The sequence below is a fragment of the Sylvia atricapilla genome, chromosome Z, assembly GCF_009819655.1.
Source record: "Sylvia atricapilla isolate bSylAtr1 chromosome Z, bSylAtr1.pri, whole genome shotgun sequence".
Taxonomy (NCBI): domain Eukaryota; kingdom Metazoa; phylum Chordata; class Aves; order Passeriformes; family Sylviidae; genus Sylvia; species Sylvia atricapilla.
The window spans coordinates 30,218,561-30,290,649 of NC_089174.1; the positions used below are offsets into that span (position 1 = coordinate 30,218,561).

Sequence of the window (72,089 nt, forward strand, 5' to 3'; positions counted from 1 at the left end):
TCTTTCTTTGTTAGCACAGGAGAACAATCATTCTAACACTTTGCAAATGTAAAACTTTGCCTCTTTTTAACAAACATATGCAAACTGAATACTCGCATTTGCCAATTACTTTGGCTGAAATTAACTTAATTAAGGACTGCTTATCTACTGGAAAGATATTAGTCCAGGAACAGAAAGTATTTACTTTTTTATATGCTTGTCTAAAGAAAGAAGAAATACAGATGGTTGATCAACATTCTCAGCCAGAAACCTGAAAAAAAGCTCTTTTCAGTGATACTCAAGTGCAGATATTTTTGCCAGTACTACTGTATAGGGGCATAAAGTAAAACATTTCTACATAACTAAATAGTCTGAAACTACATATATTGCATTAGGTATGTGTATGGGTAAGAGTGCACATGTGTATATAAATATACACTTGTGTGTGTATTTTAGACAACTCACATAATACATTCTTTTCAGTCTCAGGCAGGTCACAAACACCTTTGAGCAGTAAAAGCACTAGATCATAGGACCATAGAAAAATTAAGGATGGAAAAATCCTTTGAGATCATTAAGCTCAAATGGCAATCCAGCAATACAACCATGTTCACCATTAAACCATGTCCTCAAGTGCCATATCCAGTTTTTTTAACACTTACAGAGATAGTGACTCTACCATGCTTTACAACCCTTTCTGTGAAAAAGAATATCCAAAAATTTAATCTAAACCTTCTCTGGTACAACATGACGCCATTTCCTCTCATCCTGCCACTTGTTACTCAGGAGAAAAACCCGACATCTGTCTCATTATGATGTCCTTTGTAGATCTCTTACTTCTACATGGTAGTTATAGATCTCTTACAGAATGGAATTCTCACCAAACAACTATAATGCTTTTAAATGATGGATACATTTGAATAAAACAATACCTAAATCCTGTAAGTGTGCAAAATATTGGATTTTGAAATTTCCTGAGTATTTGAAATCTCTATCAAACTCAAATGGGGCACTAAAGCATTAGTGCATTTTCATTTGGTATCACTTGTTTCTTCAAGCTGCTATGGGTTTGCTTTGGTATAAACCAAAGTTTAAAAATGACAAAAGATGGACTTGAAAGAGATGATTGATGCTATCACCATGGTCTAATGACTTCAAAATAAGCAAGAAGGAAGCAGCTTTTGTCCTTCTGAATTAAAAAGAGGTGCTAGGAGAGAGAAAGGAGCAAGTTAGGAAGCAACAGGTGGGACTAAGTACATGTAGACAGTTACCTGTCAAAATTTTGTCTTATTCTCTCAATTCCCATGCAGATCCTTAGAAAGTATTGTTGTTGGTGTATTGATATAAGAGACCAAAGAGACCTTACTTAGGCCTTTCTGGCATATGTCCCAGGTACTCTACAGTAACACCTTTTCCATACAGTAGCCATATTTTAAATTATCATAAAAAACACACAGATTTTTAATTAACTCTCTGGGGGTATAGCACGTGTGGCACAATAAAAATTAAATTATTAAAATAATGCAAACACTGCCTAGGTTGGAGGAAGATTTGCTCTTGGTAAAAGCCTGACCTTTGACATACTGTGCTTCAAGCAAAGGTAACAGCAGTTAAAATGTAGCAGCACTTTAAGGGAGAAGACAAGAGTGAAAAATGCTGGAGGAATGTAGAGGTAATTTTTAACCAATTCTAGTCAGGAGCAGATTCAGTGCATCATCTTCCCCTGCTCACTGGAGAGCCAATGCCTTTTTTTTCTTTTTTTCTGTAGGTCAAGACAATCTATATGCAACTCATTTACTTTTTGCAGGTTTACAAAAAGGTGTGACTTATTTCTGAGTTCTGTTAAATCCTACCTGTCATTCTCCTCTGTCATTTTGTATGTTCTCAAAATTTTTACAGTGGAGAAACTTGCCAGAATTTCAAGATTCTGGGTCATCTAAAGACGAAAAACTGTTGAAAACTGACAACAAAACTTGATATATTTTTGGTGGCCTTTTGATTTCCTCCTCAGTAATCAAATGTTGATAGCAAATCAGAAAAATACTTTAAAAACTTGTGTTAATAAAAGGAGTGTTATAGGCTGCACTGAAGAGTGAAAGGAGAATTAATAAATTGAGTTTTTAAAAGAATAGTTGAAAATAAATATTAAGAACAAATAAGAATGGGAGGGGGAAGCAGATATCCATAGATGGAACACATGAAGAGAGAGAGAATTGAGAGAAAATGAAAAAAAAAAAAACCAAAAAACCAAAAACCCAAAAAAAACCCCAAAAAACCAACAAAATCCAAAACAGATATGAGTACTAGAAAGCTGTATTTTGGCTTTTACATTTCTAAACTGCAGTCTGATGAAAGACAAAATGCAACAAAGCCATATTGCATTAATTCTAAATATCTTCAGAATAAGAGTCACAATTCTCTACCAAATCAATTCATCCATTCACATTAAGAAACAGATGCTACTTTTTCATTGTGTTTATATTTAAGTTCAACATTATTAAAAACATTTGATTTTGATTGTCTTGCGTATTTAAAAAAATTTTCCTTGGGAAAGATTCTCATGGCAGGTGTCCACTCTCCAAGTCACTTCAATATTTATTTTAATATTAATTGGGTTGACATTTATGTCAATTTTACAAGCTAAGTGCAACAGTAAATTTGCCTTGCATTTAAGGTAAATACCGATGGAAACTGGTAAATGAGTGACCAGAAACTGTCATAAGTACATAAGTACTGTTGGCTCTATTTGCTTTTTTGGTCAAGAAACATAAGCAATATATAGCCAGATATACTGTTAGGCTAGTCAGATCCACCAGAGCTGAATTTGGAGTGCTGTGCTCATGAGATGAGCCACAGTCTACAGACCTTTTAACATCTGTCAGAAATTTTTGATAATGAGGCATTGCATAATCCATAAGGCAGACTAAAAATTGTTAAATGCATAATTTTCTACACATTGCTTGCTAGACTTTGATTGAGACTATTTGAAATATCTATGATCATTTGCTTTTCATCTCATGTGCCTGGTGTAATTGCTTTTAAATTCTGCACATAATGTTTCTATGTGATAAATTTAAGTAATGTATTTTTTGTTTTGTTCTATCTTAAGTGAGACTGATTTTGGCTAAAACTCGGTGGAGTTTACAAGAAGAGCAGAGCTTAAAGCACAGATTTCTGATTTGCATTCACATACTAGTAAGCTGGAAACATGACAAAATTGTGTTCTTCTAATTTTTGAGAAAGACAGAGGTTTCCACTGTAGAGAAATGCATTTTAAGTGATCTGCTCTTATGGTTATTTATTATGTATCTGATTGAAGAGTAAGATAAATAATTTCACAAGGTGCAATGTTCAGGAATATTACTTATTTAAAAATAATTAAAACATATGGAAAATAATATAGTTGTATATCAAAAGCAGATGTGGAAAGCTCTAAAAACCTGTATCGCTGGTGTCTCATTTCATCCTAGAAGAGATGTATGTAGGTAGGAACACTTTGTGTATTTGAAAATATCAATAGCAAACTGCAACATTAGGACACTAAGATAACATAGCTTTCAACAGCATTAAAACCAAGTTCAAAACAGAATTCTCCATCAAACACAACAAGATACATTTCCTGCACATGATGATTTGCTAATGCAAATCTTCTTACAAAGCTTTGGGCTTGTCAATTCACATTTAGACCATAATCTCAAAACTTAATTATTTTATAAAAACTTGTGTAAAATTCAACAGAAACACCTTTGATACATGTTTAAATAATATTGTTGAATAAGGCATTTACTCTTACCTTGTTTTGTAGCAAAGCAAAAACAGGTGTATGTAAAATTCTGCACCCTTTTTTTCATAGTGTGTCACCAAATGATGGACTGAACCTTCTTCCTTTTTAAAACAAACAAAAATGTGAATCACACTTACAGGAAAAGTTACCTGTTGGATGCCATGCATAGGATGTCATTGTGACCTTTTGGGTTTTTTACAAAAAAGCTCCAGGAACTGAAGTGTCTAATATGAATGACAGCCAAATGTAAAAACAATAAGTATTTATTTCAAGATAAATGAATACTTTGATTCTCCAAGATGCATTTGCAATCCTGCAGAGCATGATCCCTAAACATTTAGTTCAGGTTGAGACATTCAATAATCCTAAAAATCATGCTACTTTTTAAAAATCAATTTTTTAAACAAGAGCTTGAGGTGAAAGCACCACAATCATTACTTCTTTTGCATATCTGTTTCTTTACAAAAAACTTAACATTAAAATAGGACTCTCTATACTAAAGCAGAGACTCATCTAGCAAAGTAGCCTCTTTACAACAGCTCTTGACAAGACATTACAAGAATATATTTTAAAAAATAAACATACATCAAAACTTGATAGACTACTTCCTCTTCTTCAAGTGAGTTGCAGCTCTGTGTCACCACTGATATGCTTCTTTTTACCAGCTTCTATTAAAGAATCTGTTGCTTTGTAACAACAAAGTATCTGATGTAAATTCCTAACATCCATGATGTCTTCTGACAAGGACCTCTCTAGCAACCACACCAGGCATATGACTTACAAGACGCATATCTTGTAACAAGAAATAATTCTTTCAAAAGTTCCACTTATCTCATATGATGCCCCATAGTTCTTACATCGAAAGAAAGTTACTCCTTATTCATCTTTTCCATGACACTCCATCAAGTTATTTCATGCTCATCTCTTTTGAGATAATAATAAATGTATTAACAGAACATATTTCTTTCTCCCTTTCATGGAAACTGCTTTGTATTTCAGCATCTTTATTTTCCTTTTCCCAATTTTGCTGCCCATTTATTTAAAGACAGAAAGAGAATAGCAGTATTCTCCAGAATAAAAAAAAAAGTCTTCTTTTCATTGAAGGGAAGCTTTCTTTTCATTGTATTTTCTCCCTAAATTATACCTAAAATATTTATGCTTGCTGGTCACGATTGAATATTGAATAGATGTTTCCTCAGTAGTTCTGAACAGTATTTCTGTTCAGTATTTCAGAAATACTGTTCAGAAATACTGTTCAGTATTTCTGAACAGTAACTATTTAGAGCCTGTAATTGTTTACATAAACTTTCCTTTGGATTTCTCAAAAGCCTATAAGTACCATATGCTATCACAACCACATCAGCAAGCTTTTAAGCAGGAGCTGCATTTCAGATTGTTCATGTTCTGTTCTGAACAGCAAGTTCCTGTTCTGTGTCAATTGCAAAATAGGAGCCACCCAAAAATGATAACCTTTGCCATAAACTAACCTTTGAAAAAAATAGGCCATCAGTTCCCTGTTGTCTCATCAAATACTGTCACTTGATTTTAGGTAAGCAATGAGGGAGAAAAGACAGGAAAAAATACCCAACAAAGTATATAACATGCTGAAGGCAAGAAAACCTTCTCAGTGCAAGCTTGCTATTCTTTGTACACATAAGGCTACTCAGTCAGGGAAGTTCTTTTCTGCTGACCCTTTAATTTTCCTTCAAGTTCTCTTGCTACCAATCTTATCTTTCTCTCTTGCTTTTTGGTTCCACTCCCCTAGCCTATTTCCTATGTTTTTTGCGCTAGTAGCATATTTACTAAGCCAGGCAGATGTACGTGTTGGACAGACACCAACATGCAAAATTCCATGGAGCATACTGCATGGAAAAGAGAGCACAGGAAGAAAGAAAGAAAAATACTACAGATAGAAACATACATCACAAACTCAGACAGGAAAGGTAACTTAGACAATGATTTCTCAGCTGAAATTTCAAGCTGAGCACAGTGAAGGTATAATACGTGTCCAAGCAATTTTCTCCATTCTGAATTAGACAGAGCACAGACTTAATAGAGATTAAAAACTTAACTGAAGTCAATTCCTGGGAAAAAAACAATTCCAGAGTTGTTGGAGAGTGCCTACAAGACAAAAATCAGAACAAAGCCTCTAGAGACTCAGAGGTAATGACTGCACAGAAAAGGTCTTGTTGGCCTTATGTACAATAGAGGCTATCTAAAAGACCAATTTGGACAACATTTTCCATAAAGCCTGGTGTTTCCCTCCATATATTTACACGTTTTACAAGCATAAGGAATCACCAATGGTGCTGAGCTATACATGATTAGACCTTTTCATGGGTTCAGACTACAATTCATGTGAGGCCAAAACAATGCAGCATCTTTCATCAGCCACTGCTGCAGTGGTGAGATCCACACAGGCTTTGGACTAAGCATCCACCTGTATGTGGGCCAGGTTCATACTGGACAGACTGGTCAGAAAAAAAAAACTGTATGAGACTGGTAAAATTTGTGTCCTCTCCTTGAAGCACTCAGCAACTGGACATAAACCCTTAGACATTTATATTCTGGCTAACCAAAAAGACAAAGAGCAGGATGCCATCATTCCCAAACCTATGGATGCCTTAAGTCAAATGTCTTGCTATGCAGAAAGGACTATTATATGGTTATAGATTGTTATTTTACTTCATTTTTCTGTAATTAACACTTTTTACTGTTTTAAATCAAACACCCTTCAGGAGAGAAAAATCAAATCATATATGTAAATTATAGCATTGGGGAAGAGTGAGGATCCCTGAGAGAAACAGACCTGCAGAGGAAAGGCCAGGACCTGCTCCAGGTGCTGGAGCAGAGATTCCTCTGCAGCCTCTGGTAAGGCAGCTGTGCCTCTGCAGCCCTTGGATATCCACAGGAGAGCAGAGATCCACCTGTAGCTTATGAAGGAGCCCCAGCCTGGAGCAGGGGGATGCCTGAAGGATGCTGTGATACCATGGGAAGCCTATGCTGGAACAGGTTTCTGTCAGTCAAAAAGGGGAGTGATAGAGTGGCTGGGTGGACACCTGACATCCAGCCAAGGTCAACCCACCAGAATTAGATATCAACTTAGTCTTTGTGGTGTGTCATTTTAACAGAAAGGCTTTAAAAGAGGTTTCTGCCAGTTTCTTTTGCTTTTTTTGGTAACAGTTTGCTTGTGGTCAGCTTCATAAATCTTTCACGTGAAACCAGGGAAAGAAGACACTTTTTTAGAATCAGAGAAAGGTGACAATAAGCAATCAATTGTATGAAAGCCAGAGTGTACAGAAATCACATTAATTTTTAAAACTTACCCCCAGTGCAAAATATTGACTTCATGTACAGATAATGAATTAAAATCAGAACAAATGGACACAAATATCTTTGCATGCTGTTATTTAAATATTCTTCTCAGAATATTTTTGCATTTGAAGCAGTACTACCTGATCCATCTATCTTGTGTAGCAAATACTCAGGAATATGTTGCTATATATATATTTAAAGAATTATTCAGTAGTAATTACTCTATTTTTTTTTTTAAATGCATAGCTTTATTTGGTCTTCACAGTTTAAATTTTGGTTTACTATTCATCTCTCAAATCTGCCCCCCCCCAAAGGAATCCTATTTCATCTAATGTATTTAAATTTCTAAATTTCTTGCAAGATACTATACAAATATATTCAAACAATCTTAATATCTGCCTTGGAATGCCTGTAGCTCTACAATTAAGTTTTAAAAATACACATATCAACTTAGTATCAGAGGTTGCTGACTGGTATAACGAATGACATGAGATGTGAATGGCTCCTGTATGTCTCATGGGTGCTAGTCCTGAAACAGAGTAACCATATTTTAAAGGGAAATATTAATAAACACATTATTACTAACTGGAAAAATAAAATGTTAGTGTCACTGCTAACTTCTCACCACGATTGGTTAATGTCATATTCCCTTTCAAACCTGGAGCGGAACACATACTTACTTGCTAACTAGAATTGGTTGACAGTGGAATGGAATTTTTTTCCTCCCTTTAAAGGAATTTAATTTTTATCTTGGTGTCCATGCTGTCATTTTCACTAGCCATATTTTCAAATGTTCCCTCAATAAGGAAGGCAGGCAGCTACAAACTTTATCTTTCTTTTTTTGTGAATAAAATGCTGACTTTTTCATGTGTAGTTGACAACACCAAACCCAGGAGGCTTGGTCCTCTTCATGGACTAGTTTGAGCTAGAACTCAAGTTAGAGAAGTATTTAAGATATGAGTAGAACCATCTGGTGAATGCAGCTTTCATGGCTACAGAATAAGATAGCACTGAAAAAGACGATTCCTAGACTTTCCACAGGAACTGGAAGAAACAATACCGAGCACAAAGTTCTCTGTGTCTTAAGGCTCTTTTGAACATTTAGATAACACTAGCAATGAAAAAGCTGCATCTTACTATTGACTGGGTAAATCTAAAGCAGCAGACTGCTACATTTGATGTCTGGCTGACACAAACATATTTAATCTTCCGTTAATCTCCTCTGAAATACAAATAGGTTAAACTCAAGAGAAATTGTGGATAGAGGCCAAAGGTGTGGTCTTCCATGTTACATACACCAAGGTACCCACTTGGTTACAACCTCAGGCACCTGTCCCTGACAGCCTCAAGACCCAGCTTGCAGAGTCTCAAATTGTTACTGCAAAGAGCAGCACTATAAATCAATGTGGAGGCTCAAGCTTATTTGGTGTTGTCAGCTCTCATGACTCTTTCATTAGCTTGAAATTTAATATTATCTGCCTTACAGTCTCTATACCCTCTTACTCTTTTTAGAATGCTATGGTTACATCAGAATCTAAGCATTCTTTTAAAAATTAAGTACTTTAGCTTCTGCTTTGAAGCTGGAGTTTGGAAATATAACTTCTGTGTCCATTGACAGTTCAAAACACAGGAGGTAAATGAAAAGGACCCAGGGGTGTATTAGTTTGTGTTGTTGGAGAGGGATAAACTTTTGTGGTCCAACATATGTTTTCAATATATTGTAATGATACATTAAAGTTTACTGGCCCTTCCTTGTTGAAAAGGTTCATAAACATCCTCTGTAAAACAGATCTTGTACAAAACTTTATAGAATGCATTCTATTTACAGCTAAATCTAAAATCCAGCTCTGTGGGCTTCTTTTTAAAGTTTATCTGATTGATAATGATCTAGGTTACAATGCAGTAGGGTCTTCCTATGACTCTGCCAATATTGTCTTAAAAACAGTACAGTCATTAAATACTACTTAAAGGATAGCAGAGACTCAACACAGGATACAGACCCTTTTATTGTTTGAGTCAACTTCAACCAGCAGATTAAAAGAATGATGGATTTGTGTTTATAAAGTGAGTTGAAAACAAAGTACAGAGGAATTGCCTGATGCCACTGTGGGGAAGCATACTGAAGACAAGCAATCTTCTCAGTCCAAGTCAATGCAAACCGATGTCTGTTCTGTAACCATTACTGTCTTTTCTAATATTCCCAGCAGAAAAGTCAGGCCCAGGAAGATTAAACACACTTTTTTTGGATCTGTTTATTCTGGTCCTCAAACCATTCACATGACCAGTTTGATAGCACTGATGGACTCTTATGAGCAAGCGTATAAAGTCAGCAACCTCCTCCCAAACACCAAAATCCAATTACATATTTGAAATATATGTGTAAATTTGACTAAAGAGGTTAATATAATTTGCTGGGTTTTGTGTTGGCATCAATTACTACGTTTCCAGAGCACTCAAACCCAGCCTTTCCACTGAACTGCAGACTGCATTAGATTATCTGCTGGTAAAGATTTATTAGGCTAGCATGTTAAAGTAATAATGTCTGGTAATTCAGGTATATGTCAGCAGAGGGCATAAAGAACGTCAGAAAGCATTCAAATGTAAATTAACCTGAAAATACCCAGAAATAATTCATAGTTTTATCAAAGTTTTATTTCACCGTCAGCATTTACTTTTTGTTACTGCTTCAAATTGCTGCTTCTATACATAAGAAAATGAATTATACAAACATTAAGTATAAATGTTGTTAAACAGGTGTAAAGAAATATTCTTTAAATACAAGTCTATGCTTATATTCTTACAGTCCTTACCTTCCCAAAACTTTTGTTATATAAATTTTCACAGGAAAGCACATGGGAAAACAGCAAAACAAAGGCTTTTTTGTGGGCTTACCCTTCTCAAGAAAGCCCAGTACAATTTATTATTGAAGTTTTGAGTGTCAGACTACTTTCAAATGTGTTATGTTAAACACATTTGAAAACCAAGAATCGACATATATAAATAAAGTTACGCCTGAAGAAGTGGGGCTAATTTTAATCATGCAACTGAAAGCATAATTGCAGGTCTAATTCAAAGGATGTGCACAACTCAATTTGCTGACCCTATTTTGAAAAGAAACTTAGGAAAATATAAAAGACTAAACTGAATTCTCAATGCTTTTGTCAAACAGCTGTAGGTCTACTTTGGCTGTAACTGGACTAGAAACTTTTAAAGTCATGGCCACTGCTTTCATTAAGTTGTGCTTCTATTTTTGGAAACCATAATTTTTTTCCCTGTAGGTGGTAAATATAAGACAACAGAATGTAGAAAATTCAAGTGTCATCGGGTTGAATGATTATTTTTATCAATGATTTTGACTGATCTTAACCAGCTATTTCTCGATTTGTTTCTGTGCTGTATTGTAAAACACTTAGGAAGAGCTGAGGTAACTCTGCATCTTGTGATAAGAAGGACACCTCCTTATCCTCCTCACCAAGACCATCAGAAATATAAGCAATAGCTTTGGAGAGAGCTCATCACAAAGCTTTAGACTTTGCATTGGGGTCTAGTCCAGTGCTCTCCAAAGTGTATGTGTGGCATGGAAATGTACAGCCTAAGATGTGTGCCAGACAATCCACTAGAGTGAAAAAATATGGATTCTAGCATTCACAAATAAAACCAAACCATATTAAATTAAATTAAATTTTTAAAAATAGTGTTTGTTTGTTTCATCTTCATCTCACATTTCCTATTTTTTTAAATTCCTACTTTGGTAAGTGTTTTATAATGTACATAATACATTAATAGAATTGTTCTTGTATACAATTTATAAACAAATATATATGCATCTATTATGAGTGCATGCTCAAAAAGGCCTTACTGATAGAGATGCATGATCAAAAACTTTTGAAGGTCACTGGTTTAGCCCTTGAGCAGTAGCAGCATCAGTGAGTAAAAGCAGAGGACATGCTACTGTTAGACATAAATTCTTTTATCACAATAAACTGATTTCCCAAGGACATATGAGAAAATACAGGAATTGGAAAAATAGAAGTAATGTAAGGTGTTCTCCCTCCCCCCTTTCCACTTCCTTTCATTTTTACATTTTCCTTCTTCCTCTCCATTTTTCATTATATCTGGCATTTCTCCATCTACTAATTGTTCCACTCCCATTTGGATTAGTTACATTTTTCTTTCAAAAAATGTTTTATTTTGAAAAGACAAAAGCTTTAAGCTCCTTCTGTATTTTTCTTTTCGTTTTTCCCTTTCCTCATTTTGCCTAGTTCTGTCAAAATCTCTTGCTTCTCCCAGCATCTCTCCTTTTTGTCTCTAGCCACAAACTCCTTTTTTCTGATCTGCAGATCCATCTTTGGGCCTTCACCAGGCCAAACATTTACCTTGACCTTTTTTCTTTTTCCCCAGTGGAATGTCCAATTTTCCACATCCTGCTTTTCCTGTGTTTTCTTTTCCCACAACTAGATGGAAGACAAATACTTAGGAGCAGACACGTGTTTTTGTAGTGTTCTATTTCCTCAGGCCTTCTGGCTACTTGGCTCCCCTTATGAAAGCAAGAATAGCCGAATATTTGCTGCAGGAAGTCCCTTCTCATCTGCACTCCTCTGTGCCACTGAAATGCACAATGCAGCAAGGAGTCCCTGCAGCCTCATACATTTCTGGCTGCAGGTTGGAAGATTTCTGAGATGGGTTTGGGAAGCACTGAGACTAGGACAGGGGCAGCTAGAAAAGAGTGCAAGAAACAACAAAGGGCCTGCAGGAAGAAATGGGTGTGTGGAGCTAGGGAGCAATCTTAACTCAAAGGAAAACCGGCCACATCAGTAGGTGGTAATAGCTGCAATTCCAGTACTGTTGCAGCTGCAAACTACACAATAAGCAATCTGGCAATATGTGACTTAATGATCAAGAGCCTTTGAAGTTTGACATTATTAATTTAGTAGCTTCTTTGCTGCTGCACTTTTCAAAAAAATATTAACCTAGGTGTTTCAAGACACACAGCAGCAAAAGAAATATCAGTGACAATGAAATGTAATCCAAAAAAAATGTAGATACGTATGACACTTAATGGTTTTTTCCTCTTAGGAATTTACTAGAGTTAAAAGAAAGGATCAGTACAGGAATTATCAAGGTATACATACTTTTTTTTTTTGGCAAAAATATCACATCAAAGTATTATAGTACATGTCAGAAAACACTACTAACAAGTTAAAGAAGACAATTTAAATTAGTTTTCAAAGTATTTGCTGATACCTAGTTTCACTGCTTTAACTATGCTTAAAAAAAATCTAAGTGCTTTGGAGACATGGTTTCTTCTAATAACATGTTTTTTAAAATATTCTATCACAGAAACAGTATCGGCACCTACATCCCATAAATACCATGTTCTATCCTACATAAATGGTGTCAAAAGCCAATAAAAGTATCTATAGAAATACTGCTCCATAAAATACAGCAATGGCTAGATTAGATATTTATACACAGTATTTTTCTATAGATAATACATATTGTGTCTCTTTTTATCAGGTTATTTGAAAGCATGAGCACATATTTTCAGTAATGTAGTTTCTCAGTGCATCCTGAAACATGAGAAAGTGTGCACTACTTCTCATACAAGACATATCATGGGAAAACTAAATGACTAAGCAGAGGGAACACTTCCTCTATCAAAAAAAAAAAAAAAAAAAAAAAAAAAAAAAAAAAAAAAAAAAAAAAAATTGAAATCTACTTAGAGAACAGTTAGGCAAGACGACAGAACATTTCACCAAATCCTGCAAACACAAAATGGAGAACATTCATTTAGGAGTGAAAATTTAAGGAGATGGAGCTAAAAACAGAGAAAAGAAAGTGCTATTAGAGTGATGAAATTGTTGGATTTGTGGCCATAGAAGAACAGTACCAAGAAGTTGCAAAAGGCAATAAACACAATCATACACTACAGATTTTAAAGGGCATAGGTTTGAACGTAGTCTTTAGTATTTCTAGCTCTCTAATTTAGGATGTTAGTGGAACATAAGAATATATAACAACAAAGAGTTATCCAGTCCTAAAGCTCTTTCTAAATCACTCCTCTGACTAACCATGTTATGACAGAGCACCAGGCCAGATGGATAGCTTACTTGACATACTACAGTACTGCAATGACCTGTAAGGCCACCACAGAAAAGATAGTGCTCTTGTGGAGAGTCTACAACCTCTGAAACACTTTCAAAGCTTGTTGTCTTCCCCTGGGAAGATTTCCTAAGAGATTTCCCCATGGTTATGGCAAGCAGAAAACTGCACAATCCCATGAGCCTTTGGTCCTATGGTAATACCTTGTTCCTGATTGGTTGTTAGCCTAGTTCCTGGTTTTTACCCTCCCTGATTGGTGCATTTTGGATCCCTTCCCTGATAGGTTGTTTCCTCAATCCCTTCCCTCACTGGCCCAAGTTGCTAACCCCACCTCCTCAAGCCTCTATAAAACTCAGCTACCTTGAGAGCTCAGGGTCTTTTAATCGCCGGTTCCTGGGAGATTGGAGAAGACCAGAGACCAGAAGACGGAATCCTGTTCCTTCATTTCTGCGTTGCCTGAGGAAGCCCATCCACTCAGCTGCTTTAGCAACTGTCACAACTGGGGGAAATCACCAGGGAGTGTCTGTGCTCCGGACACAGAGAGTGTCTTTCTCCAGGAAGATCCCAGCATCCTGAAGAGCAGTGGTCTGCAACACAGCACTTTTTAAGAGCATTTACTACAAGAAAAGCATTATCTATAGTTATTAGTTGCATTAGTTGCTAATTTGTTCGCATGTTCTAAGCCATGTGAAAATGTGATAAAATTAACTATGTGGAAACAGGTCATCTCCGTTTTTCCTATAAGCTCAATGCAGTGGATCAGCTCCCACCACCATAACCAAATTGGTTCTTTAATTAGACTTTTGAAACAAGAAAAAACTCCTATGAACCACAAAAGGGAAGCACAGAAAAGCACTGCAGCCAGCGAATAATTTACTAATAAAAAGAATCCAATTTTTGGCCATCATAAATGATCACATAATTGACTACAATGAAACCATAGAATTATTCAATAAGTATGTCTATCAGAGTCACAAAACGTGGAAATGTGTATATTTCAAAGCATTAATTCTTAAATAAACACACCTTAGTTATTCCTCGTTACTTTTAAAATGCAATTGTTTACTCAAATCATACAGTAGTAATGAATACAGTCAGAACAAGCGATAAAATAAATAAAAGGGGAAAAACCTACCATTAAACACACACATTCTTATGTCCACGTCTTCACGTCACAGAGACAACTTGACTCAGAACAGCTGTTGAACACTGACAAAGCAATAATTAGAAATGAGTAATAATGCTTTGTTCACACATGAATGCTATTGTTTATATATGAGTGTTTTTTTTAAATAGCTACACCTCATAGAATTCATCAAATTGTTAAAGCTGGAAAAGACCTTCAACAAGTCCAATTACTAACATAGCACTGGTAGGTCTCCCACTAACCCATGTCTCCAAGAGCTGTGTCTACTTGTCTTTTACATACCTCCCAGGAGGGTGACTCAACCACTTCCTTGAGAAGCCTCCTCCAATTTGATAGCCTCTTAGGTGACAATATTTTTGCTAATATCCAATCCACACCCATCCTGGTGCAACGTGAGGCCATTTTCTCTTTTTCTGTCACTTGTTACTTGGAAGGAGATACTGAACTAAGTAAAAAAAAAAACAGCTGGATGCAAACTTCTGTGGAAAGCAAGCCCTAAATGTCACAGTACAGACACATATGGGAAAACACAATGTGAGCTTGTAATGCATGAATAATGCCTTGCATAAAATCCATTTCCTTACATCAGAAAGTGAAAATATGGTAGGGCAATAACACATTGTACCAGCAGTCTGAAATGACCATGCAATATATTTAATGTTTACCTCGCCTGCATCTTCCTGGAGCTGCCTCCAGGACTGCATATTCAGATTTGCCAGTCCTTGTGGTTTAATCATGCCTTGTGATATTGTATGTCTCTGAAGAGCTCTAGTTACTGACAAGTGAACATCACTTTTCCTTGAAACTAAACCCTCAAGATTTTGTGGCTACAGAGAAAAACATAAAATACAGCCTACATATCATCCTAACTTCTAGATAACTCAAATTGTCATTGGTAGCCCGAAATGTTGCTGTATTCCATATCTATTTGTGGCCAAAATCGTTCCTGTCTCTTTCTGACCCTACAGCAGGGAAGGTGGGGCGGGGGGTGCTACCGGGCCCTTTTAAAGTCGGCTCTCACAAGCAGCTCATTCCCTCTTGCCACGTCGGTTTTGGCTCGCTGACTTCCTGGTCTTCGCTCAGGCAGAGCCGTTTCCTTTTGGGATTCTTGTTCGACTTTTTTCTCTTGTCTTGGAGAGTCAGCAGCTGACAGTTTTGAGCTGCCATTGAGGCGAATTCCAAACGTGCCGCCTGTACTGCCGCACCGAGCAGGGCGGCACCGCTCCAGCAAGCTGGTCCAGACGCATCGGTCCCCGCTCCAGGAGAGAAGACTACGGAGTCACCCCAGCCCAGACACCTTGCCTTTACTGCTCCTGCCAAAAGAAAGCGGGAGTCGTTCTGCAAGTTTCTAGCCAGTGATCTGCAGAACACGAGCCGGAGCTCCAGGTGGAGATAAGCAGAGCACAGGAGGGATGGTGGGGGAAGACTCGCACCGCCTTTTCCTTTTCCTTTTCCGATGCGAACCACGCATCGGCTGTGGAGCGTCATCCTAGGGGATATCCCCGGCATTTCGGGTCTCTCTGTTCTGTGGAGTCTGGGAGGTTTAGCTGTTTTGTACCTGGTGGATATTTGCTGTTACTTCTATACTGTTGCTGTCCCCGTTGTCAGGAAACTTACCTTTCCACTTATATCTACTTGTATTCTTCACTTACTGGTGGAAACAGATTGGTTGAACTTATAAAGGGAGGCAGCTCAGACTCCAGAGTGTTCTCCTTCAAGTTGTCTTAAACCAAGATAAAAATCCTTTTTGTTTAGGAATCCTAAGTAACATAATGGTAAAAGTAAAATAATAATCCTAAATACATAAAAGGGTATCACCTGCTATGATGAGCAAACTGAGACAGTCCTGGGCTCTACAAATACAGCAGAAGAGGAATTCATACATTTTTTCAAGTCTGCATTTTTTGTCTACCCTCCTGTTCTGGCTCTAAGCATGTGGTTTTTGTTTCACCACTTTGGTGGCCACAAAATCTCTGACAGAAGAAAATTTTTATTAAATCTTGTTGCTAACTTTAAATTGTATTACAGCGGAATTTAAATTATATTACAAATGGAATTCTAATAATAAGCCATGCACTACTTGCCTTTCTCTGTGCTGCACACTATGATACACTTGACCAAATATAAAATAGAGAAGTAAACTATATATTTAACTAGTATCATTTTGAGATGCAATGCCTCATCAGCACTTAGATTTTACCGCCCAAATCTTTTGGGAATATGGTTCTAATCAATTAAAGCAAATCTAAATCAATTGCAATCAATGTAACAAAACAGCACCATCCTTGGAAACTGCTTTAGACCAGAGACTAGATAGTTCTGTTTCTGTTTCGAAGAGTGTGCACCAAATGGACCTAGCAAACTTATTTTATGAAATATTTGGGGATAAATCAGAATGCATCCTGTGTGTCTCCAAATCAATAATGCTCTCACAAAGCTGCTGCAGATTTTTATCCAAAACACCCTTTGTTCTACTTAGAATTACTTACATTGACTTATATAAATATACAACATTTACATTTAAAGCATATTTAGACTATATGACCTTTAAAAGGAGATGACTTAGCCAACTAAGCACCTTTGCAATATTTCAGGTGTTGGAGAAAGAGATGCAGTGCCAATATGTGCCTTTGAGCTACTAGATTAATTATTGATCAAATTACTTGAAATGCTGTTCTGGCTTAAGACTTATTTGGATCTTTGGCATAGTTCAGTTTTAGACTTCTAGTCAATCCACCATTTACCTGACTCCAGAAGAAAACTTCTGGCAAAAACTTTTGTGGCTTTGGAAATTAAAAATATCTCAGTATAATAGCCTGATTATATTCACATTACATTCACCCAAAGCTCTAGGAGACAAGGCACAGTTACTTACTTGAGGCACACACAGCTTCTAGCCTAATATGAAGGCATATTGACTGTCTCATCAGTGTCTCTCTTATGTCTTCTCTGCAGTGTTCATTGAAGGTTAGAAAGCTATTTGCACTCTTTAAGCAAAAAAATCTGAAAATTAAGCATTAAAATTACAACCATTTGTATGGTTTACCAACCATACTCCTTTACTAACCACAACACCTTCTAAGCAATAAGACCATTTCAAGGTTTTCTCATTGTTTTGAAAGACATTATTAGACAACACACCTTACTAATGCCCCTGGGAAAAAATTAATGCTGAGATAATTTCTAATGGTTGGCCCTTCCTTACTGGAAGAGTAATCTGTTTTTAAGACCATTTCTTTTATATTGTCCTCTATCTTTTCCTTGCTGTTTTTTACCAGAAATTTGCTAGGATTTTATTTCCTTGCACAGAAAGAAGACACCTTAACTGAGAAATAAAAAACAAATGAAAAAAAAATAAGAAGAGACAATGTAGAAATTATTATCATAATCCAATAGAATTTATTAGAGAATCATTATTTCTTTTAATGGCTATTAACAATTAATAATCTCACAACTCAAATTGGTTATGAAGTTCCATATGTCAAGAGTTCTAAAGCAGTGTCATGCTAACATTTCAATCTGCTAGTACTCAGGCTGACAATGAGAGTTATCTGAACTGGTTAAGTGATGACAAGCAAGCCTGCCACACAGTTACTAGCTCATTACAAACTTCCCCACAAAAAAAAAAAAAAAAATCTGCTTTACAAACATTAATCAGGTGAAGTAGAACCAACTTTATTATCCAATTTTATTGAAACAACCCAAAACAACCATATCTCACAACTTAACAGTAACTGTGAATGGAACATTTCCATCTTTGACAATGTTTAAGGTATCTTTCAAGCACTTCTCTTTTCAGGATAGCATGCTTATACTTTGCTTCTAGCTTTTCATTCTTCCTTTGTAGTACACAGTAGCAATCTGTGATCTTTGATGACACTATCTGTGGTATAAAATTTGGCATTAGTTTGATTCAGCAGCAGTGCATCAGTGATGGTATCAGGACTAAGAGCAACACAGCTCTTTTGTTGCTTGCTGTTGCTTTAAAATAAAGCATCAAAAGAGAACACCAATTGAAGATAATTCTTTTAAATAAACAGTCTCCACTTCTGAGCTGCTGTACACAGAAAGACAGAGACTGAAAGGAACACTTTGAGATCATCTACTTGTGTGCTCAGAGCAGGGTCAGCTACAGCAGGTTGCCTAAGGCTGCGTTCAGCTGAATTCTGACTTTGTGTAAAGATGAGAACTCCACAGTCAGCCCCAGTGTTCGATCAGCCTCACAAAAAAAAGAGTTGCTTTCTAATTTCAGATTACACTTTCTGGCTTTTAGTGTGTTATCACAGACTCTTGCCTCTCAGAGGGCAGTACAGGGGAATGTCCTGCTCTCTCCACTCCCCTGCTCAGATATTCACACACAACAGTAGTTAATATTCTGCCAAACCTTTTCTTCCCCAGGATGAATAGCTCCAGCTCTCTCAGCATCTCTTCCTGTGCTGGATGCACCAGTCTTTCAGTCATAGCTGTGGCCCTGCACTGGACTTCCTCATGCAAAAGTCCAGAGCTAGACCCAGCATTTCACACACATTTACACTCACAGTGCAGAGAAGAGGGATAGGATCACTTCCCATGACTTGCTGACAAATCTCTGCCTATGGGGCCTGGAACATTCTTGCTCACCTTTGGTCTAAGGGTGCATTGCTGGCTCATGTGCAGCCTGTCCCAGCAGGGTCCCCAACTCCTTTTCTGCAAAGTTTTCAGCCAATCAGCCCCCTGCTTACACACTATTTTCCTTATTTCTGACTTTAAGATATTAAAAGTGCAGTGAGAAAAATTAGTATCTGTAAGACCTAGAATATTCCAAATGAGTGGTACCTTGTTGTGCAACGTCACCCAGAGCCCAAAAATAAACATGCAATATTTTTCCCTTATAAAAAAGCCTTGAAAAGGAAAGTAAGTTTAATCAATAAGAGTAGCTAACTGAACATACATTAGAATTCTTTGCTGCCAGAAGTGGGAAGAAAAGAGAGGTGAGTTTTATGGAGCTGTGAATGTAAAAGCAAAACATGTCCCAAACAGACTCCACCTTTAGAAGGTAATCACATATTTTACATATATCAAGTTGTTATGAAAGCTGATTTGCCAAGGTTTCTAAAACTGAAAAAGACAGTTTACTGTCAAATATGTCTCTTAAAGAAAAAAAAAAAAACAAACGCAAACAGGAATGACACCAGGAGGCTTACAAACCCCTCTTTTCTTTTTCCCTAAAACACAGGCATTGTCTTTTCAATGAATGCTGAAACAACTTTATTTATTAGAAGACAATTGCATCTGTAACATGAAACAACTGCCCATTGTCAATTTCACCAAAACGACGCTATAAGGATAAGACAATCAGGATGTCAAATGTTTTTTTTGTTGTAGCAACAGCTCAGAGTTGCTTTCTGTCACTAACAAGTTTGCTGCCATAATACAATCTGCACTACAGGCTACGCTATGCCTAAAACCTATTTCAATTCCTTCATATATCCAAATCATCTGAAAAAATACAGGTATAAAATATAAATCAGCACCAACTAGCAATAATTACCTATGAGCAAATGGTGCAAAAGAGACCAGAATCTCTACTCACCAGTGCAATCCAGCACAGCTGCACATACTGAAGACAAAACACTTAGATCTTTTGTTCTGCTTCAACAAAACACAAACAAAGGCAACAAAACAAAAAGCTGTGACACCTTTTCTGCATTTTTCAATCACAGGGTGCCATAATATCCCCTAGCACAATCAGATAGTTCTTGTGATGACAGTTGATTGTTTGCCTGCAATGGGCAGGCAACCAAACTACAGCCAATATACATCACTTTAACACCGCACTTCTATACTGTTTATTTGTTAAATTCCTGAAGGTGAATCTCAAAGCAAGCTTCTTTGATCAGAAAGAAAGCGTTTAAACATTTAATGGTAATGATTTCCATCGGAGATAGTGGCTAAAGGGTAGCAAGAAAAGGAAACCAAACTATGTATTAAATATGATGTAATAAAACTGAGTTGCACACCTATATCCAGAAGTCTTGAACTAGGATGAAAATTTTTAAGTCTAATGTTGTTGTTCCTGAATATACTCTGAACTGATCAAAAAAATCAAACAGGAATCTAGTTGCTTGAGAACAAATTTCTTTCTACTCAATTAACTCACCAAAGTGCACAAGACAAGAATTCCTTTCAATTTCAAATAAGGAAATAAGAAAAAAATTAATTACAAAAAAAAGTTTACATGCATCTTTGAAGTGGAGAGCCTGTGTGCTGAACTGGCAAACTGTAGTAAGGTGAGGTACGGGGGTGGGAGGTGATAAAAAAAGTACCTGCTGGTAAAGAATTGTGCTGGCAATTCAGAGCAAAGTGTTATTGCTTTAGATGTCAGATTTTCTGGAATAAATGGAGAGTTGCTACGTATTTTGATATGGCAAGCAACCACTGCTATTTCTTTGAATAAAAAGAAAAAGGAAGAACTGCAAGTTTGTAGAATATTGTTTACTATTAATCAACATATCTTAACCAGTTTTCATAATACTCAAAGCTACATTTAAGTATACAACTGTCTCAATCACAAAAAACAAGCAGAACAATTAAACTACCTAAGGCTTTAAAAGCACAGTGTGTATTGTTGGAATATTATTTCGTTTACAATTAGGCTACATATAATTAAGTTTATTTTTCATAGTTTTATTCATACAAAATGCATTCAAGGGAAAGGCAACTTAAGTTTATTTCATGATGAGTTAATAGAAAAATGTCAATATTCTCCTCCTGCCACTCCTCCCACTCCATCCAGGCCTGATTAGTAAAATTTCCAAACAATACTCAAAAGTCAATAAGCTTTTACACTAAACATCCAAAATTAAGCCTGACCAGTTAACTGCTAAGTTGCAAATTCTTCATAACTATTTTGGATAAATTTCAAGGTTCTTCTTAATGACACATTGTGGCTCTAGGAAATCAATGTTTAAAACACGGCTCAAGAAGTCCTCTAGGTTTTAAAAGTCTTACTGATTTCCAGGAGGTATTTTGTGGCCTCAGTAGCAACCACGTGAAGGATACTTGCATTACAACAATGATAACTTATGGCATTATTTTGGCAAGATTAAGACTCCTGAGAACATGAGTGGGTATATTTTATTATCCTGAAAGCTAAGGGACAACACGAGTACAAAATAACTAAAGGAAAATCAAGCACAAAAGAAATGAAACATATTGGAAAAGATATCTATTTCGCCTGCCTCTCCCTATAATAGGGTATGAGTCATTTCCAGTGACTGTTTATTCTTATTACATACTTTAGTATTTGCTCAAATTTCATGGCTATCACATTTTTACAGAACAACTGCTTAAAAGTCTGTGTTTAATTACACCTGTTCAACAGAGTAAGTCACAGTACAATTTGAGATGTTTAAAAAATATTTATAAACTTGTTTTTGATATGCTAAAGCACTTGGCAACTTTTACAGCGTTTGGTTTTATATAATTAGATTTTCTTACAGTACTCCTTGTGATGTTTTTTCTAACATCTAAGAAGAAAAAGCCTCACACAAAGAAATATGAACTGTCAAGTTTGACTGCATGATCATGTAATTCCAGTTTATAATGCTGGCATTAAAACCTTCATTAATTATGTTGACAAATCATTACCTGTACATTTAATGAAGGCAACCAAGATGATTTGAAAACACAACATTCAGGTTTTAAGTTACATGTATATCAAGGCGTGCAGTTTTGCAGTGAAATGAAGAAAAACACGTAAATACACAATGAAGGTTACAAGTTCAACAGTTCCTGTGACACAAACTGTTTTAATCTTTCAAGGTACTGTCCATAGAGTTCCACATCATTATGGCCCGCTCCTTCTACCCACAGTGGTTCTACAGGTCTCTGGCAACGCTCAAATAATGCCAGGCCATGTGAAAAGTCAATTACTTCATCTTCAGTTCCATGGATTATTAAGACAGGAGATGTTATTTTAGAAATTTTGTCAATGCTGTAAGAAAAAGATTATATCTATGAAAACAATGGCATAGTTATGAAATACATGACAAGAACCTTCTACAGTTAAGATCTACATAGTTTTTGGGCCTTACCGAAACATATTGCAAATTACTTTGTTTATAGTTAATCAGACTAACAATTCACTGGATGGAACTACTTGTTAGAACTAGGGATTTACCTGTTGTTTATAGGAAAATTAATTACTTCTTTACAGATACCCACTAAAATGATTAGAGACACGAAGTGCCTAGAAAGCTTACAAAGTTCTGTAAGCTTCTTCAGATCAAACGTTCCTCTTTGATGTTATGCGCTAATTTTTCTCCAAGTGTTTTATTAAACCTTTGAAAAAAGTTTCAGAGAATTTGCAGACTACCTGTTTCTCTAGTTGAAAACTTCTGTAATACAGAAAATAAATGCTAAAAAAAAAAAAAAATATTCCTACAACTTACTTTGGGAATGCATCAAAGCAGTACGTCTTCTTCGTATCAGGAAAAGCTACTCGCATGCCTGAGGTCAGTGGAGAATGAAGAATTACAGCAGCACTTTCATACCTAGCAGCAAGATCCACAGATGGTACTGTTCCTATACTCTGGCCATATATAATCACATTTTCAGGGCGAATTCCATATCTAGAAAAATTAGAAATGTTTTAAAGGTGGCATCTAAAGTGAAAAAGACAAAACTTACAGAGCAAGGCAAAAAAAAAGCATTTCTGAAGATCAACATTTTCAGAACAGTATCAGCTATGAAACAGGAGCTGGTAGAAGAACAGGCAAGTCTATTCTATGACATTCCTGACTACAACACACAATTTTATTTACTCTCTATCTGCAATTTTTATTTCCTTATGCCTGAATAATATTGAAGTAATGATTTAACTTTTTAAACATGGATTTGTGATTGCAGTGTGGCTTGCACACTAGTTAGAAGTCTTTACTATTATCTCCAGTGGACCTACAACAGAAAACTGATTAGAGCTTTAACAGGTCTCTGGTTATCATCACATGAAGCATAAACAAGCCTGCAAAAATTTAGTCAGCTTTACTCTCCTGATACCTGATAAAACCTGCAAGCTGGTAACATTGTTTATAAATTTAGTGAGACTTAAAGCATGCCCATACTGACAGCGATCAGCATAGTAATATTGAACATTCCATGTAATAGACAAAAAGCTTGTTTTTATCAACCTAATCCACAAACGATATAGCCCAAGAGGAAATACAGAATTGAAGTCAAAGCCTCTCTCCTAGTAAGATGCAACTAACAGGGGCAAAAAAAAGAAACATCTAGTTAACACTTACACAAGTTTAATATGTTTTTTGGCATCACTGTGAATACAAAAAGTAATTGCTACCCAAGTTACACGGGGAAAGCCTCTAAAGGGAACAGTAATGCGGCCAAGAACAGTGCCTGCAACAGAAGTGAGCCACTGATCCATTGCCCTGCACTAATCAGGTACTCTTGGCACGGGTCAGACTGCAACAGTGTATCTAAACTTGGGAAAGGAAGTACCTTGAAGAGGAAGGGATACTACATTGCATTATACCAAACTCCATATACAAAAAAGCCCCAAAACAAACAACAATCAACCCCTCCAAAACACACCAAACAAACCAACTCCCCCTATCACCTTCAAAAAAACCCCAAAGCCCCAATACTAAACCAAAAAACCCAAATCCAAATCATTGCTCTTACGCATTATCAAAAACTTGTTCAACTTTTTAAGACCAGCCTAGCCTAATATCACTGTGGAACAGCATGAAGTAAGTTTGATGTTTGCCACTTTAATTCTAAAAGGAATGAAAGTCAAGTGTAGGAAAGTGCACCTGTTACCTTGCCTACAATAAGGCATGCATAATTTCTGTTAACACTATATAACAACACCCATACCCACAAAGAAGTTATCAAATCAGTATATTTTGCATACCTCCAGTAAAGTCAGGGGCGAAAAAGTAACAAAAGAAATTCTCCAATATCTTATAAACATGGATCAATAATTGTATAGGTAACCAAACACTAAAATCAGTACAATCTAAGAGACTGAAAAATCAGAAACATCAGGAAAAGATGTGTTTCATGTGTACCAAGATATTGAAGTTACCAACCGAAAAAACAGCTCTCCCCAAATCCACAACTAGTTCTTAATAAGCTAGAAAAATGTTCTCTAAGTTGGATCAGTATATAATAAACAGTTATTAAAAACATACGTATCTAGGAAGATTTCAAGATTGTATTACTTACATGTTACGTATCAGTAGCAGAACTCATTAGGCATGCCAATAACTTGCTAAATTTGGTTTTAAACCCACTGCTCACATCTAACATTGTCTATTTAATATTCACCTCTTTATTTAAATTTGGTTCTGATAGAGTGAAATGTAAAAGCCTTTTAAGTATTAACACAGAGGCAGACTCTGCTTGACACAGGAATCTTGCTGCATCATTACTACTTAGCTGCTATTAGTGCTTCCTAGAAAGAGTTTCTTGTCATAATCAGATTATCAAATTAAGACTTCTAAAATGCCAAGTCTTCATCTTCAGGGTGGAACTTCCAGCAGGCCCTTCACCCTATGACAGTTAATTTGTCACTCATGACAAATAAGCAATTTCAAGCATTAACAAAACTTTCTGAAAACTCCAACACACATAAATACAATAAATTAAAGCTTTGAAACAAAAAAGCAAATCTAAGGTCTTCACTATTTCTGCATCTCTTCTGAAACATCTGAGAACATCTTAGCACCTATCCTTTTACAATTCATCTCCCAGTTCACATTACATTTGTCCGTTGAAAGTACAGTATGGCCTTCCCTCCTTCCCACATAATCTGAACAAAAAAATAATTGCATTAATATCTGACACAATGCATCACTAGTATGGTATGCAGTTCGCACAGCACATTTTGATAAAACCGTTTTCAAATAATGAACCTTGCCAATTTCTATACTTGTGTTTCCTTGGATGTTGGGTTTTACAAGATACAGGCCATTATACAGCAATTTAAAGCACAACTGTTCTGGCTTAGGGGTCACCCTAGGACAACAACTTAAAAAGTATATTTTGGAACATATATTCTCCTCTTTCTCATTATTCTTTCCTTTATTTTTTTAATCAAATTCCTTCAGCCTGAAGATAGATAAATGATGGCTACAAAAAAAATAAGCCAAGAGAAGCATTTACAATATCTGGATTAAAGTAATTCTTGTTCCACCACAGTCGAATAGATTGCCTCACAGTACCCACCAGAAACTACATGCTTTGCAATCTGTAAACTAAAATAAAGATGTCAATAACCAGAAGCGGTGGTAGACTTTCTGAATATTCTGGCTTGAAGAGGATGAAAATTTAAATAATCAACCCCTGCCTCACAAACAAGAAACTCCAAGCAGCTTGGAAAACAGAGATTACATCCGCTCATTCCAGTCTTTCCTTTTGTCTTGAAAAGGTTTAGTGGGCTGACCCTGGCTGGGTGCCAGGCACCCACCAAAGCAGCTCTCTCACTCCCCTCTGCAGGTGAACAGAAGAGAGGAAATTTAATGAAGGGCCCATGGGCAGAGATAAGGACTGGGAAAGATCCCTCATCAAGTACCATCATGGGCAAAACCAGCTTGAAGTAGAGATACTGAGTTTATTATTAGCAAAATCAGAGCAGGATAATGAGAAGCAAAACAGACCTCAAAAACACCTTCCCCCCACACCCTCCCCTTCCCAGCTCTACAGGCCATGCAGCAGTGCAGGAGACAGGGAAAGGGGAATATGGTCAGTTCATCATATGTTGTTTCTCTTGCTGCTCAGGGCAAGGAATCCTTCCCCTGCTCACCATGGCATCCCTCTCACAGGAGACAGTTCTCCGTCAGCTTCTCAGATGTGAGTCCCCCTCAAACTGCTGCAGCATGGGTCACTCTTCCATGGGGTGCAGTCCTTCAAGGACAGGCTGCTCCAGGGTGGGCTCCTCTCCTCAGGTCTCACATGGGGTCACAGTCTCCCTTCAGGCATCCCCTGCTTTGGTGTGAGGCTCCTCCCTGGGATGTGGGCGGATCTTTACATCCCTGCGGACATCCATGGCTCCCAGGGCACAGCAGCTTCACCATGGTCTGCACTACAGGCAGCAGGGGAATCTCAGCCCCAACACCTGGAGCACCTACTGCCTCCTTCCCCACTGATCCTGGCGTCTGGAGGGCTGTTCGCATGACATGTTCTCACTTCACTCTTTTCTGGCTGAAATTACAATAGGCAATGATTTTTTCCCCATTCTTCATCTTAAATATGTTATCCCAGAGGCACTACCATAATTTCTAATGGGCCCAGCCTTGGCCAGCAGCACATCCATCTTTGGACCTAACAGGTATTGGCTCTGCCAGACATGGAGGACGCCTCTGGCAGCTTCTCACAGAAGGCACCCCTGTGGCCCCCTACTACGAAAGCACAGCCATGCAAGCCCAATACAACAGGCTTCTCAAACGTTTGAAAAAAAAAGAAAGCCAACTGTCCCACAGCTGCTATCTCTCAAAAGTATTACTTTACAATCTAAAACAGAAAAATTCTTGAAAAGGTAACTAGTTTTAAGTTCCCTACTCATAAAATTTGTTTACTTCTTTTAATAGACTCACAGCCTGTTAAACTCCAAGAAGTTTTGTGTCAAATTATCAGATGACTACATACCTAGTCTCCCAAAGGAGAAATGTCAGCTCAAAAGAAAAAGTTATATTGCTGCAGTAATATTGTTCTCTTAATCAGTGCCATATAAGTACAGACCATTTTGAGGAAGGGGAACATAGCATTTACAGAGCCATATTTCAAGTAGTTCCTCTGGTTACAAGAGGTCAAAGACACGCTGTAAAGACTGTTGCTATCTTTGAAAGCTCATTATGTTGATAATAGGACTGTTGTCCACCCAAGTAATCCTAGATAACTTGTGTCATCATAAACAGACCTTCAGTTTGTGGGGGAAGATAATGGAGGGTGGTTTTGGGTTTGGCAATTTTTTTAAGCCATAATCACTAAAAAGGACCTTGGAAAGTAGCTATGCACAGATGTACCTTCTCAGAAAAGGCACTGTTCCTCATGGACAAGTTATTCTGGGCAGAATCTGGTACAAAACTTGACAGATATTTTCTGCAGTTTAAAGGCTGACTGCAACATCTTTCTCTTTCCCAGAGCAACTGAGATTCCAATTCCTTTCAACACCCAATTCATCCTTTATGTTCACTTAAAGGTTACCTGCCTGGAAAGCAGGTGGAATCTAAAGAGCATTTTTGACACAGAACCCGTGTTCACTTAAGCCTCCTGACATCTTCACAGTGTCCGAGTGCTCACAAATTTCTGCCTCACCACCATGCTAAAGGCATAGGTTAATGTCACTACAAAGCTAAACTATTGGCAAACAGAAAAGAACCACTTCCTTATTTTCAGCTTCAGCAATGTGTTCCCCTTCATTAGGTTTCAATATTTAATGAAAGGAACTAAACAGATCTTGTCTGGGAGTAGTGCAGCAACTGCTTTTGTGCTGCTTTGTGCTGCCTGTGTTCAGGGAAAGGCAGGAAACAGTACGCCACTGATGGCCTGAGGAAGGAGCAAGCCAGTAAGTTCTTGTAATGGTCCCAACTGTTCCACAGCCTGGAACCGAGGCCCAAGATAACACTAATGAAGCCAGTATCCTTTTCTGTGGCCCTATGTATATTGACCAGATATACATGGTCTCCAGTAAAAGATGCAACCCTAAACACTTCTGGCCTGATCTTTTCAGCTTCTGGTAGGAAAAGAACTGCTAAACAGAAATTAAGTATTCTTTTTTTTCCCCTTTGTGATGAGCTTCATGTGATCTAACAGAAACTCTTTCACTATTTCCTTGATATTTCTGTCTTTGTAACAAGACCTTTTCTACACTTTGCGAAACACTTATCTTACTGGTAATCCACCTTTGCCCTTCCACTCTTTTTTTCTCTTCATGGAATCATAGAATAGTTTAGCTTGGAATGTGATATAGTCTAGGCTCCTGCCATAGGAGAGTAATATTTCACTGAATCAAGTTGCTCGAACTGCTGTCCGGCCTTTCCCCAAACATTTTAATTGGATGTACATCACTTACACTGGATATTGACCTGATTTTATACTTTCACTGGATATGTATCATATTACCATGATATGCAAAAAGCACACTACAAAATGTTATGTCTGGCTGTGACAAGGTAGGTAGAGGTCTTTTTGTTTCTTTGGGTTTTCTTCCTTTGCTTTTGGTTTTTAATAAAAATATCTGTCATTTTGATCCAGATATACATAAAGGAGACAAAATAATTTATGTTTACTTCTGAACTAGTGCTCTTAGTCTAGAAGACTCAATCACTTTACAATAATGAAATAAAGTATTGATAAAATCAAGCTTAGAAGGGTAACTTTTCCATAGTACCTCTTTAGACTTACACTAGACAATTTATAGAACCTACAGTTTGTGATGCTATTCCAACATGCACATTTAGAAAACCAACACAGCACTTGGGGCACACAGAACAAGCAGGAACATCCTGAGGGAATTTTCAACTCACATTCAGAATCCTTTGTCATCATGGACATAACACATGAAATTACAGCTGCAAGTTGCAGAACATGAAGGGCACAAACATTATCCACACCTGTAACTATCAACATTCCAATGCATGAATAAAATTCAGGAGCATACAGCTCTTCCTCAACTGATGTCTGCATTCCCCTTCTTGTGCATACACTATTTTCCATTGGGAGAAGAAAAAAGGAACTATGTTTTATGAGAGGCACTGTCCACATTGTAATCAACTCCACCTTTTCTACCTCTCTCATGACAGTCTGGCCCTTTCTAAACTTTAAAATGCTACCAACACTCTTGTTCTATTGTCAAGATTTCTCCTCTACAATAATTGAGTTACTTTTCCCTATCAATTTAAATAAAACCTCAATTCCTCTCCAAATGTTCAAAGTTATGGTACCTCAACTTCTAGCTGAGCCCCCTGCCCCCCTTCTGCATGAAAAAAAGTAATTTGTGAATAGTTAAATAAACACTTTTGGCCAACATCTGAAGAGATTCAGTACTATTCCTATACCTGACTGTTCAATTTATGGACATTCTGTCGTCTTTGACACATCATCTGATGATGATATTTACCCTTCAATTTTTCAATTATTATGCAGTCCATGATAAGCAACAATGAAAGGGCTGTTTGGCTTTCTACAGGTAAATCTGGTCATGAGGCAGTCCTGGCACATTTTCAGAGGTTTCTGCAGGAGTGCCACTTGCCCTGCATTTGCCTGGGACTGATTAAACCTTTTCCACCCTTGCTAGAGTGTCATCAAAGGCCTTCAGAGACCAGGACAGCAGAAGATAGGCGTATCCCAAAATGACTCCTACTATTTCAACACTTGGTAGCTATGACAGCTGGAAAAAGAATGCCCTCACTTGCAGCTTTTATATAGTTCCATAGTAATATTCATGTTGCACATGAATATGCAACAATGTACAACTTATCCAAATCTGATGAAGGCAGTTAAGTCACATCACCTTCTTTCATGGCTGTCATCAACATAGGTAGCTACTGCTTCCTAATAACATACTCAAGGTAAAGAACAGGGACACAACTCAGCATCTACATCTCCTGTTTACTTGTTTTGATAGGCTGCCAAACTAGTTTTTTGTATACATTCAAGAGAATATTAATATTCAAAGCAAAATCTCATCATCACACTCACTACGAGTTCCAGACTGTGTCACCCCAGGTGTCCAGTCCACACTGGACAGCTGTGCTAATTTACAGGTGAGTACGAGAATTGTCTTTCCAAGATGCAAAACTTAAGATGCTAGCAAGTCTTTACCACAAGTGGTTTTGCTGACTGTAGAATTAAGCCCAAATCAGAATTTCAATTACCCCAGAAACACCTTTTAGTGCTGGGTTCTATGATTCCATTTTTCAGAACAGGGAAAGCAGGGAGCTATGGGTAACTGTGGTGAATCTCCAAAGGTAAGTTCTTCATTCTTTTCTTCTTCCCATCACAAACTGCGAGGCACAGTTTAAAATCCTAGGGTCCCTTTCTTATCTCATCTCATGAACAAGAATTTCCAAAGGGTTAAAGCTATAAACTATATTTATAGCTACATATTTACCCTGCAAACAATCTGTCAAATTAATTTGTTTTTGCAGAATTAGTAATAAATGTCAAAGATGGTGCCAGTGTGAAATTGACAGAATGGGCTATGCTATGAAAGTGAATCCAGGCTACAGCAAATGCTCAAAGGCTCCATTCTGGTCTAGATATTCTTTGAGTATTTTAACGCAGCTGAGCACTGTCTCAGGGGTCAAAAGAATACCACAGCTGGATAACCAAATTGTGAGCCTGTTTATCCAAAGTCATGTGCTGAACTTCCCCCTGATACATCCAGCATTCAGCCACAAGGAGGAGACCAGGTCATCCAACTGGAAAGCTGTTCTAAGTACTACAGGTGTAACCAGCAACACCAACCTCTTTTTCAGCAGTAGACAAAATTCAGTCCACATACGTGAAATTCACAAGTTGGCCAGACCAATGCAAATTTTATACACTCTACAGAATTACCTAATTCCTACTGGAGGAAAAATAATAATTAAAAAAGGCAGACAAAAAAGGGACTAAGGTGAGGTCATTCTTAAACATAAGAATCTATCTTATAAGATATATTTAGAGGTCTCCCCAACAATGTCTGCTCATGAAAGAGCACGCTTAGATGGGACATCACAATCACAGAATAGTTTGTGTTGGAAAGAACCTTTAAATATTCTGTAAATCCACCTTCCCTGCCATGGGCAGGGGATACTTTCCACTACACCAATCTGCTGAAAGTTTCATTCAGCCTGGTCTTGAACACTTCCAGGTATAGGAAAATTGCCCACAATTTCTCTGAGCAACCAGTTCTTCTCTTGGGCAGCTTGTTCCAGTGCTTCATCACACTCACAGAAAAGAATTTATTTCTTATATCTAATCTCAATCTACCCTCTTTCAGTTTAAAACCATTAGCCTTGTCCCATCAATTATGAACAATCTTATTTATTTAGAGAAAGTACACTTCATTGCTTAAGAATTGAGGTGAGATTCAAATTGCAATCACATTTCCTTGTAGGTCTTCTATTCAGACATTTGCTATGAGGAAGAAGAGATAATGATTACAAATTTATTTATAAAACAGAGCTTGTAAACTGACATAAAGTACTATGTTTCACCACCTGGTTCTCTTCTGTTTTCTGTTACATTTAAATAATTCTGACTGTCTTCCACACTGTTCACAAACCACATCATGTTTTTTGGTACATGTTACTGGGTATTCCACTGAGTAGCTAATCCACACCACTTACCAGCTACAAAATATAAGCAACAGTGCTTCTGCTGCAGCTCTTGGCACATGAACAGTCATAGCTCAACTTTCCACTGTAATAAAAATAAACACCAAAAGCTAATCTAGCAACCTAGTATGCATGTTTTTGAAAAGATGAAGCTGAAAACCTATCCCTTGTGATTGAATGAGGTTTATGATAATAAGCTTTTCCCCTTTTTAATACATAGATAACATACCCTTCTTTGAAAAGAAGTATCATACTGTTGTTATAATGTGAAAGGAATGCAAGACTAAAGGTGTATTTAAAACACTGAAAAGGGATAATTTTATGAAGTTCTGAACATGTCGTGACAATTACCAGAATCCAGGATTTAAAGTCCACTTGCCCTCACACTAAGTCAAATCCCTGATACTACAATTATTAAACAGGATGCTCAAGTTGCAATGACCAAGCCATAACACACTTCAGGTGTTTGTAACTTTTTGTTGTAAAATACACAGTGTGCTGGGATTTTTGGTGAGTAATTATTCTTATGATTGCATACTATTTTAAAAAATGGTTTTTGTAGTCTGGGTATTTGTAACATGAGAGAAATATCAAGCTAAATGGAAAAATTATGAAGAAAATTGCTCTCAAATTAGAGAAGCTGCACTTATTTGGTGCAGGATTCTCAGTTATATCAGTGAATGCATTCAGAATCTTTCAGTTTGTTATTTTATCTCCCACAAAACCAGAGGCTTAGAACACAAAAACTGCTGAAATAACATCTTTCCACTTGCACTTTTTTCTTGTCCATTTTCATTCTGCTTGAGTTAACACCACTGCTCCACTGCTCCAAATTCCTCTTTTCTTGTTCCCACCATAAGGTATTTACACAGATCTATCACAACTTCTCCCACACATTATATTTTGCAAAGATAGCTTTCTATATAAAGCAAAAAGATGTTTCTCTCTTTGGAAATACTGTAGCTCCTAGTCAGAATTCTGAAACAAAGGTGATCTCAGCACCATACAGAAATAGTTTCATCAAGTTCTCTTGTATCAGCTTTTACTCTGCCCCTCCCTACAAAAAAAGTACGCGATGGAAATTATCTGAAGAAACAACCTGCATTTTCTCACATCCACATCACAACAGGGTGTTAATTACTGGGGTATCAACCATTATGGATTTTTCCCACCTTTTTAATTTTTGCAGCTGAGAAGACTCCAAACTATGACAATAAGGATGATGCTCTAATGGTTCAAGACTAAATCGCAGCTTAATATATTTAATTCCATTTCAATTTTTCCAGCACGTAAGTAAACAAATACTGATCCTGCTTAATACTGACAATGCCCTCAGCTCCAGGCACCACCAGACAGCTTGGATATGAATCCACTAACTCTAAATCACAGCACTGCTGTTTCAACTACTGATGCATGTGAAATAAAACCATTTGACAAGAATGCTGTAAAAGAAAAATGGCAACTAATGTCTTACCTTGTTCTAAGAGCCACCCAAGCAGCATCAATGTCAGCATATAGATTCTTCTCTGTTGGCTTCCCAGAACTTGCACCATATCCAGAATAATCATAGGAGAATATGTTGCAATTAATCCGTGAACCCAGTCCTATATAAAAGCTACTCATTTGACCCAGGTCAACAGCATTTCCATGTGAGAAGAGCAAAGTGTACTTGGCATTAGGCGAGCAACGTACGAACATACAGGCAATCCTGTTGCCTTTACATGTTCTAGTCATGAAGCACTCAATGGCATCTTTTTCTCTGGAAGAATATTGCCAGTCTGCTCGCTCTGAGAGATGTAAAGTCCAGCGACTACCACTCTCATCACACATCAGTGTGTATGTGGGATCAGGAGGTAAGAATGCCAGCTTGGAGGCAATTTTCCCTGGGCATGGTGGACAACAGAACAGGCAACACAGCTCACTAAAGGAAAGATTATTCATCTTCTAGTCTGAAATTGGAAGAAAGACTGTATCAGTTTCCAGGCACAATGTGATATTAAAAAAAACCCAAATTAAAAAAAATGTAAACATAATGCCTCTACAAAATAATGAATAACTTTTGAACATTTAACAAAACAAATACTTAGAGATATAACTTTGATATACTAAGATATATATATATATGCATATTTCCATATAATATCTAATTTGATATTAGTTACTTCACAATGAGTACATTATTAAAGAGGAGTATATAACTTTAAAGCTCTGCTAGACATCAAAAGTAAAACACGTTTACTCAGGGAAAGAGCAAGTATGAATTTTGAAATTTCTTTGGAGGAAATTAAGTGCCTTATCTTAAGACATTAAGAAAAGAATTCTTCCCATTGAAAAATACATATGTGATAATGAACAACTAATATATGTTACAGAGTTGCAGCATGCTAAGGTTATGCAGATTTCTGCAACTAAAAATCACTACAGCATTCCCTAAATACAAATAATGTGTACTGCAGTCATGAGGTATGGACTCCTGCAAGCGCTATCAGAAGTACAAAGAGTGCATGAAGGTCAAAACTTAGAAGACAAAACAAGATGATGCTTCTGGCTTAGCAAACACTGTAGAGCTTTGGTACACAAAAATGTAGCCATAAATTTATCTTTGCACCTCATATCTGCTGATCTAAATGTTTTGAAAACCTTCAAAGAAACTCTTAGCTCTTCAGACATAGGAATTGGGATTGTATAAATAACAAAACTGGGTTGTTTTTTAGTGTTGTTTTTTTTTTTTTTTTGCTTTAAGGAACACATCTCAAACTAATTACTCTATCACAGATATTTCTTAAAGCAACAATCTATAGCACCAATTCAAAGCATTGGTTTTAACAGCGGGGTGGAGGAAAAAAAAAGAGTAAACACACCTGTACCTAAAGCAAGCCAGATAAAGATACAGTTGCCCTTAAAGTAGACATTGTGCACTCCTAATTTAGAACAGTGAGAAGGGACAGGGGAAAACCTTCCTTGCAGAAATACTTTTTCTCGAAGATAAGAAGAGCAATGAAATTTGACAAACCAGCACACAAAAGATAAGCATTTGCGTTACTTTCCTTGTGTTAAGGCATCTGACATTTCATCTTAACTCAAACAACTTTTTCATACCAAATCTATCTACAAGTCTATATCCTGACAGTTCCCTGTGAACATAAACACTTAGAATTTTGCCTACTGGCTTTGACTCAAGCTGCAAGACAAGCAGATTTCAGTTGTCTACCATGTAACATGCTGTTCCAGAAGTATTTGGGTCATCCAACAATAAAATCTTACTGCTAACTCTGACACCTAACAATATTTAGATACTTCAAATTTTGTCCTTAAATTTGTACAGAAGCATAGTTTTCATGTGTAAATTTCTTTTTAAAAAAGCTTCAAGGACAGTGCTGCAAAAACACTTTAATGGATATTACAGAACAACTGTCCGTATATTTTTGGTTGTGTGAATGGTCTCTTCCTTGCAGTATGAAAACATACTGCAAACAGTGTTACATGGACCCTGCTTTTAGAGCAATGAAAACAGGCACACTGAGACAGTCTGACAAACAGCATGAGCATTCTTGGAACACTACAGAAAAAGAGGGCACAAAAAAGACTGCCACAGCTAACAGTTTTCACCCCAGGTCCCTAATTTTCTTCAAAACAGAGGGAAACCACAGATGTTTAGACATGGGACACCTTAAACACCAGTTTAGAGGATATGGCAGGAAGCCTGATCAGCTCCCATAAGAAGGTAGATAGGCTCTTAAAGAAAATCCTAAATAAAAGACCATATTCCTGCCAGCTAAAGTAACAATAATCTTGTGTATTAGCATAATTAGTCACTCATATTTGGAATAACTCATCCCTGTCAGATGAGATTATGTGAACATTAAGATTCAGTTATACCCAAAAGTCAGGATAAGTGGAAGGAGTCTATGGAGGAAGTCAAAGTATTAGCAAAACGTTGGGATTGCCTTATGCAAAAAAACCCACCACTATTTTAGGGAGGGAGGGGGGTGTGTATTTGTTCCCTTCTTTACTTCTCTTATAGTTATGAGCACCAAAGAAGCAACTTCTTTCACCTCTACTTAATGAGTTCATCTTTACAGTCCAGAGAAGCTCTAGTGATGAATCAACATGCTTTTTTTCAAACCACTTCTATTTCTATAATAAACTATTACATGGATCTGTTCTGAGTGAGTGTTCTCACCTTTACGAAACACTGAAGATGAAGTTAGATATTATTCTTTATTCTAAAGGTGATTATTATTTTTTGTGAAAAAAATGAAAGAATTTGTACCTCCAAAAGTGAGATATAAATAGTTTGTTCTGCACAGGAGCAGCAGATTGCACTCTATACCAGCATACAATGATAGCTACAGAATTTCTTATTTATTCCAAACCCACTTGTCAGAAAGAATTAGAACAGCAGTTTACATTATTTATAAGTATAAACAGCTCAGCAATACTACAAATATGATCTCATGCCAAAAATATTTGCTATTTACCAAAGTAATTTCAGAAGGCTGGAAACTGGCCTGAGGGATTCACACACAGGGCAGCACTGCAGTAAACCACAGTGAATCAGCTGATGTTTTGGTACTGTCCCCCAAGATAGCTTAAATGTGCTAAAAATGGGCTGTCACCAGATATGGCAAATGACACGCTGAAGACCACAGATGAAGTATTATTCTTTCCCTGTGCTATACTAATGCAGGCTTTACATATTGATCTTTTAATCCAATGGAAAATATGCCTACTGAAACAAAACATTCTGATTCCAGAGTTATTCTCCAACTAAATAATGGCTAACATCACCTCTTTTCTTTAAAACAAATACATGCTACTTTCTTCACTCAGAGGACCCAAGAAAAACAGCAGGTCACTAACTGAACCAACTTGACACAAAACACCTACCAAACTTCCAGAGGAGAACAGTTCCAACAAAATGCAAACACTATTTCTATTATACTGGAACTGGTTTGTCATTCACTGTGATTGATTGTATTCACGTGAGAGTGTGAATAAGCTGGATGTGTGCTTTATCTGTATTCTTCATGAAGCTGAGGCAAAAACAACTCTGACCAGATTACTTTAAGCATATGGTTCCACAAGTACAGATGAGTAACTTTAATGGGACTCATTTGACTAAGATGTGTTGTGAATACCTAAGGTATAGTCTAACACCTCCTGAGCACGTATGATGTAAATCTCTGCGCTCATTACAGCATCATCAGATTCTGAGATCAACACATCCCAACAACACAACTATCTCACCTTCTACTTGGCATTTCAGAAGTAATAAAAATGCCAGTACTGTTCTGCAAACAGAGTTCCTACACCTGGTAAAATATACTGACAACACAAGGAATACAATAAAAAATACATATCCCCTTTAAAATTATACTGCATTTTTCATAGTAATTAAGTACAAAGATTCTGTGAAAAAAATGGAAAAAACTCTTCTATTGCAGCAACAGAGGCTAGGAAATAAAACAGACCCAAGTTGTATTACTTGCCCCTTCTGGGATAGCTTTTAAAAGGAAAGCCAGAGCATTTTATCAATTTTATCTCTTTAACTCTCTTATGAATAAAGACCTAACATATAAAATTACAAACATAAATTGCCCATAGGCAGTGATTTCAATTCATTCTGTGGCAATTAGCCTTCTCATAAAGGCTGACAGAATGGGCAAAATGTCTATTTAATCTTAAAGAACACCTCAAGTATTTATCTTGTGATTCCTAGGATAACACAAATGTAGTCTTTTCATGTAAGCAATAATTCCTTCCTCCTATCTCTGTACATAATAACAAGAAAGTGAAACCTATTATTTACATATTTTAATAGTTCACTATGTATTAGTCTCAAAAGCAGCCCAACCCTCGCAAACACTTATCTAGGAATCTTGTATTTACATTAAATAAAAATTATTCTAATTGTTTATTTAACTTAAATTGCCTATTTCATGCAAACTATTCACAAGAACAAAGTCAAACTCATAAATATAGCTGCTGGTTTGAAACTAAGTGTGGTTCAAACCATAACGGGCAAGATATTAAAATTGTTGGGTTTTTTTTTTGTTTGGTTGCTATTTATGTGTATTTTGGTTGTGGGGTTGTTGTTTGGTATTGGGGTGTTTCTTTTCCATCTTTACTGTTTATTATATACTGCTGAAACAAGAAATTCTTAAGTATCTTCCCTCACATTTTCACTGAATGCAATACAATGAAAAACTGAGTTTGAGCCACTACATTTGAGTTCAATCCAGTACCAATATTTACTTCAACACCTGTGTAATACTAAAAATGGAACAGAGGGTTATGGACATCCTTTAACTAGCCCAACAGTTAAAGCAACAAAATGTCCACTGAGAAAGAAATCATTACTGCCTGATTAAGTACCACATAAAAGGATTAAGAGAATATTAAGAAAGAATACACAGTAAGTCCAGAAAACAATACAAAGCAAGTTTATTAAATTACGAAAAAGCTATACTAAGAAATACTGTGATCTTACTATTTAAGGTAGTTTTCAAAGGACAAAGTATACTACAGGAAAACAGAGAAAGCTGACAGAACCAAAACTTTACTTGGGTTAATTTGACTCTAAACAAATAAACACCCCTGCAAGTTTCACAAACTCTAGGTATCTTAATTTACACAAAGAGATATCACTTATTCTCTGCTTGTTACTTTGTACGTATCAAAAACCAACGGCACAGTTGAAAAAAGAAAGGGAACACAGGAAACACTGAAAAATCCAGACATTCATTATCGCCCGAAGAACAAACTAAACCTCTAAAGGTTCCAGATAGACTACTGCGAGATTAAGTCGATTACATAATGCCTTGCATGCTCCGAGCAGACCCCGTCCCCCGGCCCTGCCCTGCTAAAACCACCCGCGGCTGCCCGGCGCTGAAGCCCCGGCGCGTTTCCGCCCCGGGCCGGCCGGCCACCAGCACGGCGCTCCGCCTTAACACCGCTCCGCGTTCAGGTGCTTCGACTCCGATTTCCGCGGCCGCGAACTTTCCTAGTTAACTACTGACCAAATACTTCAAATTTTTATATTAACAATACCTGAGAGCAATGTTGAGGCCAGCGTCACTCCCACCCTCAACAGCAGAAGCTGAAGGGATAAATTCAACCAGGCTGGCGGGAATTAAATTGACTTCTCAGCTGTCCGCATCTGAAAGGGGTTCCGCCAAAGTCCTCAGCAGTGATTCACGGGCACTGTGTGAAGCCGCGAAAAGCCAGATTTTAACAAGCGTGTCACAAGTCGGGACGCCCATTTCCAACAAAGGAATCCGGGCAAGACCACGGAGCCGGAGCACCGGGACAGATCACCCACAGCACCCGGGCACCCTGAGGCAGGCGACACGGCCGCAGAGCCCCGAGCCCAGGACACAGGGCGCGGGCAGGAGGGCGGCCGGGGCCGGCAGCTCCCCGCCCGGCTGGTGCCGGAGAGCGAAGCCGCGCCGCCCGCCGCTCTGAGGAACCGCCGGCGGCGGCCGCGGGCCCTTCCGCTCGCCCCAGGGCCGGCACACGCCTGCGCCAGGCGGCGCGGACGGGCCGCGGCTCTGAGCGGGGGAAGAGCCACGGACGGACCTACGAGGAGGAAACAACTCGCCCACACACCGCGGCAGCGGATCACCCGCACACCGTCCATCTCCGCAACGCCGGGGGAGGACAGCCCCTACCTGCAGCTGGCGCTCCGCTTGGCGGCCCCGCGCTCTCCCGACCGCAGGGTCGGCGGGCTGTGCGGAAGCCCGCTGTGCTGAGTAACGGCGAGGCGAGGGGAGGGGAGGGGAGGGGAGGCGGGGGAGGCGGCGGAGGCTGCCGTCAGCGCCCCGGCCCCGGCCGGAGAACGCGCGGCCCTGGCAGCGCTGAGCCCGCCCCGCGCAGCCTCCAGAGCGGCGCCGGCCTCGCCCCGCCCGCAGACTGCACCGGCGCGGGGGGCGACCGGGGCGGGGCCGCGCGGGCCGCGAAGCCAATGGGAGCGCCGCGGCGGCGGGCCCGCGGAGCCAATGGGAGCGCGGCGAGGGTGGGGCCAGGGGCGGGGTCCGGGGCGGGCGGGCCCGCGGAGCCAATGGGAGCGCGGCGGGGGCGGGGCCCGGGGCGGGTGGCCGCGGAGCGGTTCCGGGGCGGCGGCGGCCGGAATGAGCTCGGAGCGGGGGAACGTGTCGCGGACGCGGCCCCAGCGCCACCAGAACGCGCGCGCCTTCCAGAACGACAAGTACGACACCAGCGCCAGGCTCAAGGTAGGCGGGGGCGGCCCGGGTCAGAAGCCGCCCCTCTGCAGGGGGCGCAGCGCTTAGGGCCGGAGCGGCGGGAGGGGTTTCTTGCCGAAAGCGTGGGCAGGTCCCCTATGAGTCCTGAAGCCGTGCCCTGTCCCTGTGAGGCCCGGTGCCAGGTCCTGAAAGGCTTGGGGATGGCAGAGGAAGTCACGCGGCAGTGGATGCCAGGCGCCGTTTCGGTAGTGGAGATATCTCTGTCCCGGGCCCGCCCGCACCAGGCACAGTCCTGCTGGGAGAGAACCGTAACAAGGCATTTTAGACAGGTGTCACTGTAGGCAAATGTATAGTGAAACTTGAATCATACTTACGACCTAAAAGGACCTAGTTAAACCAAAGAATTATTACGAGGAAGAATGAAAAAAGTGCTTGTGTTTGTGTAGTGTGTGCAGTAATTAAATGCTCCATGGTGCGTTATCCATATGGCTTCTTGAAAGGTGTTTGGTCTTCTCAAAGTTGATGACTATGTCATCGTAACTCAGAAATCTTGTTTTGAGAGCTTAGTTTGAATGACTTTCCCCCATCACACAGAAACACACAGCTTCAATCTGCATACTTTTAAGATAACTTTCATTGTACTTTCTTTTAAAAAAGTACATTGTACGTTTCTTTCTTTTTTTTTTTTTTAAAAAGAGGTATCTTCTGATTAGTTAGATAGAAAGGTATCTTCAGCTAGAGTCTGTCAGCACTTTTGCTGCAAAAGTTATCATCTTCACTCTGTTGTTTCAGAAGACTGTTTTGTCGTTTTTCGTTCTAAGCAGGCAAAGGATCTACAATACTTTCTTGAAATATGCTCTGTGCTTGTAGCTTTGGTTACATAATATACAGAGGGGGCTGAAGAACACCCAGCGTAACACCGCTAAAGTATGATGTTTCAGGCTAAACTGCAGGCTCATCTTGCAGGCTAAACTGAGAAGGTGACTAAGACAAAAGAGATTATGAATAATTTAGGAGAGCTTATTGTCATATCAGTATCCCTTTGACTGAAATCTGCCTGGGTTGTCAAAAAGAGCTGGGAGGAGGGGAACAAAGCAGTAAATTAAAGCCTTGATGCCAAAGATGGAGGTTTTGGTTTTTGTGAGTTTGTTTTGATTGGTTTTTGAGATTTTTTTTAAAAGACTGGTTCTGCAAGTTGAACAGGCTGCTTTCCTGGGATTCTAAGCAGTATTATTTGTTGTGTGAGTCACTACATGACCTCTGATAGGAGAGTATTTTCTGTTTGGGTACAAACATACACACAAAAAAACCCCATAGAGAGCTGCTCTATCAAAAAAGTTTTCAAAGGGGAACTTAATTCTGGTATCAGTTTTGTAACTGAAATAATCTCTTTAATACCCACATGGCTGTTCTTCTGTTTTTCTTCCCTTTGAAAATAATTTATATCTATAGAACTGGCTACACAATATCATGCACTCAAATAAATACATATTTTTTTATGTAGCCAAGATTTGCTGTGAACATCAAGTTGTCTCTTTTTTCTTCCCATTTCAAGCAGAGGATTTCTTTTGTCTCAATGCCTGCTGGTTCATGGAAAGGGCTGAGTGTATGGAAGTACCATCCTGAAGAATATTCTTCCTGTTCTGGGGTTAGATAATGGGATATATAGATTATTTCCCCTTTGGTAAGGGGAAAGGATTAATTACTTTTTGTTAGGGCACACTGTCAAGTACAAATTCAAGTTCTAAGGTATTGCCGTGCTTTAGGAATTGCATTCCCCAGTTTAGTGTTCCAACTGAAACACTCTAAACCGTGCACCACTCACTCACTCACCCCTTCCCTTACCTGTCTCCCTGCATAGCCCTGAGAATTGGAGGCACAAAAGGCAAACATCACAGGTTCAGATAAGTACAATTTACTGGAAACAGCAACTAAAATAAGAAAATAAACAGTAACAGCAATAGTGTAGAAGAGATGATTCACACACAAGTGTTCACTGTGTGGAACCCCTGGCAGTACCAGGCCACAACATGCTCTGTGATCTGGAAGGAATCTTCCCTTCTTGCAGGTCCTGGAAAATGATATGAGGTGGTATAGAATAACCTTAGTATCCTAGCTTAGAAAGAATAACCCTGGCTTGGCTAGAACAGGGCGGAGATATACAGGAGTCATTATGATGATGACTGTGAAATTTTAAGGAAGTTAAGTGGTGGTTAATGTCATATTTTAGATGTGGACTGTACTGAGGGATTGCATCTCTGTCTTTTGTAGTCCTGGATGATCAGATGTGTCATGGATGTTCAATGCATGATGAGAAAAAGGAAGAAATCAGAAATTCTATCGCAGGGACTGATACAGAAGTGCAGCTTACTCCTTTCTACCTCTCATTAACTCAGAAGATCAAAAGAATATTTAAAAATCCTCAAAGAGAGTGGATCTTCTGTAAATCACTGTTAAACATATGGGAAGTTTTGTATTTGGCCTATCTAGTGTTGTACACTGTCCAATGCAATATTATCTTGAAAGGCTGCAAAATGCTTATCAGCTGAAAATTTTAATCCTGCTGCAATTGTGTACTACATTAACAATATTGAATATTTACTACAATAGCTTCAGGTTGTAAAGTGAGTGGAGTTGAGGTAGTTAATTATGGTATTATTGCTATTTCTCTCAGTGAAGCAGTATCTAAGAGGAAACTGATCTAACAGTATTTTGACTTTTCTCTGCTGGCAGTCATTATCCAGTTAGTTTGTGGTTTTCTGAAATGTTTTGTGCTCTTTGTCTGACACTGACTGTATCATCCATTTTCTAAGCTTAAAGGCCAGAGATCTGATTACTTGAGAACCTGCTAGAAGATCCATTTGTCTTTCCTCTAAAGATCAGTCATTACTACAGTATTGCTCTGAGATTGGCTTGTTGAGGTGAAGCATCCTTGCAAGACCTCAGTTCACTCTCTCTCTCCTGTATTTGGGAAACAGCCTACAACAGTGCTGAAAAAGTTTGCATCTTACGATGATGTGAAGAAGGAATAGCCAGGACAGGGTAAGACAGTGTCTTGTTAGCTGTTGAATCTTGGAATTTATGTGTGTTTGCATTACATGGTATATTCCTAAATAGCTCTTTACAGTACCTGAGCTGAGGAATGTACATTATGGTATATGAATATACATTTTATGTAAAGTACATTATTAAGTCATCAAGGAAGCTGCAGTAGTTCTAGAAATGAAAGCAAATATATTTTAATGAAAATATTTAGAATTCCATTGTAGTAAGAGGGTAAACCACAAAGTGATTCATATTTACATTCAAATGACTGATTTGTTTCTCCTTTTTTTCCGTTTCGTTAAGTACATCCAAGATGATAATCCACATTTCCCTAAATTTCAAGGATTATTTCCTCTGAACCTCACCTTTATCACAGTGTTAGTATCAGTTACTTTTTGTGCTGGGTGCATGGATAAATCAGTTGTTTTAGTGGAAACACTGGCTGAGACTATGGGAAAGCACTAGGAAGAGAATAGCTGAATGTAGAGCTTAAATGCTGAGTCAGTAATCGTATTTTGAAGCACAGAAGGGAGATAAAGATAAGCCAGTGGCTGACTGGAAATGTTAGATAACTTTATTGCAGTTCTTTAGATAATGTTCTTGCTGCAACATAGAGTAGCTTGGTAGGCTGAAGTCTATGGCCACTCCTGTTACTCTGGGTTCAGAAGTACATTCCATCTTGGGTTGTAGCCTTTCATGTAGAAAGAATAGGAGCACATATAACATCTGCTCTGGACTCTAACCCAGTTCTAGAGGTGGGGCAAAGAGTGAGAGAAAGAATATGTGGGTAAGTGCAGGAGATGTGTCTGGTTTGTGTGTGTTTATGTGTCTTTGTGTATTTTCCATTCTTTCTGGGAGAGATGGTGAGAGTCCTTCCAGTGCAGTCTTAAATGCTGTATCCGTAGGTTGCTTAAATTTTGAAATATGCTTGATGAGAAAATATCTGTAGAGAAAGGAACTTCAAGTAATGCTGATACAATATGGGAGCAAGTGAAGCTCTGTGAGGAACAATTTCAGCCTCTGTAATGTCTGTTGGAACCCTGAAATCTGGCATTAGTTTTGCATTTGTCATTCTGCACTAACCTACTCTAGCTGCTTTACAGTCATGCACTGGAGGTCCCTTGGAGTTTTGTTTTTCTGAATTCAGTTGTTCAGTAATCCTGCGTTCATCCACGTGCTGCATTCATCCTTGTGCTGCATTTGTCCTTGCTGACTGAAGCAGTGTCACCTGTGTTTCTGATAAGGAAGTTTATGGATGGCGTTAGTATTACACTCATTTACATCAGAATAGACCACTGATATGTGCTCAGCAGCTTTCAGTAGAGGAAATCAAAATACCCGTAGGTTCACACATAATTAGAAGCTTACAAACAGATGGTGAAGCTTCTCTGAAGCCCTGTCATTACATCTTACCTGTGAGTGCTTTAATGCTAGTTTTAGCTAGGGATTATTTTGTGTGCCAAGTTAGTAGGTGTAGGTGCATTCATTTGCTTTAATATATTCTGAACTGCTTTTGGCAGCTTGTTAGGTGATTTAATATTAGGTTACATGAGCAGAGGATGTTGGTTCATTAATGTACAACTGACTGCATATAGTGTGCACAAGGAATATTTTGTGGCCTCATACCTTAAGACTGCTTAGGTTTGTCTGTATTGCATAACTGTAATTTCCCTGGTAATGTATAGACGTACTGTAAGCACTGGATGAGTTGCACTTATCCTTGGAGCAAAGTATGCTAAAGAAAAGAGAGAGCTATTGACTAAAACAAGGAAATGAGCATAAAGAAAACCCCAGAGAAACGTCTGTGACAGAAGCATAATCTAGCATGTTGGAGTAGTTTCCACACCAAGAAATTAATTTCACACTAAGAAATTAATTTCAAGCACTACCTTCTGTTATAAACGGGCCAGGAGACCTGCTCCTTTGAAAAGCCTTTATTAGTCAGCTCTTTCAAGGGGGAACTCGAGGGGTCGCCTGCGCCGCCGCTGCTCCTGTCGCCGCCCTCGCTCCTGTCGCCGCTGAGGATCAGGTGTCAGTCGGACCTTCTGCTCTCGCCGCAGCGGAGTCGGGAGTTCCGGCCTCGCAGGAATCCCCAAGAATTGAACTGGGCTCGTGTGGTCTAGGGGCGTCACTTCTTCCCAGTCTCTTTGTGGTCATGGCGAGGCGGCAGAAGCAGAATTCAGTCCTTAGGTAGCTGAGGGTCTTCTCGGTGTTGTAGTGTCTCCCTTTTATCTGGATTTTGTGCCGGGTTCCGGCTTTTGGGTCCGTTTGCCGGCAACTGCACTTCGGTTTTGGAGCGGTGCACCATGGAAGTCCTTGGATTTTCCTATTAGGCGGGGCCAGCAGTTCGAGGAGCTGGTGGGGAATGGGGACAGCCTAGCCCGACGGAAGGGGAGGGAACCCAGGGTTTTAGAGGGGGTATACAACTTGGAATAAGGTTTTGAGGGTACAAATTTTGGTACAAACAGCATAACTTCTTTAACAGACAGGTTACAACTGGCATAACATTTTAAACAGCATAACTTTCTTAACAAATGACAGACTGTGTCAAAAAAAAGGGAATTTCTTACATTTCATTCATTTCACCTTCTGTTTGTGTATGAGGGCCTGACTACCTACCTAAAGGCTGGGTAGAAAAGTTGGAAAAGACTAATGAAGTTTACAAGCCTTTTTCAGGGCTTTTTGTGGGTTGTTGGGTTTTTTAATACCCTTAAGGTAAAGTAAGATGTTAAATGGGCAAAAGGAAGAAAATGTCAACTTGTGAAAGTTTAAACAATAGACAAAATAAATTAAAAAGGAAATATTAATAGGAACAGTAAGCACCGGAGGGGTTTATTTGATTTTACTGGTGACTTACCCATTCTGATTGGGAACTGAGAAACAAGAAACATTTGTCTTCTGGTTTATTATGAGAACTTTTCACTTTTTTTTTTTTAACAATTCCAAAAATTTGAAAAAATAAACTATTCAAATCTTTCATTAGGAACATCTTTCTTTACTTCTTAAACTCTGTATTGCTTCTAAAAGTGATGTGTTATGGGGTTTTTTGGCCAGAGGAGATGCTGAGTTAAGTGTAAAAAAATCACAGTAAATTAGTAACTTGTTTTAATAATGGTAGCGTTTAAATGTCATGCCTTTCTTTGTTTTGTTTGGAGTTTTTTTGGGTTTGTTTTTTTTTTGTTTGGTTTTTTTTCTGAGCAAAATTTAAAAGACAAACACAAGATAAACTTTCTAATTGCTTTGTTTACATCAACCCATCATTCTCTAGTGACTATTTAAACCAACTGCCTGGTAGAGTTGTAGAGTCTTACTGTCTTTTGTATTCTGATGTGCAGAGTCAATGATTAATTACAATGTCCAATACTTGATTTATCAAAATTGAGTAAAAAATACAGGAAATCGGTGAAGGAAGATGTTGTATGTGTGCCTCTTAGAAGGAGAAATTAGAACTTCAAAACTGTTGTCTTCCATTTGTGACCTTCTGAGCAGATGCAATATGATTTCTTTACAAATAGCTGTGAAAGATTTGTGGTCTTGCCATGTTGAAAAGTCCAGGCAATTTTATGCCTGGATCTTAAGGATGCTTGAACTGATTTTTGATACACATAAATGTGATGATAAAATCATATAATAGTTTGGGTTGAATGTCACGTTAAAGATCATCTAGTTCCAAACCCTGTGTTGTGAGCAGAGACACATTCCTCTAGACCAGGTTGCTCACAGCCCCATCCAGCCTGGCCTTGCACACTGCCAAGGGTGGGGCATCCGTAGCTTTTCTGGGGAACCTGTTCCAGTGCTTCACCACTCTCACAGTGCAGAATTTCTTCCTAAGATCTGATCTAAACCTACAGTCCTTCAGTTTGAAGCCATTCCCCCTTAGCCTGTGACTACATCCTCTTGTAAAAGTCCCTCTCTAGCTCTCTCATAGCCCCCTTCTGGTACTGGGAGGTGCTCTCAATTCTCCCCGGAGCCTTCTCTTCTCCAGCCTGAACAGTCCCAACTCTCAGCCTGCCTCCATAGGAGAGGTGCTCTAGTCCTGTGATCTACTTAATGACCGTCCTTTGGATTTGTTCTGGTAAGTCCATGTCTTGTGTTGGGGGTCCCAGAGCTGAATGTTTATGTGTTGTCTCATAAGAGCAATATGAAGGGGCAGAATCCCCTCCCTTGCCCTGCTGGGCAGATTTATGGGCTGCAAGCACACACTGCCAGTTCATGCTGAGCTTCTCATCTGCCAACACTCACAAAGTCCTTTTCCTCAGAGTACTCTCTGTCCATTCTCCACCCATCTTGTATTTGAACTTGGGATTGCCACAACCCAGGTGCAGGACCTTGCATTTGGCCTTGCTGAACTTCATGTTTACCTCTCAAACCTGTCCAGGTCCCTCTGTACATTATCCTTTCCCTCCAGTGTGTTGATCACATCATACAGTTTGGTGTCATTGGCAAACCTGTTGAGGGTACACTCAATCCCACTGTCGAAATGCCTTTTCCATGTCCTAGGTAACCAGGTCTTCTGTATCCTGTATCCCTTCTGAAACGACCCATATTTTCCCAAGTCTGTCTTTGATTGCTGACATACCTAAAAACCCCTCTTTTCCCTTCCCATCATCCCCTTGATGTCCTTTGCCAGATTTATTTCTGGCTGTACTTTAGCTTTCCTGACCCTCTCCCTGGGTCTTTGGACAATTTCTGTGTATTCCTCCCAGACTACTTTTCCCTGGTTACACCCTCTGTAAGGTACATGTTTAAGTTTCTCCAGGAGCTCCTTGTCCAGTGCTTTTCTTTCTTGATTTCCTCTTTGTAGGGATGCTTTGCACTTGAACCTGAAGTGGACAATTCTTCTATATCATCCAGGCCTCTTGGGCTGCTCTTCCCTCCACAGTTCTATCCCATGGCACTCTACTGGGGAGATCCTTGAAGATGCCAAAGTCTGCTCTCTTGTAGTCCAGGGTGGTGATCTCCTTCCCACACTTCTCACTGCCTCAAGGACCTTAAAATCCACTCCTTCGTGATCACTGCAGCCCAGGCTACCCTTGAGCTTCACATTCACTTCACATCTCACCACCTTGTTGGTGAGAATGAAGTTCAGCACAGCACCTCTCCTTGTTGGCTCCTCTTTCACTTAGGGAAGGCAGTTGTCATCAGTGTATGCTAGGACCCCCCTGGATTGCCTGTGCCCTGCTGTACTGCCCCTTCATCTTTAGCATTTTCTGCTTTTGGGGTGGTCAGTGTTTCAGTTTGACTGGAAAAAGAAAAAGAAGAAAAATGGAATTGCATCACTGTGGGATTGTTGTATTCTAGAGCCAGATGATAAGAGGATTGGGGTGACAAAGAGCTTTATAAATCTCCATGAATAATAACTATGCATATTCGCTTTTTCCATAGCAAATATTTAGCGGCATTTTTAATAGGCTGCCTGTTTGATGAACTTTGGATTTGCTTCAGATGAGAGGTTTCTGGAGTAGTTTCTGTTTTATTCTTCAGGGCGTGCAGTCCTGAGCATAGGCTCTTGCATTCCAGGTGCCTAAGGCTTTGCTGAGCCTGCCCCTGTCTCACTCCCTGGCAGGGCTCCTGACCCCAGCGCCAGGCTGTCAGGGTGTGTTAAGGGAAACAATGTCGTTTTCGTCCAGGAAGCTAACTGCTTCTTTGGAAAGACAACCATCTACCTTCAGCTTATGCTACTGCAGTCTTTTTTCATTCATTGGGTTCCGCCTTAGCAAAACTAAAAATAGGGATACACTTATTGTTACCAGCTACCTTGAAAAACAAATCACAGTGTTTGTATCTTACTCCCCTCTTGCATTACCAATCCATGCAAGTCAGGTGAGTGAGAGAGAGTGCTAGGAAGTTCAGGCTAATTTGCAGGTTGCTGGAAGCTTATGTGGACTATAGTGCATGGAGCTCTGTGCTGGTCAAGTGCTGAAAACAAGGCTTGTCTTTGAACTGCATGCATTTTGAAAGACTGAACACAGGCACTGCTCAAAGCAGCTTGAATTGCATGACATTAAATTCTGAGATATTGAAGTGCCTTTAACACATATCTGCTGGGAGCTTACTGGTGATTTTCTTCTCTCAGAAATTTTGCATTTGTTTGTATTTTTTGGAAAACATTAAGCAATTGTTTGTATTTTTTGGAAAATACGTTTGTAATGCATCAGGACCACCAGGTTTCTGTATTCAATATTCAAGCAGTATGCAAAACCTTGTTTAGTTGGCTTCTTAATATGCCAAGTCAGCATTTGATAATTTAGAAAATAGTTTTATTTTAACTGAAACAGCCAGAAAGTACCACACGTTCAGTTATCCACACCATAGGAAAGCTCATACTGGATGTGCAAGTTTAATAAAAAAAGAGACAATGGAACATAAGTCCCAGAGTACAGGTTGACTTGAGAGTAGCATATCCTCTGCCATATACATTTTTTGGAATAGAATAAGATACTGTATTTTTAAAGCTTGGCTTGTTTTGTTTTTTCTTATGTATTGAAGTAGAGCTTTGTGGAGTAGTAAGAAACTGTCATGGGTCACAAAAACAGGAAATTACTTCAGAAGATGCTGTATTCATAGAACCACTCTTTTTTTTTTTTTTTCCAGTTTGTTTGTAAAAGAATAACATAAATTGTAATTCAGATTAATACAGAATCACACCTTTTAGGTACGCTAGGAAGTAGATGTGGCTTAAACCATTTTATTGATGCAATGTTGACATGGTAGCCATTTTTAAACTATCTTTAAAAATACATTTTGTTATATGCAATTTTTAACGATGAAATTTCTATTTTTAAATTTCTGAATGAAAATGAACACTCATGTGATGAACAACATTACTGCTGACATTCTTAAATAGACAAGAAATAAAATTAGATTGAGCATAGAAGGACATAGCTTGTTATTTAAGGTAAGACTGTGGTTTGATACTGTTTCCCATCTCAGAATAACTTCTCTTGTACAAATACTACTGGCCAGTTGACATTCTGTATTTCTGAGAAAACTAAACACACAAAATGTTGTAGGAGATATTAAGGTAAATTTTTAATTGTCTTGAAAATACACCATGGTTTAAATTGCTGTTTTAAAGATTTTATCCTAAGTGCCGAGAGCAAGTATTTTTCATAAAGAAAGACTAAGATTAGAGAGAGATTGAATAATTTGACTGCAAATCATGTGTGGATTCTACCTTATTGTTATCTAAGGAAAACTCTTGAGGCTATTTAAACTATGTAGTATAGTGAGAGCTTGAGCAATAGTAGGTTAAATGCTAAGTCTTGTAAGTTGTCTTCTTTGGATGAAAACTGTGTATTTCAGGGCTTATTTCTTCTTAAATCCATTTTGTAGAATTTCTAGATATGAAAATAATAAAATACTTACAGCAATCAATTATCAACAATGTAATTACAAAAAGAAGCACAACTTCTAAGAACATTAAAATAATCATCATCATCATAATCTAATCTTTAACCTCAAGGTACTCTTTGCATTGAAGAAAATTTCCAGGCAAATGTATATGAAAGGCTTAATGTTAATAACAAGCAAACACATTTGTAGTACTGTGTCAACCATATGATGGGCAAAAATGCTTTCTAAGTAAGATTTTACTCTTTGCAGCAAGAAGTCGTCAATGTTTTTTTGTTTTGTTTTTTTTTACTTATTCAGAAAATAAATGCTAAGCTTCATGATGGAGTGTGTCAGCATTGCAAAGGTATCTTGGAGTGGCGAGTAAAATTCAGAAAGTACAAACTACTGACAAAACCTAAAAAATGGTGAGTGAATATACTTTTTGTTAATTGTTGATTGTGTAGTTTGTGAGCTTTTGGAAAATATTCTGGCTTTGGAAACTCACAAGAAGAAGCTGCTATTATGCAACATTTTTCAAATGTGGAGTCTGCAATGACAACTATAGGCAATGTTAATTTTCTAATTCATTTGTCTGTTATCTTAAACTTTTGAAAAGAAGACACAGAAGAAAAGCAACTGCTTCCCTCTTAGCTGTTAAAACTGGTTGAACTACGGACCTGTAACTTTCCAAGACCATCAGTGAACAAAAAATTCACCAGACCATCTCCTGAACAAAAAGTCAAACCTGAACCTGTTATAAAACAATTTTATAAGTCTTGTTTCACATCTATAGATGATCTACCCATCTCTCGACTTCTGTACTTTGCTAATGTTTGCAATACACACATTTCATTACCTGTTAGCATGTTTACTCTTTTTCTGTAAGAAGCTATAATCCTAAGTAGTAAATGTTGGCGCTGGTTGCATAGAGTTCTTGTTTTTGTATAACCATATAACAAAGATGATAAATATTTTGACCTATCACAAACATATAAATTATTTTAGTTTTCTAAAGGAGATGCTCTCTGCTTCCTTCTTATTTGCTCAGTTGCAGAGGTCCTTACCTACTGTGGTAGCAGACGCAGCCACTGTTTCAGCAATGAAACACTGGACTCAGAGAAACTACTGGGCTGTGGTGCAGAATACAGCCAGGTTTGTCACAATAGATTGTATTTTGGTATTCGTAATCAGTTTCACCCTTTTGTATAAAAAATAAATTATTAGATTTTTTTTTATTGCTGAATAAAAAAATAAACATTCTGCATTCTGTGCACCACAGATTAAGTTGGGTTTTGTGCTTCTTTTAACTCTTCCTCGAATAACTGTGTACATCCTGGGGTGTTTTTTTGTTTGTTTTGTTTTGTTTTTGTTTTTGTTTTTCCCAAAGGGAAGAAAACAGGCAAAACCCCCATGTAAATCAGGGAAGCATTGGATGTAGAAAAAGTGGCATTGTAGAACAGCAGCTTATAACAGAATATGTGATGTGTTCCCTCATATGTTTGAACAAGGAAGTTGTGCTTCAAGAGTATTGTAGCTTTACAGGTGATGATTTCTGGGCCAGCAGTACAATGGTTGGATGAGTCACTATTCTGGCATGACAAGGTTATGAATATTTTCAACAGATGAAGCTTCAGGGTCAATTTTGTAGATGCATAATAGACGTTACAAAGGTGACAATTAAAAAAAAAAAGAAAACGAAATCTTTAATCTTTATATTGCAAAAGATGTAAATGGAGAACTTCTCTGTACCTCAATTTATTTTTAATATTTTAACATCCTTAAAACTATGAGTGTTGATATAACCACAAGTTTCCCCTACTTTACTTCTATTTTGTGTATTTATTTAGGTATTTTGACTATTTAGTTATTAGAAGTTAAAAACTATCTTTTAAAAAAATACATAAATTTGCCTTGTGTTTTTAGTGCCCCTGTTTGACACGACATTTTGTCTGGGAAGAACTTTTGAGGGTGTGAGAACCAAGAAAATTATTTTCAAGACAGCATTGCATGGGGTATATTGTTCTGGGTTATGTTCTCCAGATATACAAGGCTTTAGAAATGTCACATGAATGTTAAGCCACAAAATTTTGGAAACTGCTAAGTCTACAGGATTTTATCATATTTTGAAAAAGAATACCCCAAGCTCTGTACCTTATTAGGTTGGTTTTATAGAGAATACTGTTCCATGGAGGCTTGTGTTCACAGAAAACAAAGCACTGACTCAGTTTATACTCTGAAAAGTTCAAAAGAAAGTCATTGCAGTGTTTGAACTAAGAGCTTTTTATTTGTAAAGTCTATGTACTTTTTTATGCCATATGCTATTTTTATCATTAAACCAGAAGTTATGCAACTTTTAAAGTAAAAACTACCTAGTGAAATGAATTGAAATGTTTATTTTGCCAACATAAATATAAAATTCTTGATTTAATGTTTCCTTTTCAGTACTTGTTTAAGTAATTCTTCCTGAGAAAAGGGACAGGGATGAACACAATGGTTTTGATACTGCTACTTGATAAAACACCAAGTGTTTAATTTGAAACTGGCTTAAAATGTGTTGTTCCACTTTTGTAGAGTGTTTGTTCCTCTTTTGTACATTGTATTTGAACACAGAATGTTGAATAAATGTCAACAATTTTTTTTAGTCATGTTTTCTTTCTCTTCACAGTGTGAAGTGCCTTCAGAAAACTGTAAAAGATCCTTATCATGTTATTTGTCGACCATGTGCTGGAAAACTAGAAATTTGTGCTAAGTGTGGGAAACAAGAAGAAATAGTAATTCCGTAAGTAGTTTATAGGGTGCATAATTTCAGTCCTGTACTGATAATGCCCCTTGTAATAAGCCTTGCTTGGAAACTGCCAGGAGGCTGTTGTACGTTATGCCATATTTTCAATAATCCAAACATTAGTCAGTAGGAGTCATTTTCTTCACTTTCTTCAGATGAAACTAGGGATGAAATGCTTATTGGTGTTAGTGGGGCTGAGCCAAAAAATGGCCCACTTGGATAAGACATTTTACCACCAACAGGTACATTGTATAAATTCTTAAGAACGAAGCACTTCAAAACAGGTCTTGGTGTAGAGCATCATAAAATATGCATAAGCCAGTTTGCTGTTTGCATTTTGTCTGCCACTTGATGATTCAGTTACTAGTGAACAGAAGAACTACAAGGATTGATACTGAGCACAGTTACTGCAGTATATTTAGCAGACTTCGGGCTTGTTTTGCTAGCATTCTCTCTTTATTGAGCATGATACGTAAAACATTAATTAATTCACTAGTTTATGAAAACAGTCCAGCAGTTGCTTACTTGGTCAAGCTGTTCAAATATTTATTTTTCTTTCTTTCCAGTCTCTTCTGTACTCAGTAGTTTTTATGCATACTTTACTGTATTTTATATCCTTCCTAATTAGTGTGAAGTAACTTTAGGGACTTTTATTGTGCCTCTCCTCCATCTTCACACTTCCTGCTGTCTCCCATTCTATATTGGGATGGAATGCCAGGAGGATATTCTATCCTCCATCTCATTCTTGTTTTAATTCCAGAAGTGGGTGATGATAACATCCCTTTTGCTTTCTACAGGATTGATAAAGGACAAGACAGAACTGAGAGTGAGACTTCTAAAAATGGCCAGGAGAACAGTAAATCGAAGGATGAGCTGGATTTTGATACAAAATTCAGTGGTGAAGATTCTGATGTGCTTGAAGAACAATTTAAAAGTATGAATTTTGAAACTACAGAGATCTAGAAGGTTGTGTTTTTACAATAGAGTATATGCTATCAAATATGGAAAAGCAATGCTTGCCTTAAACTGCTCCAAGCCCTGATTTGACGTCTAAGGTCACTGTATGAAAATGTTGGCATTGTGTATGATGATGCATATGGGGATTTGTATTAATACACATTTCTGTGTATTAGGAACAGAATTACTTTGAAAATATTCAGAAGTTCTATCTGTAAGCATAATTATTTGTTTCATACATGTAACAACTTCCTATTTTTATGGAATAAAGCCTCTTTATGTAAGTGTTCGAAGTTCAGTGTTATGTGGCCGTTGGAGGTATTATTACTGCCTGGTAATCTATGTGGAAGTCTAGAATAAACACAGGTAGGAAGAGCTTAAGCAGCTATAATGGTTTTCTGAGGGAAGAACTTGCAACATTCTGTCACTGGGTTTCCAAATGGGGTCTTACCCTTGTGCTTGGGGGGGGTTGTTGTTTTGGGGCTTTTTTCCACAAAAAAGAAACAAGTGTGTAAATACCGTCACAAATACAGTTCATGAGCAGTTAATGCTTGTTTACCATGTATGCATTACAGATTTGTGACTTATTTGCTAACAATGTTTTGTAAAGAAAAAGCCTACACACTTCAGAATTTCTCATAACTGGTCTCACGCTTTCTTTTAATTTTCAGAATTCAGATATTCATCTGGATCTGATGTAGTTCTCTCTGATATGAAAAGACTTGCATAGTGGAGTGATGCTTTGCGGCGCTGCCTGTATTGCCGATCTCAGCCAGCCCTGGCACCACAGTAATATCTGGATCTTGGCTTGGCAGGAGCAGAGCGTGGCAATGGCAGGGAGAATAAAGGAGGGACTCTCGAGGGCTAAATCCAACACGAATTTATTAGTGCTCCAGACGTGGAGTCCTCACCTCGGGACGCCAGCCTCAGAGATACCCGGAGGACTTCAATACATCAACTTTTAAAGGGGGTGGTATGCAGCGGAGGGTTCAACCAGGGGCCAATGCAGTACAGTAAGGGTGTGGCTCTTAACATAACAGACAGGTGAGACGACCATACAGGGGACAATGGGCGGGGGAAGCCTGGATCCTGTCCAGTCACTCAGTGCTCTCCTTGGAACATTCTGGACACACTGGGGAGAGGCCCCAGAGTGACCGACAGGACCAGGGGGTTATGTAACAAATGACTGACAGATAACTGCAACTGGGGGGAAACCATATGGGGAGGAACATGGAGGGGGTACATAGAACAAACCATTACAGAAAACCATACCAGGCAAATTATGAACATAAGACAAACATGAACAAAATGCGCCACCACAATGCTTGTAGAGTTACTCCTTTCCCAGTTTCTGTTCCAGTGGTGATAAAGCTGTACTAAGAACATAACTGAAGTTGCAGTAACTGTCTTTACAGGATTCAGGATGGTTTGATTTCTTCTATACTGTCTTCTTGCTCTTCACATTTACTGACACTATATATAGACATACTAACCTATGACAATATACTATGCCACATCTGCTTTGGAGCTTTGCCTGATTTGCAGTAGTGAGCATGGAAAAAAACCTTGATTCTCAAACTGCATTTTTCAAATGCTCTTTAAGGAAATTCAGCTCTGAGATTGTTACCAATCCCTGCATTGGAATGAAGGAAATACTGAAACTTAATCCTTTGGGTGCAGATAGGTAATCCCATGTCTGTCCTGTGAAGCTGGAAAACACCAAGAGGTGTTCAGCGACAGAACAGGGGGTTGTCAGGTGTGTTCAGAAGTGCTGGATCTGAAGGTCTTGTTTCACTGGCAGGTAAGTCCTCCCAGCAGGACAGCAATGGCATCTGACTTAGTGTCACATCTGTTGTCCTGCCAGTTGACGTCAACGCAGGCAGAGTAAACAAGGAATGTCCCATGCACACGCTGCAGATGACCAGGTAGGAGGGTGGGAAGAAGGAAGTTAATAAGTAATCTGGATTTGGCTTCAGAAAGGGTCTCTCTGAAGGGGAAACCATGACTGTCACAAAAAGTGAACTCAGCTTTTGAAAGTGACATATGTATGGGAAATATTATTCCACTTGGAAAAACTTGTAAAGGCCTTATCCTTTGTTGAAAGGTGAGAGGAAATCCTGGAATGATAGGAAACCATGATGGAATTGGCACGAGCTCTGTAATGGGAAAATGAGGGGAAGAATTCTTTTCCCATAGTAGTGACGCAATGTGTCTGTACCAGGAGTGAGCAGAGCGACAGAGATCAATGATGTGTTGCAACACAGTGCAAAAATATTTGTGCATAGGGAAAGTCCTCTGAAGTCTTCATGTCACATTCCTGATGCTCTCTTCGAAGCTGGTACTAGAGCTGATGAAACTTTGCTGTGGGTGAGCACACTTGCCATGGTGACTGACTGGTGTTAGTCCAGCCTGCCTGAAAACAGGTTTTGGTTCTGGCAAGCCTTCTGTCTTTGGTTGTAACTGTGGCTAAAGGATATAGTGGTGGAAATAATTTCTGCAATGCTGTTTAACATGGTGATTGTTAGTCAGATTACAAAATGACAGCTTCATAAGGGAAGAGGAGTTTGCATTTAAGTGAAGACACTTCTAACACGAGTAAAAGGAGCAATTGTAATTTGTTTAATTTTGACTGAAGATTAGGATATATTTGAAACTGCATTAAACTGTAATAACTCATACTATAAGAATTCTGGGTATCAGAGGTTTGGTTTTCTTGTCTCTTTCGTTAGGAACTTAGTGAACAGGTGATAATGCAGGAGTTGGACCCCTTTAAATGCTGATCTTCAGTAAAATAGACAAATGAGAATATTTTTTTAAAAGAAAGGAGATCAAAAGTCATCAAAGACTTTTGAGATCTTCAGGGTAGTCATATAAATGGAACAATTTTTAGAGTTTTTAACTGAGATTTTGAAATCTGTCTACTTATTTCACAAATAGTGATGAATTTGTGTCTAGTAACATTAAAGAAAATAAAAATACCACTGTGCCGCAGGGTATTGAGGTGCAATTTAAACAGTATTAGTGACTTGGGGTTTCAGAATTTGTCTGGACCTTGCAGTGCCTCACCAAATACATTACTGAAGAAGAAAATGATAGCTATTAATTAGTCATCTGAAGAATACTTGCTGCATCACTAGTGATACAGTGATGTTGCTGACAGCTGAGTTCCTGTTACCAGCTTGCCCTTAGGAGTGTCACTTGGCATGACTCAACACCGAATTAGATAGTGGACTGCCGGTATGTGTGAGGCAGGCGTGCCAGATGATTCTTACTCCGCTGGGGGAAATGCTCATCATAGGCAGGAGCTGCCAGAACTCGACATGGTTGACTCATACTCATTTCTGGAAATCAAATATCTGTGTTTTCTTAAGACAACCTGGATTCATTGCAGCATGAGGAGAGTCTGATATGGACACAGTGCCAGCTAGGAGTGCTACCTCCTAAGCATAATTACTTAACAATATTCTGTTGAAGTTCACAGGTATCTCTGAGACATCCTATTATCAAGTGTTTCAAGCGATCAGGTAATGCAAAAAACATTGCACCATGATTTAGTTCCAGTTTTGCATGGGCTGGGTTCTTCTCTTCTTCTCTTGGCTACTGATTAATCTGTATTCCTCCAAAATACTTTAATAATACCAGCCTCTGAAGGTTTATAGGACTACCGGTTAATTAAGAAAAGTACAGCTTGCTTTCTCCCTATAATGGGCATGTACTTTGATGTTGAGATGTAAATCATAGCATTAGCAAGGAAAATGGAAGAAAATATAACAGGTCATCTAATGTGAGCCACCTTGTAAACCTCTATCCCTATAATTATGTATGCTTTCTTTGTTTAGGAGTTCTCATAAATAAATGTATGCTGGTAGAAAATGCAAAACTATGTGCTTATTGGAAGCATCAGCCTAACTTACAGAGTTAACAAGGAAAGCTTTGTAAGTGACCCAGAGAAATGCCTTTCATTATCAGACGTTTAGATAGCTGCTCACGAAAATTGACAGCATCTCGCTTAGTTCTCCTGCCTAGCTTTCATCTGAAAGCTAATACAATTCAAAACTCTTTGTGGAAAAGAAGGTGTGAACTCTGCAGGCATGCACATCACATACAGTGAATTTGTAAAGTAGGGTTCCTAACTTTGAAAGAGTTGAAGTGAGCTCTTTCTATGGCTTGATAACAGATTAGCAGACAAATTACCTTCAATAGACTAGAAATAAAATACTTGGCTTATTTCAGACTTTTCTGTTGGACCCCCTAAAATAGTTATGATGAAATCACAGAAAAACTATCATTTTTTCTTCCTGAAGTCAATGAGAAAACACCTATTTATAGTAATAGGGGTAATACTCATAATTTAGTCATCAATAATAAGCTTGAATTTGAGGAGTGGAAAACAGGAGCCACAGGCATTGAGATTTTACCTGAATTTCATCTTGCATTTGCCTCTGACATAACTTCAGGAATTCGAATTGAAGGGTTGAGATGTGTTCTTACAAGTGCTTTGAAAACAGCACCAAATACTTTAATAATCGGTTTTTAAAATGGCAACAGAGAAGACCATGTTTTTATACAAAAACAAAACAAAATAAAACGAGTTTATGCCTGTTACAGAATGGCAGCACTCACTTGAAATATCTCTTTTTAGGACATCTTGCATTTTTGGGCCTCAAGATTGTAATATATCTTCTTGGCACTTGACTCGCGGTTTCCCTAATCTTATGTAAGCAAGGATGACACCATGTGTCAAAACTATCTATGAAAAGTATACATAGTTTAAGTATTACAAAATGTATCAGCAATGAAACTTGTGGAGTTTATTGAATAATATGTAGTGGCAAAGCTCTATGTGTAACAGTTTGACTGATTTTTTCCTCGTGGCCTCTTGTCTCCTTGCTATTATGTTCCTTTTAGGGTTATTTCGTATCCTTTTCCCACAGGCACTGCACTGTGCGAGTTTCTGGCCGGCTTGAAAGCTGATACAGGCTGACTGTCAGCAACAATCTATTACTCCGGGTTTTTCCCGGTAGAAGGAACAGAATTGATACCAGAACCATAAAACAACTGCTCTGCTTTGTGGGTCTGCCTCGGAGATGGACTGTGTGGGTTTCATCATACACAGGGGACGCTGGTAGATCAGCTTCTCAGAAAGAACAACCCCGTCTCACCCCCACTACCAAAACCTTGCCGTGCAAACCCACTACAAAGTGGCAATGCTTGTGAGATGTATGTGAATTGAAATAAAGCTGTGGGTCTTGGGGAAGAGATGAAAAGGCCCTACAATATGCTTTCTAGTATTAGAGAAATGCAGAAATCCATATCCAAAGAAAAATAAGCCCCATAACACCAGACAACTTCTATTCCTTTAAAGCAACAGCAAATTTACTATTGCCTACATGACAAAGATTTTAAAAGTCTCTATGGAAATGGCTAATATCTCATTCTCCAAAGAAAATAACTCTTCAGTAGCAGCTTAGTCTTTCTGACAATAAGTTAGTGATTAAATGTTCCAGAATAGAACAAGCTTGTACCTGTATTACGTAGAGAAAAGTCACAATACAACCTTTCTGTTATAAAACAAATCTTATACTTTAAAAAGATCACATGGAAGTTGCCTAGAAAATGTCTGGAAAGACTCAGGTTGTATTACCATAATCTTCCCTTTTTAGGAAATTGTTGCCTTAAGGTGTAAGCCATCCCAAAACTATGCAGCAACCAGAACCTCAGAGGTACGGTTTTTACTGTGTTTCAGTGGGATATTTTCCTTTATTTCTAGTTTTTGTACTATCTTGAGCTGTATTTGGGTGTTAGTAGTTCTGATATTATGAACTCTCTTGTGTAGAAAGAATTGCATTTTGGATCACCACGTCTAACTAGTTGCTTCTTTCTCATCCTCATGACTGCACCTAAGGTCTACGGAGACCAAGTACAGGTAGTGGCTGTCTATGTTACTTCAAAAAATCATATCAGCAGCTGACTGGCTGTGAACCCCTCCCCCCTCCCAAAAAGGAAAACAACTAAAAAACAAAACAAACAAACAAACAAAAAACCCACAAAAAAACCCCCCACAAAAACACAAAAACAAAAACAAACCACAACACCCAAAAAACCCCCCAAAACCACCACAAACAAACAAACAAAAAACAAACAAACAACAAACAAAAAAACCCCTAAATGAAACAAAATGAAACCCAAAAAGAAAACAAAAAATCCGAACAAAACCAAACAAACCGAAAACCGAACAAGCAAAACAGTAGCAATCACAATAACGTCCCCCCTCCCTTACTGTAGTACTTACCCAGGATGCTCTCAGAATGAATCCTTTTGGACATTCTTGTCCCTTGCCACTAATGTGTGCCATTAATGAGAACAGAGTGTGGTTCTAAAGGAAGGGTAATGCATGTGCTTTAGTCTTTAAATGGAGAGAAGGGCCTCTGTCAAATATCTGATAGTGTCAAGCAGGGCTGCCCAGCAAGGTTAGTCTAAAATGCCATTTAGAGGCAGAGGGTGGGGGAAAGGTGGGAAGGGAAAGAGAGTGTGGCAGGAAGCAACTTGTGAGTATGGAAGTACAGAAAATCACACAGCCTGTGCCTGCCCTCTGTCTGCAGTCTCCAGCTGTCAATGTAATGTGCATGGAAATTAGTTCAAATAAACCTAGAACTTTATTGTAATTAGCCTGACAACAAGTTGGTGTTTCTTGCCTCCCAGCATGTCAACTGAGGTTTTCAGCAGCTTCCAAGGAATGAAATACCTTGTTGATGTTTGATATAGCTTACTTGTGTTGAAATGAAAGCAATTTAAAGGAGACATTAGAATGGATAGTAATTACTGTTAAGTACTTCTTCTGCTGGGGCCTAAATTGAAATGATTTTTAAAAGGGTGATTCAGATTAAGAATCCCACTCATAGAGCTGAAGCTAGAACTTCACAGTGACAAAACACAGTTATCACTACTTTACCTTGGTAATTTGATAAACATTTTTTAGTGACACTCTTTTGGGTCTTTTGTTTGAGGTTTTGGGGGGGATTCAGGGGGTATTTTGGTTTTCTTAATATTAAAGAATTGTACCATTAGTTGCCCTGTTAAGTGTAGATCTTTTCTTCACAGAGCTACTGCTTAATAACCGTAGCTCTGAGTTTTGTTAATCTGCAACTGGGGAATGTGTTCTGGCTCAATCCAAGCCAGCAGCCAAACCCCAGGCAGTCACTTACTCACTGCCCCACCCACAGGATTGGGGAGAGAAAGGGAAAGGTTAGAAAACTGGTGGGGTGAGATAGAGACAATTTGATAGGCGAAGCAAAATTCACACAGCCAAGTAATGAAGTAATTTACTTCTCCCCACTGGCAGGCAGGTGTTCAGTCATCTCCAGGAGAGCAGGGCCCTATCACACATGAGCAGGGCCACATCTTTGACTTGGGAAGACAAACACCATCATTCCAAATGTCCTCCCTTTCTCCTTCTTGCCCTCATGTTGTATACTGAGGATAATGATCTGGAATATCCCTTTGGTCAGTTTGGGTCACCTGTTCTGGCTCTGTTTCCTCCCAGTCTCTCACACACTCCTACCATACCATTGTGGCAGCACCAAGAGCAGGAAAGGCCTTGGCTCTGTGTAACCTCTGCTAAAAAGTAACAACTATCTCTGTATAATGAACCATAAGTTGAGCACAAACACAAAAGAGCCCCATGACAGCCACTGTAAAGAAAATTAACTCTACCCCAGCTGAAACCAGGACAGAATGCTGTGCTGCTTATTAAAGGTAAATTATGTTACAAGGAAGCTTTGTTTACTGACCTTGAATAAACTATACTGATAGTTAAATAAATCTTCCCTAGTTGATTTGACATCAAGATAGTCCTGTGGGCTTCATGTTTGACATACTGTAATGAAGAACTGGGTTCAAGTTTTTTCATTTATATTTAGAGGGCTGCTTTGCTATCTCATTGCAGAGAAGGCCCCCAAATCTGTGTGACCATTGTCACTCCAGAGCATAATGCATACATAAATCATCTAGAGTAGACGCACAAAGTCACAGAACCTCCTTTTTTTTCCCCACTTCGTAAGTGTGGAACGAAGAAAGCAGTGTGGAAAAAAACGCCTCTGCAAATGGGAACATTTGTTTGACAGTCCTAAAGTACAAGCCTTTCTGTTGCTTTTGACAACGTCCTCACGTTTCTCTCCCGAAAAAGCTACCTTGCAACACCAGGTGTCACTGTAACAAAGTGAAAAAGTTTGCTCACAAGTTAGCTTCTCACTGCTCGGAGATATATCAGGCTGGGCGTCTCGAAAGGGCTTTGTTTTCATTCCTCGGGGCTGGCAGGCCAGCTTTTATCTCACGGGCGTGCGGCTCCCCTTGATCTGTGCACGGAGCTGCGACCCAGGTCACCTACACTTCTAGCAAACTTCTGAGGGCAGGAGGCTGGGATCAAGGACAGATACCTGAGCTGGAAATCCTGCTTTTAGTGTGAAGTTTGTTTTTAGGGAAAGCTTAAAAGACTGTGCTTCCTAGCCTGGCTAACGCACCTGCAGCTGCAGTAGCACAAGTAGGCAAATGCTGTGTTTCCAGAAGTCAGAGCTGACAATCTCATACTGTACGCTGGCCTCTTGTAATGTGAATATTTAATTCATTAGAACATATGCACACAAATAAAAATAAAACCCAAACCAACCAACCAAGTGAACACCGCAGAAACACAATGAATTATGCAAATCAAAGGATTACACATAGTTAGATTAAGTTCAACTCATTAGTTTCCTCAGAAATCTTGGAGAATCTAGTCCAGATTTGCTGACAGAGAAAGAAACCTGTAAATGAAAAGGTGCTGCCAGCAAATGACATTTAACTGAGAACTCTCATTTTCCACAGCAGCTTCTCAGAAGCATCCCTGAGCTGCTAGTTGAGGGGTGAGAGGACATGGAAGTGTGCATCAGGACCAACACAATTTTTAGTTTTCTCTTTAGTTAGGGGAAAAAGAGAGAAAGAAAGAGAGAAAGAGAGAAAGAAAGAGAGAGAGAGAGAGAGAGAGAAAGAAAGAGAGAGAGAGAGAGAGAAAGAAAGAGAGAGAGAGAGAAAGAAAGAAAGAAAGAGAGAGAGAAAGAGAGAAAGAGAGAAAGAGAAGAAAGAGAAGAAAGAGAAGAAAGAGAAGAAAGAGAAGAAAGAGAAGAAAGAGAAGAAAGAGAAGAAGAGAAGAAAGAGAAGAAGAGAAGAAAGAAAGAGAAGAAAGAGAAGAAAGAGAAGAAAGAAAGAAAGAAAAGAAAGAAAAGAAAGAAAAGAAAGAAAAGAAAGAGAGTAGGTAGAAAAGAGTCTGCCTTCCTGTGATGAATTTCTTCTCAAAAATCACTTGCTCATTTACCATGGTAGGCCAGCCATAACTGAGAGCCAAATGCTCACACACCTGCCTGCTAGTTTCCTTCTCTGCAACATGGGAAAAAGAAGAAAGGCAAGGAGAGTTGTAAGATAATTACAGCTTAACAGAGACAGCAAATTGATACCCAACCCTAACCCTGAAAGTAAAACATAAAGTAAAAAATGGGTGTTGGAGCTGTGCAAATCAAAACCAGAAACTCACTTGCCACTTCCAGGAGCTGTTTAGCTGCTACTAGAAGTGGAGGGTTTTGCCATGAGTAACACTTGTGGGCTGCTGTGGAGAAAGTCAGCTCCATGTCAGCCAGACCCAATACATTCAGGTACTGAATGTGCTTTCTGAATTGTTTCAGTGTCACAGCAAACTCAGCTCTGAGTCCCAAAAATATAAATAGCTGTAAAACTTCCAGTGCAGACTTTTGTTGACACGCACTGAACAAATTTGTAAGAAACTGTATCAGCATACACCTGGGGATCCGTATGTACCAATCTAATGAAATGTTTGCCTCTCACTAAAAGTAAGCCACTGTGTTCACTAAGGGTTATAATGCATGACTGGCTGTTATTTCCTTTATTTTAAAAATATTTAATGTCTTCTTCATTAGTCAGTAATTGTAAGACTGTCAACAAAAAATAGCTGTAAGGTGCTGAATATTTAGGATTGAATATTAGGTGCTGAATATTTGGAATCATATGTGTTTGAGAATAGCAGCAGAATTTGAGTTTTAGGTTTGTCTTTTTCTCTTTTGGTGGTTCCTCAATCCCTTCACATCATGAATGTGTGTGTTCTAGAGAACACTGGTTTGAGTGTGGTCATGAGACAGACAAGGTACAATCATAAGTGTTTAGGAATAGAGACCTGAAAACTATATATTGGCAACTCCTCCTCAGCAGTTTTCAGAGCTCCTTCATAATTTCAGACTTTGACTGGTGGTCTCTAGCAGATAACCATGTGCATGAGAACATTCAAATCCATGCCAGCGTGTTGTTTTATTTAGTATTAAAGTTCTATATTACTACAGAGCAGCCTTATAGAACACCACTGCATCGGTTTCCTTCTGAAGTACTAAAGGATTTTTGAGACATATAGAATTGTTCATTTATCTCAAGGTTTTTTGGCTGGATTAAGGTTCATTTTCTTCCTAGTAGCTGGTACAGTGCAGTAGTTTGGATTCATGTTTTTTAAAGACAGTAGAGATTGAAGGGTTTAACACCAGACAGCAACTAAATTCCCACAGCCATTGGCTCATTCTGTTCTTCCCTCTTCTCCTCTTTCCTCCTCACTTTCTGGTGGTGAGATAAGGGAGAAAATCAGAGTTAGAAAGAAAATGTGTGTGTAAAAAATGCAGGAAGAGGTAAAGAGAAAGGTAAAGCAAAAGCCACACACACAAGCAAAGAAAAACAAGGAAGAAAAAGTCTACTGCTTCTCCTGGGCAAGCAGGTGTTCATCCCTCTCCAGCAGACCCATTACAAATGATGGTGACTTGGGAAGATGAATGCCATTGCTCCAAATGTCCCACACTTCATCTTTCTGCCTCCAGTTCATATTCTTAGCATGATGTCCTATGGTGTAGAACATCCCTTTGGCCAGCTCGGGTCAGCTGTCCTGGCAGGGTCCTTTCCCCAGCCTCCTCTCTAGCTGAGTGTGGTGAGAAGCAAAAAAGAGCCTGGTCCTATGTAAGCACTTCATCAAATCCAGACTGTATAAAAATCATTGGGAATCTCAGTACTAAATCTAATGGTGTCTGGATCTGACATTTTAAATCTCTACTTGCTGAAGGTGATTTTGAATACGAAGCCTTCTGCATTCTAGGCATTCATATTCAAAACTTGCTCCTCCTGAGAAGACCTTGTGGCTCACATGGAATCTCATTATAATGAGATGATTAGCAACCATATCCACAAATGCTTGTTTATCCAAACTAGTCACACAGAAGCTGTTTTGAAAAGCTGTTATAGCAGTTTATATTTCTGACGTGAATTTTTCTTGCTGGAAAGTTCTCAAATAAGGCAGATTTGGAGGTAAAATCTTTTCAGTACATCAAATAGGTGCAACCCCTCTTCATCCCAAAAGTGAATTCTCTGACCCAAACTTGGGGCCTGAAGGATTAATCTTTCAATGATGCAAGACATGAACAGAGAAGAGTTAGATAAGACAACTACCAGCAATTCTTCTGTTTTTCTAGACTTTTTTCAGACAGAGCTAAAGATTTCAAACATCCCTCTGTTAACTTGACTGTTTTTTGACTCTGAGGGTATTTTGTGCATTGAAAACAAAACAGATGAAATTTAACAGCTTCTGTGAAATCCCTAAATTCCCCCATAATTTTTTGTTGCAAACTTAAATGATTTCTATGGTAACAGTAGAAGAGTTTCTAAATTTATAACATCACATTGTGGGTGGGCATCAGTGCTCTTCTCTGCTGAAAGTTATTTGCAATTGAACCATCATAGGTGAAGTCTAAGATTTGCTTAAAACAAATAATGTAATTTTTGTTGTTTTACTTTTTAGGGAAGATACAACAGTCAAACAGTTCATTTTTGTTAACAATTAAGCTCATGAATCACTTGCCTTGGCTGCAGTAAATGTGGTGACTGGATTAGCTGCACCAGCAGTGTTCAGATGTCAAGAACTCCTCCTTTACATAATGTAAATCATAAATGTGTCAAAATCCAATGTCTGATCACAATCATGACTTATGACTTCACCATGGTTTAATCATGAATTACAATATAAGCATTTGTAATTAAAGACTAAACCAAGAGCATGAAATGAAAACACACTTGAAAGCTACAGCTTTCACAGTACTGTTCTAATTTGGTAACAATATTAATATTTAATTAAATTAGGTAAAAATTAATATTCATTATAGCAGAAAAAATCTAAGGGTTCTTGACACCCAATCTAAGTAGGCATATGCCTAGTGCTTTTTGAAATAGATAAGGTAGTGACTAGGTCTCTATTAAAAGTTGAAAGTAAGGGTTTTTTTTCTGAGGAATTTTTAAATTTGATCCAGAGTGTTTCCTGAATTGTAAAAGGCTCTGCAGTAAAAGGTACAGACCATCAAGTAAGTAAATTGTACATGGAACAAAGCAAAGTGCATGATATGGAACAAGATATCTTTTGTAAGGAGACATACTATAACATTTTAGGAGCTGGATGTTGTATTGGAAAATCTCTTTTTGAAAGCTCTTGCAGGTGTACATGAAGTTACGCAGAAACATAGAATGATTTGGGGTTGGAAGGGACCTTAAAAATCATCTAGTTACAATCCCCCCTAACAGGGGTAGAGACACCTTCCTTTCCCAGAACTACCTGCTCTTTCCCCCTCTAATTTAGAGTGAGTGGATGAGAGTTTGAGCAAATGCACAAGAAGAGAGAAATCATGCCCTTTTTTTAGCCAGTGGATAGAAATTAATAAGCAGAAATATTGTTTTTAATAATATTTTCCAAATAATATTTTTCAGACACTGCCTTCCTGATGCAAAAACAGGTACAAGGTCAAGCACATCCATGTAGAAGGTCTAGAAAATATTCCATGCACCACAAAACACTTGCTTTAATAACTTAAATGGTCCTTGTAGCCTTGTGCTGGCAAACAACTGGACTCTTAATTCACCTTCCAAAAAATATCAAATCTGTTTTTGTGCCACCTTAAAAAAATTCCACTTTGACTCTGGCTTGGTCAGCTCATTTTTTACAATTGCTGTTTGCAGAGTGCAGGAATTAATTACTCTGATTAATGTCTATGGTATTTCACATCAAATGCAGACCTGTTTCTTTGAACAGTTTTAGTGAAGTGGGTCCAACTCAAAACACAGTATAGTTTCAATAAGGCAGGCCAGTTTAAAGATATAAATTGTACATTCCTTCTGGCTTAGAAGCAAGTAACCATGGTGACGAGAAAAGCTTAACTTCTGCACAGATTCTGAGTGTCACCTTTCACTGCTTTATTCCCCCCAAAAAGAATTACCTTGCCAAAATAACTTCATTACTTCACAAAGTGATGCCAATAGAAAAGCTCCTTGCAGTTCAGCCTCACTCCAAACTGCTGTTGCTATATCACAGAGCAGGTTATCTCTAATTTCATATCTACAGGGCAGTTCTGATGACAAATTTGAAAAAAAATAAGCTGACCAAACAAGTCCAAAGAACATTCTCCATATGTAAGATAAGACTTTCAAAAACACCCCTTTGCCTGGGGAGCCTGGTCTCTGCTGACTCCTTAACACGTGAAGCTCACTGTTTGTTCCCTGTGCAGCTCACACATCTGATACAGGGTCAGACAGTACTCAGCAGGTTTGCACCCAACCTGAGATGTGTCTCCAGGATCACCACTGTGCTGGGAAGTCCAGCTTGGAAAGGCCAGGAGGGAGTCAATGCTCAGAGAGAGACAGAATGGGATTGTTGGTGGTGAAAGCAGTCCCTTGCCCCCAGCCCTATCAAGCTGTAACACTACCACTACCACCAACCACCCCAGGAAGCCCTGCCCAGCAAGGGCCACCATCTCACTTTGTTTGGGGCTGCACAGTGGGCTTTCTTGACCAGTGAGCTATCATCCTAACACTAACAACTAATCCCCCAAGAGCTGTTCTTCTGTAGGTCTGATATTTACACCATGTACATCAGTCTGGATTGTGCATGGACACACCATGAAAAGGCATGGGCTGATCTCCACATCTTTTGTCCCATTAGAAATACATAAAGATGGGTATATCTCATCAGTAAACGACCTGTATGACCTTAAAATGCAAATGTCCATAAATGATTCTTACCATAAAAGGATGTCTGCTACTGAAGTGCTCTGCTTACAGAAAATGCACTTAGATACATCACTTCATGGAGCTCTGTCTGACAAAACTGGAGCAGTAACAGTTCCACCTGATCAGCTGGTCCAGGATCATTATGATGGCTGAGATCAGCCTTTGAGAAAGTATCTTCTTTTTTTTTCTCCTGCTTCTATATATTGCATACTTTTTGGAAGTAGGCACTTTGGCATGTGTATATACTCAACACCACACATTCTCTTAGGTTTTCAGTTTCAGTTGGTTTATCTGAAAATAAGAATTATCTTACAAACCTTGTCAGAAAGAAGAAACTCAAGTATCAAGATAGGCAGGGCACCATTTTCCAAAATCACTTTGCAAAGAAGCCTCCATATCTTTAACTATTTTTGGTATAAAACCATTCTGAAAAAATGAGAAAACTTGAAACAAGGTTGGAACTAAGATCCCATAGTTGTGTATCTATACAACACAATTCTTTGAACTGTGAACAAAACTTCACTCAACTGTACTTCATGGAACAAAGTCTCAGCTGAGGACAAAACTTGCATTTTAAGTGTCTGCTGGACTGTGACTGTAAAATGGAAATTGAGACTGCCTATTTCTGTAATCCAGAGCTAGTTTTAAAACTGAAAGTGCTCATCTCAGCAGGGCTGTATTAATGGTATTAACAGCAGAGCTGCTGCCAGACAGGACATAGTGCCAGATTAGTGCATTTTGGTGGAGAGCGAGAAACAGAGGAGTGCTACTGCTAGCTATAAGACCTTTTCTTGAAAGTTTTGAAGTTTGCCTGCTCCCATCACAGCAATCCACAGATGCCTAACAAAAACAACTGCAACACCATCAAAATGTACTGCTGCTTATGTCCTCACAATGGTCTTTACGCTTTAATACACTAGGGACACAAGACAAACACTACTGCAGGGAGCATCTGAGGAGCAAATTCTTCTCACAAATAATCTCTTTTACAAGCACGTGTTAGCTGCCCTTATAAATTTGTTTTACAGTATTATGCATGCTAATATTCAAATCCTTCACAGACCTCAGAGACTGTAAATACTATTGTCACATATTGTCACATGTTATCACATATAACAATGGTCACATTATTATCACAATTTAACCTTGCAGATGGCTTTCAAAAACTGGTGTCAAAAACTCTGGTTTCAAAAACCAGTTTCAAAAATGGTGTTAACAGAGCAGATAACCTGTCCATGAGGTCTAACTGTACCAGTTTCTGATTAATTAGACTTTATCTATATCTCAGCCTTGTATGGTAAACCAATTTATTTGGACAAACTTCTTCTTACTGTGCTTTAAAAAACTAGAAAAGGTCAAAATTTAATTTATGACTGACAGGAGCCCTCCCTCCCCCACATCATCATAGCACTGCCCTCAGCAAAGACTGCAGGCCCTGCTGCAGACAGCACCCTGTCCGTCTGAGATGGCTTCATTCCCTACGATGTGGCAGCTGTTGCAGCATTATACTGAAAATCCTGCTTATGGGATAGAGAAATCATAACTTACCTACAAGTAAAATTAGAAGTGTATTGTTAGGATTATGGAAATCTTAAAAGACTAGTTCATGAATCTTTAATCACCTGTTGAATATGAGGTAATCTGGCTGTGAGAGCTGATATGCACAGGTTGATCTGACTGATCTGACTTGCTTAGAAAGCGGTTCACTTCCTTCCTCAGCATTCCATATGTGTTCCTCCTCGTGCTGTTGTGCTTGGTTAATGAGGGCAGCCTCCCCAGTAGACATGGTTCATTGCGCAAGGGTGAGTGGTAGCTGCGCTCCCCTGCTGAAAGCTCTAGGTAAGCTCAAGGTCCATCTGTAGATGACTGTAAGGTAGTAAAGCATCCAGTAATGAAGACTTATCAAATTGAGAAGCTGCATGCAGGAGTCTGCTAGTGGCTTTTTTTTTTTTTCCTTTTTAAGAAAAATGTCTTAGGGCAACAAAGCTGGGGAAGGGTCTACAGAGTAAGTCATATGAGGAATGAGGTTGATGGAGCTGGAGTTGTTTAGTCTGGAGAAAAGGAGGTTCAGAGGGACCTTATCACTCTCTCCAACTAAATGAAATGAGGTTGTAGCCTGGTGGGGTTGGTGTCTTCTCCCAGGCATCAAGAGACAGGATGAGAGGAAATAGCCTCAAGTTGTGCCAGGGGAGGTTCAAGCTGGACAACAGAAAGAATTTCTATACTAAAAGTATTGTCTAGCACTGAACAGGCTGCTCAGTGAAAGTGTTCAAGAAATGACCAGAAATGGCTTTTAGTGCTATAGTCTAGTTGGCATAGTAGTGTTCATTCAATGATTGGACTCAATGATCTTGGAGGTCTTTTCTAATCTTAATGATTCTATGATTCTGTGATCTAGATCTAATTATTACAGAAGATGAATTAGTAGTATTTCAGTCAAAACACTTCTATTTGGAAAAGTTTTAGTAACAGTAAAATTAAAATTGAAACGTCCCCATTCTGTAGTTTGTATCCCCATTTTTCTAGCGCTCATCTTCCCACTTCTCCCCTGCATCTTGAAGTAAACAGATTTGGGCCCCTAGAGAGGGTAGTGTCAGAAGCTGTCAGCCTCATGAATCATTCAGGAGGAAAAAGATACTGATATCACTGGTTTCTTCTTTCTCTCTCCAGGAGCCACTTGAGGCCACTTGTACATGTTTGTTAGCATGATTTTTTTACATTTTCTTTTTTCTTCAGTAGTAGGTAGCATCACGTACATCCAAATTTGCTGTATATGGTGCTCTCTGTGTATGGCAGTTGTTATTTATTTATTCTCTTTGTTACCTTTAAAACCAGTTCTGGCTAGCTCAGGGTCTGCCTTTCTTCAGCTGAACACAGGAGAGTTGTTTACAGCTGCAGAGCCTCTCTCTATTGCCAAGCTTGTTCCCCACTTTCTATCACCCCATGCCTGTACTCCTCTGCATCATATTGTGCATCTCTGCTTTTCAAGGCCTCTGCTTCTGCACCAGACCTGGGTTTCTCTGCCTCATGTCATTGTGCCAGAGGTGTAATTATCTTGTTCTGCGTAGAATGATGGCTCGTTACTGTTATCTGTAAAAAAAATGTTTGTGCTACACACAAGTAAAACAGATTCATCGCCAGCACCTGCTCAACTGGAGGAATTCCTTTCACAGCTGAGATAATAAAAAGAAAGCTGCAGGTCGCCAAAAATTCAGCCAACAAGACTGACAAGCTTCAGGCCCATGGTCTTGCAAATTCAATACAAAGAATAAGAGTGACATGTCTGAACCCTGTTAGCTGCTCTGAGCCACCATGGAAAAGAGAAAAGATGCCATTACTACCATTTCTACCCTAGAAAAGCCAACTACCAAGTGCTTTAGGAGCATGCTTATTCCTGAAACTCTTGACAGGAGGGAGAGTGGGAATTGTTACTCCTCAAATTTGATGAAATAAGGATTTACATAAAAAAAATATATTTAGCTGTTGGAGAGTGTCAAAAGGAAGACCACAAAAATGGTGAAGGGCTTTGAGGGGAATCCTTGTGAGGAGTGGCTGAGATCTCTTGGTCTATTCAGCCTGGAGGAGACTGAGGGGAAACTGCATCACAGTCTTCAAAATATTCATTAGGGGAAGCAGAGGGACAGCACTGATCCCTTCTCTGCAGTGACCAGTAGAGAGAATTTATCCTGTAGACACTAAGGAGACAACTGGAAAAAGTGAAGTGTCACAGCTGCCTTCAAAAATGGGTAAAAGCCACCGTGAGGAACCACACCATCAGTCTTGGGTAAAATCAAGGAAGGAGACATCATGGAGCCCACACTTAAGAGAGAAGGTAGTGATGCAGAGCAGTCAACAAGAATTTACCAGTGGAATTTGTTGGTTCTGGAGGAAGATTCTCTGCAGTAAAACTCTTAATCCAAAGAATTTACATTTGCAGAAATAAATGAGGCATTCATCTGAATTAAACACAAATTGAGCTACATGATGTTTTCTT

General features: G+C 38.6%; 2 protein-coding genes and 1 long non-coding RNA gene across 15 annotated transcripts; 2 read left to right on the plus strand and 1 right to left on the minus strand.

The window, feature by feature from the left end:
- Window positions 1-14,221: 14,221 nt before the first annotated feature.
- ABHD17B (abhydrolase domain containing 17B, depalmitoylase) lies at window positions 14,222-39,541 on the minus strand. Of its 9 annotated transcripts, XR_010745794.1 has the most exons (8): window positions 39,322-39,541; window positions 38,702-38,854; window positions 33,123-33,597; window positions 22,760-22,939; window positions 21,957-22,302; window positions 19,900-19,955; window positions 17,603-17,647; window positions 14,222-17,330 (listed from the first exon to the last, which is right to left on the minus strand). XR_010745794.1 is itself a non-coding variant. In XM_066339122.1 (5 exons), exons 3-5 carry the CDS (start codon window positions 33,587-33,589, stop codon window positions 22,083-22,085), a joined length of 867 nt encoding a protein of 288 aa, XP_066195219.1. In that variant the 5' UTR covers window positions 33,590-33,597; window positions 38,702-38,854; window positions 39,322-39,541; the 3' UTR covers window positions 17,982-22,082. The 9 variants fall into 9 exon arrangements, 4 of the variants coding, with proteins under 4 accessions (XP_066195219.1, XP_066195221.1, XP_066195220.1 ...); XR_010745793.1 differs by having other exon boundaries at window positions 14,222-17,647; XR_010745795.1 differs by lacking the exons at window positions 14,222-17,330; window positions 17,603-17,647 and adding an exon at window positions 17,982-18,210.
- Window positions 39,542-39,705: 164 nt separating this feature from the next.
- On the plus strand, window positions 39,706-54,264 carry CZH9orf85 (chromosome Z C9orf85 homolog). 5 transcript variants are annotated; one of them, XM_066339680.1, is made up of 5 exons: window positions 43,486-43,684; window positions 49,745-49,795; window positions 50,551-50,657; window positions 52,898-53,011; window positions 53,812-54,264. In XM_066339680.1, the coding sequence occupies exons 1-5, from the start codon at window positions 43,679-43,681 to the stop codon at window positions 53,975-53,977; spliced, it is 444 nt and encodes a 147-aa protein (XP_066195777.1). In that variant the 5' UTR covers window positions 43,486-43,678; the 3' UTR covers window positions 53,978-54,264. The 5 variants fall into 5 exon arrangements, 4 of the variants coding, with proteins under 4 accessions (XP_066195779.1, XP_066195776.1, XP_066195777.1 ...); XR_010745889.1 differs by lacking the exons at window positions 43,486-43,684; window positions 49,745-49,795; window positions 53,812-54,264 and adding exons at window positions 39,706-39,882; window positions 51,281-51,384 and having other exon boundaries at window positions 52,898-52,964; XM_066339679.1 differs by lacking the exons at window positions 43,486-43,684; window positions 49,745-49,795 and adding an exon at window positions 39,722-39,882.
- Window positions 54,265-55,156: 892 nt separating this feature from the next.
- LOC136373566 (uncharacterized) lies at window positions 55,157-59,238 on the plus strand. The gene is made up of 2 exons (XR_010745671.1): window positions 55,157-55,772; window positions 58,906-59,238. It is a non-coding gene; the product is annotated as an uncharacterized lncRNA (long non-coding RNA).
- The last annotated feature ends 12,851 nt before the right edge of the window (window positions 59,239-72,089 follow it).

Coding starts and splice junctions, on each gene's coding strand:
- ABHD17B (XM_066339125.1), bottom strand. CDS start 33,589: ATGAATAATCTTTCCTTTAGTGAGCTGTGTTGCCTGTTCTGTTGTCCA. Junction 22,940..33,122: donor TGGGTGGCTCTTAGAACAAG/GTAAGACATTAG, acceptor TAATTTTTCTAG/ATATGGAATTCGCCCTGAAA. Junction 22,303..22,759: donor TGCTTTGATGCATTCCCAAA/GTAAGTTGTAGG, acceptor TTTTTCTTACAG/CATTGACAAAATTTCTAAAA.
- CZH9orf85 (XM_066339679.1), top strand. CDS start 39,781: ATGAGCTCGGAGCGGGGGAACGTGTCGCGGACGCGGCCCCAGCGCCAC. Junction 50,658..52,897: donor CTGACAAAACCTAAAAAATG/GTGAGTGAATAT, acceptor TTCTCTTCACAG/TGTGAAGTGCCTTCAGAAAA. Junction 53,012..53,811: donor CAAGAAGAAATAGTAATTCC/GTAAGTAGTTTA, acceptor TGCTTTCTACAG/GATTGATAAAGGACAAGACA.